The following is a 72089-nucleotide window of genomic DNA, read 5'->3' on the forward strand; positions in this document are numbered from 1 at the left end:
ACTACCCCCTTCCTAAAAACCGTATATCACATGTTATTGTTGCACTGCTGTGTTCCTCTTTGCTGCACCACCTGCCCTGGTACCTTCTCCACCCCCTTTGTTTCCAAATAATTGAATACCACATGTTACTCTTGTAAGGGAGTCTAGTCATTGCCTGCTCATTGGGATTCCAAAACGCTACTGCGAATGACCCCTTCGTTACTCCTCTATGATATTGTATGACCCTCCACTTTTAGAATTAATATTTTTGTTGGGCCCGTAAGTGTTTTGATTTTTGTTCTGTTGGAGTTTTGGGTGATTTTTCATAGATTTTTGTAAAGATACAAAAACTTGGCAAAGTAAATAAATTCATTATAACTGTCAAAATGAACCAATCCCTGCAACAAAGAAGAGGAAATGTCGGCAGTCATTGTGAAGAATTGACATGGGAGTGTTACAGAGCAGAGCTTGGATGGCCGCTCACCCCACAATGGTACGGGTACGGCCGGGGGTCTATAGGTGTCGGCAAGCTGTGGATGATGAAATGTAACAGAGGTCCTCTTACCTGTGCAGCGTGGCCCCACAACTTTCCTGCTGCTCTCCCACCGATCAGCTTTATGCTTCTACAGGAGGTTGATTAGTGCCAGGAAGAGCTCGCGGAGACATCTGGAAAGCAGGCTTCATACTGAGACAGACATGCTACACCTATAAGCCATTAATATTTCATGTACTCTGCCCTTACTGAAAGGGGAAGAAATGCATAGGTACTACTCCGAGATCTACTGATGTGTGACCAGACACAAGATGTACTCGGCCCCTGCCGTCTGCTGTCACCCCTCAACCCCGAATGATCCTTGACCGCGCCAGTCATCCGTTTGGTTAGAAAGTAGAATATCACATGGGTGTTACATACAGGTGATCGGCGCGGTATCAGTTGGCACTTCCAGTTTTAGAGTGGGATTGTACGTCTGATCTTCGCCTTCCACCACAGATTGTACTTTACAGATCCGCATTGAAGTGGGTTGTATGGCATACTTTGTTGTTGAAAGTGACTTACCAAATGATAGTTGTCTTCTAGAGAGAGACAGGACACTAATATTTTGGGTACGACTATTTGTGTAATATGCAATTTAAATTTACACTGTATGGCCTCTTTATCTGCACCCCGTCCCTTTATCAGAGCCCCCTCCCCCTCTTTATTACAGCCCCGTCCCTTTATTAGAGCCCTTGGCAGTCTTACAATTGGCGCTTCCCTGTATGGAAATTTTCCCCGTGACCCGTCAAAAAATCATGTGATAAGTTTTCCGTGGATCAGTTTCAGTGTGAATCCACATTAGATGGGAAAATCCAACGATCTGAGCGACTTCCAACGGGGTGGGGTCATCAGTGCTAGACTAGCCGGGGTCTCACTGCCAACCGCGGGGGTTTTCTCGTGTAATGGTGGGAAGAGAATAATGTGATCGAGGAAAACATCCAGCGAAAGGGGATCCTGTGGATGGAAACATCTCATCACCGAAAGGGGTCAGAAGAGGATGTCAGGAATCGTTCTGACCAACAGGCGCTGCACAGTCAGCTGAATACAACGCTGGAGCTCCAACTAACGTGTCCGAACACACAACTCGCCGTTCCGTAGCACAGATGGGCGATAACAGCAGACGATTAGTTCCAGCGCCATTATGTCTCTTCGTCAGATGGATCCAGATTTCTGTTGCCCCGTGCTGTTGAGAGGTCAGAATTTGGCACAAGCAGTGTGAATCAATGACCACTTCTTGGTGGAGGTGGGGAAATGATGGGGGGGGGAAGCTTTTCTTGGTGCACCCTGGGTTCTCTAGTTTCTGTGGATGGACACCATGACGAATTGCTGCAGTTCTGAAGGCCAAAGGCGTTCAAACTCACTATTAGATTGGAGTCTCTAATGAAGCGGCCATTCACTGTATAAGATGTCTAGAGATAATTGTCAGTGGAGCTTAGAAGAAGGGTCAGTCAGCGGGGCGCTTGCAGAAGAATTAGGAGACTCCTGGTTGTCGTACAAGAAATTAATTTTATTATAAAGAAGATTACACAGAAGACAAATAGCTTATTGTTGATCGGCCAAATATAACATACAGGTGGAAATGATGACTCTACAGAGAGAATGGAGGTCATCTGACTCCCTTAATCTGCATGTTTTTTTGCATCATGGATTGATCCCTTTCTAACATTGGTGGTTAATGCTTGAAATACTCAAGAGGCTTGAAGCCTTCCAGTAACTTTCATTCCTTGCCCCCTGGGCGCTCCAAGATGTAATATAATGCCGTCAGATTCCAGGATCATAAACGGTTCCTTATCTAGTCCGGTAAATATCACTAGTACTTGTGTGTCTACGTACAGACGCAGCAGGCGGTAACTTGACGTAGAACACATTATGATAACTAGTGTTGAGCAATTATTGGAATACTCAAGTCACAGATGACTGCCCTGTCTTCTCCTTCTCCTAGAGAAAGAAAAAGAATAACAGGCATGACAGCTCAGTCAATAGCAGTGTTACCTTATAGTACTGAGTTCCAAGGTTCAAGTGTGACCAAGGACAACATCTGCATAGACTTTGTGTGTTATCTTTGTGTTTCTCCTTCTCCTCCTACTCCAGAGAGCAAGGAAGGAAGAACAAGCATGGTGGCTCAGTTGTTAGCACTGTTGCTTGGCAGTGCTAGAGCCCTAAATTCAGATCTGACCAAGGGTAACATCTGGATTGATCTTTCAAAGTCCATGCCAATGTTGTCCTTGATGGGATTTGAACTTAAGACGCACACTAAAATGTAATAATGCTAACCACTGAGCCGCATTCATTGAAATTACGCACTTTGATTTTTGGTACAGATGAGGTTGAAATGCCCCGATCTGATTTTGCAAAAGTTGGCCAGATTTTAACGCCCGGACGGTCATGATGAGCAACACTAATGCTAACTACAATATACAACGATGCTGTAAATCCAGTCCTTGCAATGTACCCGTCATGTTAACGATTGCTTCGTCCGTAGTGGCAGTTCTTTATTGAAGACAGGAGATTGAGAATACTTCAAGAGGCCTTCATTCTCCTTAATGCTGCGCACCATGATGTCCTTCTAGTGATGGTGGAACCGTACACAAGGTTAGTCAGGGACAGAAGCACAGAGCAGTAAGGGATGCCCATCTCTTTCAGGGATGTCCAGTCTCTGAGATGAAGAGTTCCTTATACAAAGGGGGGAATCTCTCCCATGAAATGCTGGGGTACATTTGTCTGAAGAGATTCAGCTTTTCCAGGTGCAGCTGACAAATGCTGGAGAGTTTCTCCTTCTCTGGAAGCTGAAGACATGGGGCAAGAAAAATATATTATCTATAAGCCATCAATCTCTGCACACCTAAAGAGGAGACATGTTGGATAAATGGTTGGAGCTAGATAACTACGTCTGCTGTACAAAATACATCACATAGGGTTGCAATGATAATACATCTGCAGTGCAATTATTACACAATGGACACCCCAAACTAATAACCAAATTCAACTGGAATGCCCCTCAACATGGGCATACATTACAATGGTGGGAATTTAGCTCCAAACTCTAAACAAAAAAGAGATGTGTGCAGATTACATAGAGCTGGGGACACATGAGGAAGAGATGTGTGAGGATTATATAGAGCTGGGGATACATGAGGAAGAGATGTGTGAGGATTATATAGAGCTGTGGACACATGAGGAAGAGATGTGTGAGGATTATATAGAGCTGTGGACACATGAGGAAGAGATGTGTGAGGATCATATAGAGCTGTGGACACATGAGGAAGAGATGTGTGAGGATTATATAGAGCTGTGGACACATGAGGAAGAAGAGAAGTGTGAGGATTATATAGATCTGTGGACACATGAAGAGGAGATGTGTAAGGATTATATAGAGTTGTGGACACGTGAGGAAGAGATGTGTGAGGATTATATAGATCTGTGGACACATGAGGAAGAGATGTGTGAAAATTATATAGAGCTGTGGACACATGAGGAAGAAGAGAAGTGTGAGGATTATATAGATCTGTGGACACATGAAGAAGAGTATCTCCCCGCTCATCTCTAGTGAGGATTATATTGAGCTGTAGACACATGAAGAAGAAAAGAAGTGAGAGGATTATATATAGAGATGAGTGAGTATACTCGCTAAAGCACATTACCCGAGCGAGTAGTGCCTTAGCCGAGTATCTCCCCGCTTGTCTCTAAAGATTAGGGAGCCGGCACCGGTGACAGGTGAGTTGCGGCGGGGAGCAGGGGGGAGCGGGGGGGAGAGAGAGAGATCTCCCCTCCGTTCCTCCTCGCTCTCCCCCACCAGCCCCCGAATCTTTAGAGACGAGCGAGAAGATACTCGGCTAAGGCACTACTCGCTCGAGTAATGTGCCTTAGCGAGTATACTCACTCATCTCTAATTATATATGGTTTAGGTTCCATATTGTGGTAGATTCTTTGGTCTTTTTTGGCCGCCTTGTGTTTTTGTATTGTTCTGTCCATGATGCTTAGAACATTACTTTTTCTAACCTTCATTAAAACGAAGTCGCGATGTGTTCTCCGCAGTAAATGTCTGAAGGCCAAGTGTGTCTTTCTGTACAGAGCATCCACCTTGTGCTTCTCTTGTAGCCAGGGACGGCCTGAGGAAAGTCAGATGGAAACGTTGAAATTAGGGGTTGGAGTCAGTAAGGTTTATCTGACAACTACAAAAGGGACTGACCAGATGACTTACTGGGATCGAGCAGGGTGATGGCACTGAAGAAAGCAATTTCATTTTCAGAGAGGTTGAGCGCACAGAGCGAGCGGCAGAAATCAAACATGGAAGTGATGAGGTCGCCGCACCCTGGAGAATAGAAGAGACACTCAGTGCACGGCCGACTACCCAAGATTATCACGCTGCGCTACATAAAATTGGACACTGGACATTGTTGGCATTTTACCTAAAGCATGGAAGAGATCCAGTTGTGCGTATTTTCCCTCAAAAAAGACGGTGTTATTGTAGCAGTTGAAGGCCCGGCTCATTCTAACCAGCAGCAGCTCCATTGCTCCTGCAAAAAATCAAAGGGGGCTTCATTAGGTTTTCAGCTCCCAGGAATATATGCAATTATCATCACTTCATATAGACGGACACTATGACCTCTGCTACCTGCTTTCAGCAGTACAATCTGATCATTCGGATTCAGGTCCATAAAGCCACTGAGTCGCTTTGCAAATTCCACGATATGCTGAATGGCATCTGTAATGTGAGAGACACAGCGTTCCCACATCTGGTCCACGGGCTGCCGAAAGAGACAGGAAGCAGTGAATCGGTAAGGTATGACCGATAATAATATTAACATACACTAAATGCCCATTTTATTAGAGACCCCCCCCCCCCCCCCATCTTGTAGAGTGCCAAACCTCCATTGGCCTTCAGAACCACAGCAATTCACAGTGGCATCCATCCACAGCTATCAGAGGACCAAGGGTCTGACAAAAAAACACTTCCGACACCCAGAGGGGCCCTGAGCCTTCATACTGCCTGAGAAGAAGTGTGAAAAGGCTCCCTTGGAAAAAAACCCACTCATTTTACAGGCATTGAGAGCGCCAATACACAAGATACCCAACATATATTTGAACCACTGAGACTTCTCTGAAGTGACAAAGTAATAGTGCCGCCAACTGCATCCCCCTTAATGGCCCCAGTAGTAACAGTGACCAGTAGTATTAGTGACCCCATTAGTGCATCCAGTAGTAATAGTTTCTCTGTTGGTGGCCCAAGTAGCAATAAGGAAACAGTTAGGGGCCTCAGTAGAATTAGTAACCCCTAAATAAGCCCAGTAGTAATACTGACCCACTTAATGGCCTCAGTAGTACTGTAATAGTAACTCTGTTAGTAACCCCAGTAGTATTGGGCATCCCAATATGTTCCTCAGTAGTAATAGTGACCCCTATATTGGCTCCAGTAGTAATAAGTGACCACCAGTGGTAATAGCAGTAATGCTGCTTGCAATAAATTCTGATCCCTCCATCAGCATGGTGCAACAGAAATCTGGACCATCTGACCAGGAGATGGTTTTCCGCTGCTCAGTGATACAAGTTTTGCGCTCTTTTGCCCGCTGGAGTTGTCTTTCTGTTTCTCTTAGACACAATGGCGCTGGAACTGATCGTCTGTTGTTATGCCATCCGTGCTAAGGAGTGGCGAGTTGTGCGTTCAGACATGTTAGTTGGAGCCACCAATACTGTGCAGCGCCTGTTGGTCAGAATGATTCCTGACATCCTCCTCTGACCCCTTTCGATGATGAGTTGTTTCAGTCAACAGGGTCCCCTTTCGCTGGACGTTTTCCTCGATCGCGCCGTTATCGGTATACTCTTCACACTGTTACATGAGAACCTCCCTCTCCCCTGTAGTTGGCAGCGAGACCCCGGCCAGTCTAGCACCAATTACCGGTCTCGTTGGAAGTCACTCAGATCGCTGGATTTCTCATCTAATGTGGATTCACACTGAAACTGATCCACGGAAAACTTGTCACAAGATTTTATGCCGCACGCCGGGGTTATAGGGAGAACTAAGATACAGGGAAGCGCCAACTGTGAGAGGACCGGGGCTCTAGTAAAGTAATAAAGGAGCCACTCGGTGTAAATCATTAGTCCCTCGATGTGGCAGAGATATAACTGTTGTCGTTATTAGCGGATTACCTTTTGCTGGATGCTGTGCATCTCTTCAGGTGAAAATGTTTCCCATCTCAATATGTGCATGTTCTCCTGACGAAACTGGCATGTCTCTTGATGCGCTAACACCACGTTCTGCATTAGTAGTTCTGACGTTGGAAAATACCGTAAGATAACATATTAATTCATTGTAGATTGCAAATGTTGAAAGACAATGGGAAGACTAGGAATACTGTGCATTGTTTTCACTGAGATCGGACCTACTTACCAAGCTCTGCGGCTGATATCATGGACTCCAGAGGAAGACATCTGCTGACGTTTAGGCTGTAGTATGATTCCTCATTGTGAAGTACATTGGATACCACATTCTCCACACGAAGCTGCTCATCTCGAGGATAGCTTTTCCTAATGGTAGCTTCTGTCTTTTCTGGGGAGTGGAGCACAAGGATGTCCCTCTGCAGTTGCATTCGAGACAGTGAACAGTTGCGTACGGAGCAGGAGTCCCACTTACTGTGACCTGTCCACATAGAAGGTTGAGTAGGATGAGGCAGTTCTGGGGTTGTAGTGGAGGGTTGCTCAGCCTGAGTTTCAGAACTTTGCAGGTTTTCAGAGATCTCCGTCCTTTGTTCCTTCAGAAGTTTCTGGACCTCGGCTTGTAATATAGCCCTTTGTTTTTTAGACATACGTCCAAACTTGACAGCTGGAAGGACAGGTAGAGGGTGACTGTAATTCACGTTTTTTCCTTTATTTTGGCAATCAACCACAAGATTGCAGATGCATGGTCGGTGTTAGCTATGTGCGACCCTTATCACACTGGACACCAGCTTGCAGGGAGGGCGGGACCAGGCAGATGTAGGATGGGGCTGATCGCCCATCATAGGTCTGCCTGGCCAGATGATATTCAGTGTGCCGGGTGAGGTAAGCTCTATAGTGTGTCGGGTCAGGTGAGTTCTATAGTGTGCCGGGTCAGGTGAGTTCTATAGTGTGCCGGGTCAGGTGAGTTCTATAGTGTTCCGGGTCAGGTGAGCTCTACAGTGTGCGGGGACAGGTGAGCTCTACAGTGTGCGCGGTCAGGTGAGCTCTGCAGTGTGTTTGCGGTCAGGTGAGCTCTGCAGTGTGTTTGCGGTCAGGTGAGCTCTGCAGTGTGTTTGTGGTCAGGTGAGCTCTGCAGTGTGTTTGCGGTCAGGTGAGCTCTGCAGTGTGTTTGCGGTCAGGTGAGCTCTACAGTGTGTTTGTGGTCAGGTGAGCTCTGCAGTGTGCGCGGTCAGGTGAGCTCTGCAGTGTGCGGGGTCAGGTGAGCTCTGCAGTGTGCGCGGTCAGGTGAGCTCTGCAGTGTGCGGGGTTAGGTGAGCTCTGCAGTGTGCGGGGTCAGGTGAGCTCTGCAGTGTGCGGGGTCAGGTGAGCTCTGCAGTGTGCGGGGTCAGGTGAGCTCTATAGTATGTGCGGTCAGGTGAGCTCTGCAGTGTGCGGGGTCAGGTGAGCTCTGCCATGTGTTTGCGGTCAGGTGAGCTCTGCCGTGTGTTTGCGGTCAGGTGAGCTCTGCCGTGTGTTTGCGGTCAGGTGAGCTCTGCAGTGTGCGGGGTCAGGTGAGCTCTATAGTATGTGCGGTCAGGTGAGCTCTGTAGTGTGCGGGGTCAGGTGAGCTCTATTGTGTAACTGTAGAGTGCTCACCATCACGAGACATGCCCAGGGAGAGGCACTTCTGCAGTCGGCAGTGCTGGCAGCGGTTCCTACTAGAGCGATCAATTGGGCAGCTTTGTTGCTGGCTGCATGAGTAAATCGGCTTCCCCTGCTGACTCCGACGGAAAAAGCCCTGCCAAGTAAAATACGTGATACAAATGTGTGAGAATGCACCCGACCGGTCGTACCGTACAATGCGAATACAAATAAGCTCCTCCCTCTGACATAACGCAAAACGGAAATCACCAATATTCATATCACGCTGTGAAGAAGGGTATGTTCACACATAGCGGAAATGCTGCAGATTTTCAGCGGCGGAGTTAGCAATGGGAAATCCACAGCACTTCACAGTACAATGTGGATGAGATTTCAAGAAGTCTCATCCAGGAAAATCCACAATACAAACTGATCTGCGGTGCCGAAACCGCAACTGGTCAATTTATGCTGCGCATTTTCACATCAGATTTCACCTCTTCATATTAATAGAAACCCTCTTAATGGCCCCATAGTTATAGTGATCCAATAGTGGCCCCAGTAGTAATAGTTACCCGCACAGTGGTCCCAGTAGTAATGATGACCCCATAGTGGTACCAGTAGTAATAGTTACCCGCACAGTGGTCCCAGTAGTAATGATGACCCCATAGTGGCCCCAGTAGTAATAGTGAATGCGTTAATGGGCCCAGTAGTAATAGTGCCCCAGTTTGTGGCCCCAGTAGTAATAGTTACCCCCACAGTGACCCCAGTAATTATAGTTACTCGCGCAGTGGTCCCAATAATAATAGTGTCTCTGGACCTCTGGCCAGGCAGCAACCCAATGGGCATTTCAATCACCTAGTCACCATCTCTCCTCTGGCAAACCCCACCCTTGCTGCTGAGTCTATGACCCCTGACTTCTCTCTGCCCCTCTTTTCCACCTGGTGTCTGCGCTTAGGAACTTACACAGATGCCGGGGTAGGGGGGAATAGGGGTCAGGAGTCACAGATTCAGTAGTGGAGGTGGCGGGAGGGGAGCTGTATATTGGGTAAGTGAAATGCCTGTCGGGTCGCTGCCCTGCCAGCTCCCAGCTGGCAATAATTACTGGTGGGATGGCACAAAAATACCGCAAACAGGGCTGCAGGGAATCGGCAGAGTTTCAGTCTGTGAATACGTTGCATATTCACAGACTGAAATTTGCATATGCCCGTGTGAATGTGCTCTCACAGAGGATTGTCTATAAAGGATACATTGTAACAAACCCTCCGCTGTAAGAGGTATGAGTTCTATGCAGATTTTCAGCTTCACTGACAATAAGCAGAGGTCTTGAAATGAGTCATCACAGTACATTAGAAGCTCCTTTTAATGATGCAGCGATTAAGCTTTATTGACCCCGTACTTTCCGACCTTCGTGCCGCTTCCTCTGTATCTTACCTTGCATCCTTCGCATGTTATTACGCCATAGTGGATCCCAGACGACTTATCTCCACAGATTTTGCACGGAATGACTTCAATTTGTGCTGCAAAACAAAAGAACGCATTCACATCCTTTTCTTTCCACTGAGAAGCCACTTCAAGCGGCGCCTCCCACAGGCCGCATTGTGCTGAGTCTCAGCTGCTCACATTCTGCTGAATAGGCATTTTTTTGACATGGAAATTACCTTTATTTTACCTGGGGTGGAAAGTGTTAAGATTGAAAGTGTCAAAAGAAAGAAACTGGTGAGAAAGACAGGACTGAGGTGTCAGCTGACCAAAACCCAGACATCCGCTCTTGACTTATTCATCTCCTCCAGTCCTGAGGGCGGTGACAGCATCTACACCACTAATAATAATGGTGACATAACTATAATCTCTGCTAGCTGTTTCTGTTCTCCGTGGGCAATGATGCTCCTTGTGGAGATCCAGCTGCTATAGGTCATCTTAGAGGCAATGCTCCCTGGGAAGAAATATGCAAATTAGCTGCCCTTTAGAAGGACAGCAACTATCTTCCTAGTGCCACCAATAGGCAGTTACATCTGTCACTGAAAATTACATAGATGACATGGATAGAATTCCAGAATCAAGCTTACCGTAGTACATAAATACAGCACAAGAACCAAGCTCACTACATACAATACCAGAACCAAGCCCAGTACATAAATACAGTGCAAGCACCAAGCTCAGTACATAGACACAGTACTAAAAACAAGCTCAGTACATAAATAAAATACCAGAACCAAGCTCAGCTGAGGGCTGTGACAACATGCACACCGCTAATAATAATGACAAATAATGATAAAGTCTGCCTGCTGTTTCTGTTCTTGGTGGGTAATCTATTTGCAGCAATGTAAAAAAAGGGGTTTTATTGTGCAAATGTAGAAAAGCTTTAAAAAATCTATAGTTTTTGTATCATCACAATCGTACTGACCTGCAGAAAAATTTATCCTGTCATTTATGCAGCATGATTAACCCTGTAAAAAAAAGAAAAACTACAAAAAATTGGTACAAATAAAAACTACAGCTCACCACACAAAGAAGTCCTCATATAGCGATGCCAGCGAAAAATAAGTTTTGGCTTTCGAAAAGTTGAGGTGAAAATTCCCCCAAGGGCTTATTATTTAGACGACCATATATCGGCTCGGTATTCACGCCGAGCCGATATACGGTGTCCTTGTATGCAGGGGGGGGGGGGGGGGAGGATGGAAAAGCCAGGAGCAGGAACTGAGCTCCCGCCCCCTCTTCACGCCTTGCCACTATTTGCAATAGGAGGGGGCGAGACAGGGGTGGAGCCAAGTCTCGGCGCTTAGCTCCCCCCCCCGCCCCGTCCCTCCCATTGCAAATACTGGTGAGGGGCGGGAAAGGGGCGGGAGCTCAGTTCCTGCTCCTGGCTCTTCCATCCTCCTCCCCCTGCAGACAAGGACACCGTATATCGGCTCAGCGTGAAAACCGAGCCGATATACGGTCATCTGAAATAGCCCTGAAATCGTTAAGTCCTTATGACCAAAATAGGCGGCGTCACTAAGGGGTTAATGGTTCAGACACCGACTTACTGGATAGTCTCCTATAGTTTTCTCCCTTCCTCTGCATATAGGCGCCCCTGTCCTCTTTAATTATCAGTGATACAATTAGTACTGCCAGAGGAGAGAAGGGAGTGCAGGTGCTGTAGGACAGTCCAGCCATCCCCGCCCAGCTGTAGGCCAGTGCAGCCATCCCCGCCCGGCTATAGGACAGTCCAGCCATCCCCGCCTGGCTATAGGACAGTCCAGCCATCCCCGCCCGGCTGTAAGACAGTCCAGCCATCCCCGTCCGGCTGTAGGACAGTCCAGTCATCTCCGCCCGGCTGTAGGACAGTCCAGCCATCTCTGCCCGGCTATAGGACAGTCCAGCCATCCCCGCCCGGCTGTAAAACAGTCCAGCCATCCCCGCCCGGCTGTAGGACAGTCCAGCCATCCCCGCCCGGCTGTAGGACAGTCCAGCCATCCCCGCCCGGCTGTAAAACAGTCCAGCCATCCCCGCCCGGCTGTAAGACAGTCCAGCCATCCCTGTCCGGCTGTAAGACAGTCCAGCCATCCCCGTCCGGCTGTAGGACAGTCCAGTCATCTCCGCCCGGCTGTAGGACAGTCCAGCCATCTCTGCCCGGCTATAGGACAGTCCAGCCATCCCCGCCCGGCTGTAAAACAGTCCAGCCATCCCCGCCCGGCTGTAGGACAGTCCAGCCATCCCCGCCCGGCTGTAGGACAGTCCAGCCATCCCCGCCCAGCTGTAAGACAGTCCAGCCATCCCCGTCCGGCTGTTGGACAGTCCAGCCATCTCCGCCCGGCTATAGGACAGTCCAGCCATCCCCGCCCAACTGTAGGACAGTTCAGCCTTCCCCGCCCGGCTGTAAGACAGTCCAGCCATCCCTGCCCAGCTGTAAGACAGTCCAGCCATCCCCATCCAGCTGTAGAACAGTTCAGCCATCCCCGCTCGGCTGTAGGACAGTCCAGCCATCCCCGCCGGCTATAGGACAGTCCAGCCATCCCCGTCCGGCTGTAGGACAGTCTAGCCATCTCCGCCCGGCTGTAAGACAGTCCAGCCATCCCCGCCCGGCTGTAGGACAGTCCAGCCATCCCCGCCCGGCTGTAGGACAGTCCAGCCATCCCCGCCCGGCTGTAGGACAGTCCAGCCATCCCCGCCCGGCTGAAGGACAGTCCAGCCATCCCTGCCCGGCTGTAGGACAGTCCAGCCATCCCCGCCCAGCTGTAAGACAGTCCAGCCATCCCTGTCCAGCTGTAGGACAGTCCAGCCATCTCCGCCCGGCTATAGGACAGTCCAGCCATCCCCACCCGGCTGTAGGACAGTCCAGCCTTCCCCGCCCAGCTGTAAGACAGTCCAGCCATCCCCGCCCAGCTGTAAGACAGTCCAGCCATCCCCATCCGGCTGTAGGACAGTTCAGCCATCCCCGCCCGGCTGTAAAACAGTCCAGCCATCCCCGCCCAGCTATAGGACAGTCCAGCCATCCCCGTCCGGCTGTAGGACAGTCCAGCCATCTCCGCTCGGCTGTAAGACAGTCCAGCCATCCCCGTCCGGCTGTAGGACAGTCCAGCCATCTCCGCCCGGCTGTAAGACAGTCCAGTCATCCCCGCCCGGCTGTAAGACAGTCCAGCCATCCCCGCCCGGCTGTAAGACAGTCCAGCCATCCCCGCCCGGCTGTAAGACAGTCCAGCCATCCCTGCCCGACTGTAAGACAGTCCAGCCATCCCCGCCCGGCTGTAGGACAGTCTAGCCATCTCCGTCCGGCTGTGGGACAGTTCAGGCAGTCTCGTCTGGCTGTAGGACAGTCCAGCCATCCCTGTCCGGCAGCAGATACAGGAGGAATAGGACCCAAACGTTCCCCGGTCCGGGTGTTACCCTGCAGGTGCAGAGGAGAGAGCCTGTATGACTGAGTGCTAGAAAACAGAGCTGCTACAAGTCCTCCGTCGTGCCTTAGGGCTTATAACTAGAGATGAGCGAGCACCAAAATGCTCGGGTGCTAGTTGCTCGAGTCAAACTTTTCGTAATGCTCGAGAGCTTGTTTTGAGTAACGAACCCCATTGAAGTCAATGGGCGACTCGAGCATTTTTGTATGGGACCGATGCTCCGCATAGGTCATGACTTGTCAAGCACCAGAAAACATCAGAAAGTCATGGAAACACCACAGAAACAGATAGCTACATCTGAGGCTCCCAGGTCCCACTATTAAGCCAAAATGGGGGCAAGAGTCTGGCGTCACCCCCCTAACAATTTGCTTCGGACAAACCATCATTAGCAAGGCACACCTTAGCTAAGCACCACACTACCTGCAACCATTGACAATCACTGCCTGCGGGTGACACCGCTGCCTCTTCTCTTGGGTTACATGCTGGCATTGCTGTCCAACACCCCCGCACGACCCTGCGTCCACAACACACACAAATGTTTCCCTACGCAGTGTTCAGCTGGCCTCATGCCACACGCTCGCTTCATAGCTACACCACCCTCATGTCTATTTATAAGTGCTTACTGGATGAGGAGGAACCGGAGACACACACTGCAGAGGGTTGGCAGGGCCAGGCAGCGACCCTCTTTGAAAGTGTGGGCGATAGCTCATAATGCTGTTGAGAATGGATGATAAATTGACGTACGATCATCATTCCAATCCCATGCCACCTCCGTCACAAAATTGTCAGGAGCCGCAAACATGGGCATAAAGGGGACTCAGGTGCCAGCACTTCTACACATCTCCACAATGCAGCAATACTCTGTGTGGGAAGTACGTGAGGGGGCCCAGGGTCAGGCTCAGTCCCAGCCTCCACCTTGTGTAACCCAAGGTGCCGCGAGTTACATAGCAAAGGGAAATCCATGTGTCCCCACACAATTCATTCTGTGTAGGTGTCAGATAGCTCAACACCGCAATGGGAAGTCTTTGAGTTCCTTGGGCTCGCCTATGCTGTGGGTGCACAAAGATGGTATTACACAGGAAGAAATCACAGTGCCCAAACATGGCAGAGTTTCACCCCGCCAAGGACCTCGGCCCACATTTCTACCCTAGTCAGTCAGTGTATTTGTGCCAGACAGGTAAAACACAGCAATGGGAAGTCTTTGTGCACCCACAGCATAGGCGAGCCCAAGGAACTTAAAGATGGTATTACACATAAAGAAATCAGAGTGCCCAAACTTGGCAGTTTCACCCTGCCAAGGACCTCGGCCTCGGCTCACACCCTCAGCAATCGTGGGCATAAAGCAGACTTGAATGCTAGTGCAGCTGTGAACGTTTCATCAATGCAGTAACGCTCCTTTTGTTTGGCCCAAACCAGTGTCTCAGATAACTGTGGTAACATGAGAGAAAATACATGTTGCCCAGCGCTGATCCCCAGACCCCAAGCAGGAGGAGGAGGTGGCATAATAAGGCCGAGAAACCATGACTGAGGTAGGACCTGCAATAATCTGTGTGGGAAGTACGTGAGTGGGCCCTGGGTCAGGCTCGGTCCCAGCCTCCACCTTGTGTGTCCCAAGGTGCCATGAGTTAAATAGCTATGGGAAATCCATGGGTCCCCACACACTTCATTCTGTGTAGGTGTCAGATAGCTCAACACTGCAATGGGAAGTCTTTGAGTTCCTTGGGCTCGCCTATGCTGTGGATGCACAAAGATGGTATTACACAGCAAGAAATCACAGTGCCCAAACATGGCAGAGTTTCACCCCGCCAAGGACCTCGGCCATGGCCCACATTTCTGCCCAAGTCAGTCAGTGTATTTGTGCCAGATAGGTAAACACCATGATGGGAAGTCTTTGTGCACCCACAGTATAGGCAGACCCCTGTAGCATTTCTGTAGTAAAGGTATAGGCAGACCCCAGTAACATTTCTGTAGCAAAAGTATAGGCAGACCTCTGTAACATTTCTGTACCAAGAGTATAGGCGGACCCCTCAAACCATTCAGTAGAAAAGGTATAGGCAGACCCCAGTAACATTTCTATAGCAAGAGTATAGGCAGACCCCTCAAACCATTCAGTAGAAAAGGTATAGGCAGACCCCAGTAACATTTCTGTAGCAAAAGTATAGGGAGACCCCAGTAACATTTCTGTAGCAAAAGTATAGGCAGACCCCTGTGACATTTCTGTAGCAAAAGCATAGGTGAACCCCTCAAACCATTCAGTAGAAACTGCATAGGCGGACCCCAGTAACATTTCTGTAGCAAAAGTATAGGCAGACCCCTGTAACATTTCTGTAGCAAGAGTATAGACGGACTCCATTAACATTTCTATAGCAAGAGTATAAGCGGACCCCAGTAACATTTCTTTAGCAAAAGTATAGGTGGACCCCTGTAACATTTCTGTAGCAAGAGTATAGGCGGACCCCTGTAACATTTCTGTAGCAAGAGTATAGGCGGACCCCTGTAACATTTCTGTAGCAAGAGTATAGGCGGACCACAGTCACATTTCTGTAGCAAAAGTATAGGCGAACCCCTCAAACCATTCAGTAGAAAAGGTATAGGCAGACCCCTCTAACATTTCTGTAGCAAGAGTATAGGCGGATCATAGTGACATTTCTGTAGCAAAAGTATAGGCAGACCCCAGTGACATTTCTGTAGCAAAAGTATAGGCAGACCCCTCAAACCATTCAGTAGAAAAGGTATAGGCGGACCTCAGTAACATTTCTGTAGCAAAAGTATAGGCAGACCCCAGTAACATTTTTTTTTTAGCAAAAGTATAGGCAGACCTCAATTCTGAAGCCCTCAACTTTCCCCCCCCCCCCCATCAGCAGCGCTGTTGAAGAGGTTATCTTGTTTGTGGGACGAATTATACTTTGTATTGTGCCATTTGGTGATCCATATAACTTTTTAATTGCTTTCTATTCTGTTTTTTTGTGAGGCAAGATCTACAAAAGTAACTGTTTTTGCCACGTTTGTTTATTTTTTTTCACAACCTGCACAGTGCAGGTTAACTAATGTACTAACCTTTTTCCATTGGTTATTACAAACACGGCATTACCAGATTTGCAGTGTTTTTGTTATTAATAATTTTTTTTAGACATAGTAAAGAGGGCACAGTGGGGTGTTGACATTCTTATTTTTTCCCCTTGTTACTGTTTTTTAAAAATACTTATTCTTATTATTTTTGTCCCAACTTCAATATCACTATTTTTGATTGTTTTGACAATACACTACTATACTTCAGTATAGCAGTGTATTATATTAACCATCTTCAAGCTTCCAGGTGCCACTGCAACCCATCGGGACCCGGCAATTAGAACACAGGGGTCTGATGGGTGACAGATGGAGCTCCCTCTCTACTCTGTCTGCTTTTTACATGCCATAGTCACATTGACCGCAGCATGTAAAGGGTTAAATTGCAGGGATCAGTAGTTCCTCTAGTCTAGTTCCTGCTGTCAGAATAAGTGCCAGTTCATCATCATACAAGCGGTCTACAGAATAAAGTCCTTTACTGACCGCCGCAGAAAGGCATATGGGTGGTCACTAAGGAGTCACTAAGCCAGTTTTAGATTGCACCTGCTGTTGGCATAGTACACAGCACCCTCTGGAGGCCGGGTTCTGTAATGCAGGCTATATAGTTTCCTCGTGCATAGTATTGGTATAATTGGGATTGTCATTGTAGATCAACAGAAATGTTTATTATAGTTGGCACAGATTTATTTTGCCAGTGCTTGTATCACACTGAAGATATCATTAGTACACTTCTGTGCCCGGCTTGGGGTTTGTCACAGGGCAAAAACATCTTCAGTTTGTTGGTATCTGTTTTGTATATACACTAGCCTATATATATAGCCACTAGCCTAATGTCCATAACAGAACCTGCTACACTGACCCCATAACAGAGCCAGATACAGCGCCTCTATAACAATTCCCATCAACGCCCCATAATAGAGCCAAACACGGTGCCTCTATAATAGAAGTAGAAACAGTGCTCCTATAACAGAGCCAGATACAATGCCTGAAGGGGAAAACTTCAAAAAGTTGCAAATCTGCTGCATGCACCAAAATTGCAATTTTTCTACACCAGAAAACTGGTATACTAGACAAAATAAATATGCCCCCATGCTCCTAGAAGTGTTATGGACAGCAGGAGTTCTGCAGATTTATCATCTCCTATCTACTAGTTTGTTGTTGGAGCTGTTGCCATATAAGTGTCTTACAAGTGATCCATTAGAGCAGGTCAGCCGACCACACTGCCGCAACTCAATCTTCTTTTGGATTGGAGTTCTTTATCCGCCCCTCTTGAAATATTCCTGGCTTCTGCAGTGTGTTGCTAGTTATAGCGTAGGCTATGTGCATATCCGATATTCCTTGTTTGTATCTAGTATCTTGTTCCTAGTTATCTTTTTGCGATCCCTTGTTCCTTGTCTAGCTTTGTTTGTTTCAGTGTAGTCTTGTGTTGTCAATTCTAAAAGCAGCATGTCCCGATCTGGATTGAGATGTCCTGAATTTAGATTGTGGGATGCTTTTTGGATGCCATTGCAGGCTGTTGCCTTCTTAAAGCTGCCATGAATGATTTCCTGTTAAGACATGCCTGTGGCACGTCTTAATAGAACGCTGCTCAGAATATAGTATAAGGCAATATTTTAGTATTGCATTTTGCTGTAAAAGTGATCAAATAAACTCAAATTCATGTCCACTATGGGGACTAAAAATGCAAAATAAAGATTTTTTAGTTCTTAAAAAAATGTATATTTTTTTTAAATCCCTTTCCTAGACATCACATCAGAAAATAAAAAAAATATAAAAATTTGTATCATTGCATCTGTAAAAGGTCTGTTTAATAAAATGTCACTTATTTCATTAATTATCATCCTGAAGGATAAATACCATTAGAACAAAAAGTATGTAATGCCAGAGTTGTGGTTTTTTTTTCGTCTCTCCGTCTTCAAGAAATAATTGATTAAAAAGTGATCAAAAAGCTGTATGTGCTAAAAAATGGGATCAGTGAAAAACGGCTCACCTCGCAAAAAACGAGGCCTCACGCATCACCACTAATGGAAAAGTAAAAAAGTTCCGATGGTTAAAAGGATGGCGATAAAACACAATTTTAAAAAAAAATATATTTTATTTTTTTAAGTACTACGGCATAAAAAAAACTCTCTAAATTTGGTATCGCTATAATCGTACTGACCCGCAGAATAACGTCATTGTGTCATTTTTACTGTACCATGAACGCCATAACCCCCCCCATGCATAGAAGGCGCAATTGTGTTTTTTCCTATCTCACCCCACTCATAACATTTTTTTTACTTTTCCATTACATTATACGTTACAGTAAATGGTACCAATGAAAAACACAGCTGCAGGATACAAGCCGTCTTATAGATCTGTCACTGGGAAAAAACAGAGGATTTTTTTGAAAGTGGGGAGGAAAAGTGAAACTAATGAAAACAGCTGCAACAGGAAAGGGTTGAGAAGCGTCTAGTAATATCCGTGTATACATACCCTGTTTCCCTGAAAATAAGACATACCCTGAAAATAAGACATAGTATGATTTTCCAGAATTTGAGGATGCAAAATGATTTTTCAGACTTTTTGAGAATGCTTGAAATATAAGCCCTACTCCAAAATTAAGCCCTGCTAATAGTTAATTTAAAAAGTCAATTTAAATAGTGTCCAGGCAGCTATACATCTAAAAAAGTTAAACCTTTTTGAACAAAAATTAATATAAGACACTGTCTTATTTTCGGGGAAACACGGTAATGCTTATGTTCTGTCACTCACAGGTATCTCCTGTATTGAGGAGCTTACTGAGGTGCGGTAATACATACGATGAGGTACATGGCGGGGATCGGCGCGTATTTCCCAGCTGCTATTTTTAGAGGCTTCAGTTGCGGCGCTCTCCCAGCCTCACCTCGTGCCGTCCCGGCTGCGTCCTGTGGTCTGATTGTAGTGGGAGCCCGTACGTTGGCTCCAGGTGCTCAGGAGCCTTACAAAACCCTAGTAGGGCGTTGAAGAAGAGTGGGGGGGATTTGCAGCGCCTGCAGCTGGAGGGCTCTGCTATATTTGTACCTCATCGGGCCAGCTCTTCTCACTTTGCCTTTCGCAGCATCTAGATGTGCCGTACTGATGAAGAGTAATTTATCAGCTCCCGTTCACATAGTGCAGATTGTTCTGCTTCTGCATCAGACTGCTGAATCCTTTATGGTCAGCAGATAACTCCACTCTACTGGCTTTCTGCCTGGGATAAATGGCACCCTTTGGCAAAATTTTTTGCTGCCACCCCTTACATCTCATGAGAAAAAATTATAAATGTATATGGCACTTATGCCTGCCTGTATTCTGCTTGTGTAGAAAGTAGCAAGATAGCGAAATACCCACAGCAGAACAGCTCAGTACATAAATACAGTACCAGAACCAGGTCCATAACATTAAGACATCACTACAACTAAGCTCATGATACAGCACCAGAAACAAGCACAGTACATGCAACCCCAATTCCAAAAACGTTGTGATCTCTCAGCTCCCCATATATTTGCATACAAGGGGATCACTTTGGCGGGACAAGGCTCTTCGTATATCTCTCGCAGCTAATTACTATTCTTGTAGTACTCCATAGAGGTAGTTAGACACCATTCTATATCTCTGAAGGTCGATGGCGTGTCTAACCTCGCAGCCTAATAGGTGCCAGAGTACACCACCAAATTTCAGGCGCGGCGCAGATTCCGTGGAAAAAGCAGGAGTCTAAGACAAAAATCTGTACTGCGCAGGTACAATGACGAGTAGTGCGGACCATCCGCAGAAATGAAAAGAAGAAGAAAATACAGGTACACGCGGACATTGGCTGGGCACAGGGTCAGATTCCGCTGTGGGCTCCCACATGTGGAATCCGACCTGCCCATGTGCAGCCGGTCTTATTAAGAGAAAGAAAGTTATTTTCTTTGTAGCAGTTGCACCATTTGAATTACGTTGGATTAAATAGATCATGGCAGGCATTATTAGAACATTTTCCTTAGCTTTGAGAATTTAGAAGTGAGGTTTCCTTGGACCTGTCCATGGGCATTATTCACTATAGATTTAGTTAGCTGGCTTGGACTAGTAAGGGCTAACTTGTTACTGGCCTGCTCCTTTACAATGACTCTGGCTTCAGTTTCTTCCCACTGAACTATTCACTTCTCTCTCTCCTCTACTAACACTTCCGAATAACTTGGCCCTTAGTACTCATTCTCTTTCCCATCGCACTGACTTCTGAGTAAAGATGTTCTCCTGGTTCCTCCCCGGTCTCTATCTCAGGCTCCCCTGGACTAGACTCACTAACCCCAATGTAGTACAATCTGAATATTGTCAGCGGCACTCACCAGACAAACAACATATGCAGCGTAGTGATTAGAGATGAGCGAGTATACTCGCTAAGGCACATTACTCGAGCAAGTAGTGCTTTAGCCGAGTATCTCCCCGCTCGTCTCTAAAGATTTGGGGGCCGGCACCGATGACAGGTGAGTTGCGGCGGGGAGCGAGGGAGAGAGAGATCTCCCCTCCATTCCTCCCCACTCTCCCCCGCTGCTCCCCGCCCCCCGCTGGCCCCCGAATCTTTAGAGACGAGCGGGGAGATACTCGGCTAAGGCACTACTCGCTCGAGTAATGTGCCTTAGTGAGTATACTCACTCATCTCTAGTAGTGATGTAAGAATGCATGCCCCCAGGATTTGACCCAAATCCAAACTTGTAGAAAATTCAAGGTAGAAAGAGGCAGCATAGATGGTGCATAGTTGATCCAAAGAATCCAACTTTATTCCTGAAACGGTCACACAGAAATCAGACTCACTAACCCCGCCCACTCTCTACATTTTATACCTTCTTACTCAACCAATCCTAGGTTAGGCAAAATTGACTATCCAATCCCTAAGCTAACTAGGGAAGATTGGCAGGTATGAGAGCAGGTTAGGGTGCAAATTTAACACATTATTGACCATTTAAAGGCATATGCACACTTTCCATCTATCTAAGTCTATACACTTTTGATTGCATCTGGGTCACTACACATAATGTATGGAGAAAGGTAAACATTTCTAAGTGTGTTAAAATAGAAAAGAAACACAATTGCATTATTTCTTTTTGTCTTTACGGCGTTGCAATAGCAGTATAAGTGACGTTATCTTTATTCTGGGGGTCAGTATGAGTATGACGACACCAACTTTATGTAGTTTTGTTTGTTGTATTACTTTGAAATATTAAAAAAAAAAAACGTAAAAAAAAAAGACTTTCTGTCGCATCTTCTGTCCCCATAACTTGTATATTCTTCAGCTGAGGCTGTGCGAGGGCTTGTTTTTTTACAAGGTGACTTGTAGTTTCTATTGGTAGTATTTTGGGATACATATGAACTTATGATCACTTTTCTTCAACTTTTGGGGGGAGACAGGGGGACCAAAAAAGTGCAATTCTGGCGTTGTGTATTTTTCTCTGACGCCCTGTTCTGGCATTTTAAAGCATTTTGTAATGGAAAAAAAGTTTTCATTCCCTGTTTTTTTAAGCTTTTTTTACCTATTTAACTCTTCTTAGAACTTTTTTAGTTCCTCTCTGGGCATCGCCATGCGATCGCCACTATCTGGGCCGCGGCCTCTATGCTTCGCACGCTGCACTCAGGTACCCTGTGGTATTTCCAATCAGTACGCAGAGCAGCGGTCCCCGGACGGGATATTTCACAACTCCACCGCCCCCGGTGACACTCATGTACGTCTAGGCTTTTCCTGTGGGTGTTGAAACATCAAAGTGACAGCGAGTAGATCTCAGTGTGAGTCAGCAGCGCAGACCGGCGGCCGGTTATTACTCAGGAGCCGCCGGCAACCTGAAATGACGGTAACGCTCCCTTTTATCAGCTCAATCCTGACGGGAAAGTCAACCCCACAAAAGGTTAGACTGGCCCGGCCGCCGCTGCCAGGCAATGTCGCCAAGTATTCCGCCTGGTTCTCAGCAAAGAACTTTGTCGCCAAAATTAATAGATATTACGCCGCTTTTCAAAAGTGTCTGAGAAATGGGCGGGGTTTGAGTGGAGTGAGGAGTTGGGACTCATTCACCCAGGTGTATTTGCGCTGCGTATTACACGAGGAATATGCACAGAAGAAAACCCGTTGATTTCTTATGGTTATTCACATGAACGTATTTTTCACATATATTTCGCTTGCATGAGGAAAATCGCAGCACGTCCTATTTTTGTGCATTTTCACGCATCGTGAGGGCCCATTCAAGTCTACGGGATCGTGTACATATGCAGCAAATATGCAGTTCCATGCATATGTAGGGGTCCTTCAGACAAGCGTAAGTGCAAAAAGGTTTCGATTTGCACATTTACGTACCCCCATAGACTCCTATGGTGCCTTTGCTGCATAAATGCACTTGCGCACCAAAATAGAGCAGGTTGCGGGATTTCTTGTGTGTGCAAAATGTGTGCGCAAAAGGGTAATTGAGAGTGATCAATTCTCTGCGCTGGTGTGAGTATTTACGCATGTAGACAGGAAAGCCGGTGAGCAAATAGTGAAATCTATCACGCCTTCGTATATATGAAAACAACGCAGTATATATGCGGAAATCTACGCGCAAAAAAACTGCCTACTCAGCAAATACACTGCAGATATGCAATACGCATGCAGGAAATATGCAGTGTGTTTACGTGACCGAATACGTATATGGTGGTGTGAAAGAGCCCCTAGGGGGCGTGACCACTGACATTATAGCACAAACCTACGGCACCTTCTGACTGGCGCATGCAGGTGCCGCCAGATGTGACTAATGGATTAAAACCCACCATCTCCTTACTACATATGATTGTGGGCGCAGCACGTCGGATTGTTCACATCACCTTTTTGCTTTCTGTTTCTAATGGATTCATTTTTTAAAAAAATTTAACGAATAGCAAAACGGATTTAAAACAGAACCGAAGAGAAACCGCGGTTTCCATTTGTTCAGCTGACCGGTAGGCGCAGGACCATTTCTATCAGCTTGTTTTGTTCTATTTGCACGCGCTTTTAAGAGATCCGTTTTGTCTTCTTTTGTCTTTCTTCCCTTCTGTGTTCATTTAACCCTTTAATGACATGGCACTAGAGATGAGCGAGTATACTCGCGAAAGGCACATTATTTGAGCGAGTAGTGCCTTAGCCGAGTATCTCCGCGCTCGTCTCTAAAGATTTAGGGGGCCGCCGCGGCTGACAGGTGAGTTGCGGTGGGGAGCAGGGAGAGAGAGATCTCCCCTCCGTTCCTCCCCGCTCCCCCCCCGCCGGCCCCCGAATCTTTAGAGACGAGCGGGGAGATACTTGGCTAAGGCACTACTCACTCGAGTAATGTGCCTTAGCGAGTATACTCGCTCATCTCTACACGGCACCTTTTTTTTTTCCATTTCTGATTTTTCCACCCCACTTTCAAAAAATCATAACTGTTTTCTTTTGCCATCGGCGTCGCTGTCTGTGAGTTGTTTTTTGCAGGATCAGTTGTATATTTCAATGATAGTATGTAATGTACCGTATAATGTACTGAAAAACTTTCTACTGTATTGGAAAATTTCTGAGTGGAGTAAAATAATACAAAAAGCACAATTCTGCCATCTTTGGTGGTGGGGTATTCTACGGTTTCACACTACAGCAATAATGACATGATAAGTTTATTCTGAGGCTTGGTCCGATCTCAAAAATACCAAATTTGTATAGTTTTTTTGCTGTACTACTTTTAAAATATATATAAAATCATTTTCTGCCGCGTTTACCTGACTGCCATAACGTTTTTATTTTTCTTTTGACATAGTTGTATGAGGGCTCAGTATTTGTGGGACATCCTGTAGTTTCTATTGGTGCCATTTTGAAGTTCATACGACTTTTTGATAGCTTTTTCTTAAATTTTTTTCTTGAAGATGGGGTGACAAAAAAAAGTGCAATTCTGGGGGATGTGTATTTTCTATGACGATGTTTACAAAGTGGGATAAATTATGTGTTGCTGTGATAGATCAGATGTTTACAGACACAGTGATATGTTTTTTTAGTTTTTAGTTTTGATTTTTTGTTTAGAATTATGGGAAAAGTTTTAAAGGTTTAACAACCGTGATCAGCATTCATACTGATCATGGCTGGTACAGGCAGTAATCAGCTAGCATCGCAGATATCCACTTTTCTTCATACCATCTTTCAATTGCACATATCTCCTGGTGAAATCTTTCACCATGCTTATTTGATAAGTCACTGTATCTCTCCAGGAAGTGCGGGTAGACAGTTTTGATAAATGAGGCCCAATATACTATAACAAAATGGTACAATATTAAATATCCTACTTTCCTACTATCCTACCAGTGCATTGTGGGAGTTTTAGAAGAGACTTCCTAAAAAGTACAATAACATGATGTAGTAACAAAGAAAGAATACAGCATTACAGGAAAACCTCCTGAGTAGCAGAAAGAGAAGCTGCAGGGAGAGAAGCTGCAGGAAGGGGAGCTGCAGGAAGAGAAGTTGCAGAGAGAAAATCTGCAGGGAGAGAAGCTGCAGAAAGAGAAGCTTTGTGAAGAGAAGCTGCAGGGAGAGAAGCTGCAGGAAGAGAAGGTGCAGGGAGAGAAGTTCCAGGTAGAGAAGCTGCAGGGAGAAGCTGCAGAAAGAGAAGATTCATGAAGGGAAGCTGCAGGGAGAGAAGCTGCAGGAAGAGAAGTTGCAGAGAGAAAAACTGCAGGGAGAGAAGCTGCAGGAAGAGAAACTGCAGGGAGAGAAGCTGCAGAAAGAGAAGCTTTGTGAAGAGAAGTTGCAGGGAGAGAAGCTGCAGGAAGAGAAGGTGCAGGGAGAGAAGTTCCAGGTAGAGAAGCTGCAGGGAGAAGCTGCAGAAAGAGAAGATTCATGAAGGGAAGCTGCAGGGAGAGAAGCTGCAGGAAGAGAAGTTGCAGAGAGAAAAACTGCAGGGAGAGAAGCTGCAGGAAGAGAAACTGCAGGGAGAGAAGCTGCAGAAAGAGAAGCTTTGTGAAGAGAAGTTGCAGGGAGAGAAGCTGCAGGAAGAGAAGGTGCAAGGAGAGAAGCTGCAGAGAGAGAGAAGCTGCAAAAAGTAAAGCTGCAGGGAGAGAAGCTGCAGAGAGAGAAGTTCCAGGTAGAGAAGCTGCAGGGAGAAGCTGCAGAAAGAGAAGATTCATGAAGAGAAGCTGCAGGAAGAGATGCTGCAGGAAGAGAAGCTGCAGGAAGAGATGCTGCAGGGAGAGAAGCTCCTGGAAGAGAAGCTGCATGCAGCTTCTTGTGAGGGGGGACGGGGAGATAGACAGAGCCGTGGGAACTGAAGTGATTAAAGGGTTAAAACTCATGTTTTATAAAAAAAAACAAACCTCTTATCTCCAGATAAGTGCATGAACAATGAAGCGATCTGCAGGCAAGCAGTGAAGGAGCCGGCTGCATCAACATAGCTGGGCAGGAGGAAGACAGTAGTCCATCGCCAGTCTCTGCAAGTGGCGAGCAGCAATGTCTCACACTGCTGATGACCACTATAGCAAATCAGTGGCCACAGCGGTCAGGCACTGAACTCCTGCCATCATGGCTCCCAGGGTGGGCTGAGCCCGGAACAGGGGGGCACAGAACCCTTGGGCCGGTCCCCCAGCTAATATTTAGGGCCGCTGTGCCCTGTGGCTGTTACTGCTATTCTCTGCTGTCATCCTCCTGTACAATGATAAACCATTGCAAGCATTGCACAGTGTGAAGAGAATGGTAGCAGAAAAGCTGCGGTACAGATCAGGATGCTGCAAATCATCAGTGACAAGACCCGTCATCCACTTAATTTCCCAGCCCTTCTAGCACTGCCTGCGCACCTTACTGCTCCGCTCTTCCCATAGACCTCACACGAGGAGCTGCTGCTGCGCTACTGGGGACCCTTCCTGTTATACAGTATGGTGGGTCAATCGGGAGCGGTGGTGGCTCTTCCAGAAAATAAGCCCTACCCCGAAAATCAGCACTAGCCGGATTTTCAGTGCGTCTTCAAATATAAGCCCCACCCTATAAATAAGCCCTACTTACACTACATAAAAAAATGAATACATTATCTAGCAGGTTCGGTCCAGGTTCAGGTCCCTCTCTCTCCTCTTCATAGCTCCATCACACACTTCCCACAGTCCAGAAAATAAGCCCTACCCCAAAAATCAGCACTAGCCGGATTTTCAGTGCGTCTTCTATAAGCCCCACCCTATAAATAAGCCCTACTTACACTACATAAAAAAATGAATACATTATCTAGCAGGTTCGGTCCGGGTTCAGGTCCCTCTCTCTCCTCTTCATAGCTCCATCACACACTTCCCACAGTCCTCGCCGGTCGTATAACATTACTTCCTAGTTACAGGATAGATAAATCCCGCCTCCAGGAAGCGATGGTTGCGATTAGTTCATCGACCACTGCTCAGCCAATCAATGCAGTGCTGGCTGAACCAATTCGATGGCTGTGATTGGTTTATCCAGCGCTGCATAGATTGGCTAAGCAGTAGTCAAAGAACCAATCAACATCTTGTTGTGGAGGTGGGATTGATGAATTGATGAATATATAAATAGACAGATATGAGATAGATAGATAGATAGATAGATAGATAGATAGATAGATAGATAGATAGATAGATAGATATCAGAGAGCTATATATATACATAAATAATGAGATAAATATTAGATAAATAAATACATATGAGATAGGTAAATGAAAGATAGATAGATATGACATAGATACATAGATAGATATCAGATATATATTAGCTTGATATATACATAGATAATGAGATAGATAGATAGATAGATAGGAGATAGATAGATAGATAGATAGATAGATAGATAGATAGATAGATAGATAGATAAAATCATAGAATCGTACAGTTGGAAGGGACCTCCATGGTCGTCGGGTCCAACCCCCTGCTCAGTGCAAGATTCACTAAGGCTGCCCTGTGCACGGGCAGGGTGGATTCTCGTGAGTGGATTTCCACTGGGGATGATCATTTAAAGTCACCACAATGAACCTATCATCATTAAAGGGTTCATCGCGGCATGCCACGATTTTCTAGACGCGAGTGGAAAATCGCGATGGATTTTCCACTCATGTACATCAGGCTGTACTTTCTATAGTTATAGTTATAAAAAGCGTTTCAAGCGTGATCCATGTGTGATTTATCGCTGCGGATAACGCTATAAACTATCGCCTATGGACAGCCAGCCTAAGCCATCCCAGAGAGATGTCTGTATGTCTGTCCAGCCTCTGAAGACTTCCATTGAAGTAGAACTCACCTCTGTGGCAACCTGTTCCACTCATTGATCCCCCTCACTGTCTAATATCTAATTTGTGTCTCCTCCCTTTCAGTTTCATTCCATTGCTTCTAGTCTTTCCTTGTGCAAATGAGAATAAGGCTGATAACATGATAACTTTTTCTATGGGTCAATACAATTACTACGATATCAAACACACACACACATATATATATATATTTATTTATTTACTTATTTTTTTGCTGTACTACTTTTATATTTTTTAAAAGAGATTTAATTTTTTTTATTATTTTCTGCCGCCATCTTCTGAACGCAATAACTTTTTGATTTTTCTGTCGACATCATTGTGAAAGAGCTCATTTTCTGCGGGACGTCCTGTAGTTTGCGTTGGTACCATTTTGGAATACATACAACTTTTTAATCGCTTTTATTGCATTTTTTTTAAAGACATGGTGACCAAAAAACCCGCATTTCTGGTGTTATTTTTTTTTCTGACGACGTTCATCATGCATTGTAAATAATGCATTACTTTGATAGATTGGATTTTTACGGACACAGCGATACCAAATAAGTATTTTTGTTTTATTATTTAGATTCTTTTATTATAAATATGGCAAAAGGTTTTTTAAAAAAACAAAAACTTTTATTACTTTAAAAAAAAAAAAAAATATTAAAAATTTATTGTTTCTATTTTTCCTTTTTTTTTTAGTCCATAGCATTACATCATACTGCGATCAGGCAGGCAGTCTATCAAGCCACCCCACGGGGATTTAAATGCCACTTTCTCTTTATACATACTCCAACGCTGCAGGACATAAATGTACCTCCTATAGTGGGAAGAGGATAAATTGGGGTGCCCGAAACTGGACAAAGTATTCCAGATGACGCCTAACCAAGGAAGAGTAGAAGGAGATATTTACTTCATGTGATCTAGACTCAATGCTTCTCTTAATATATCCCAGAATTGTGTTTGCCTCTTTGGCTGCTGCATCACATTGTTGACTCATGTTCAGTCTATGGTCTATTAGTATACCCAAGTCTTTTTCACATGTGCGGTTACTTAGCCCAATTCCTCCCATTCTGTATGTGCCTTTTTTATTGTTAACAACTGTACTGTGAGAATCTAATTGAGCAATATTTCCCAACCTTGGATATTATTCTTCCTACCCTCTTTCAGAGTCCATTAAAATCTGCTGTTCTGAAATCCAACCTTAAAATTTGAGTCCTCTCAGGTCTTCCCTTCCTTGTTATTCAAAATTTAAGGATATCATGATCACTGCCTCCTAAGGTCCCAGCCACCCTTACTTCCTCAACCATTTCCTTTTATTAAGGGCTTATTCACACAATCGTATCCTTAAAACGCTGCAGAAGTCCTTCAGCATTTTACCGATCTGTGTGAGTCGGCACAGCACAGACCGCATATTGCAGCTAGTGCACTGCGCATGACCTCGTATCTCACACACGTGATCATGCGCAGTGTGACTTTGTCTTCTTTTTTTTTATTCCCTGTTCTGTTTCATAGCAGGGTTGCATATAAATTGCTGCCCAAATGTGATCTATTGCGTATGGACAACATTGCATACACTGCCCATACAAAAGTTGTATCCTTCAAGCCTTGTATTCCAATCATAATCCCACCAAGCTTCCATGATGCCTATGACATCATATTTCTCTTCCTGTGTTAGGAGCTCTAATTCTCCTTGCTTGTTTCCCAGGCTCTGTGCATTTGTGTAGACACATTTTAGTTTGTGATCGGTGTCTCTTGCTCCTCTACTTTGCTTTTGCATTTCTTTCCACTTTCCACTTTCCAGCAAGGTTCTCAAATGTATATTAGCTGTATATTTTTACCTTTCACTTCCCTTCCCATATTGTTCTATCTATCATATAGATATGAGATAGATGGATGGATATATATGAGATAGAGAGATAGATAAATAGATATGAGATAGATAGATAGATAAGTAGATCATACAATGGATAGACTGCACTTGTAAAGTATACATCAGCTAGAAATCAATTAATGTTCCCACTTTACCATACAGACGTTAATTTCTATAGTTTATCTGTCTTCCCTTAGTCCTAACAGCAGCACAACGATATTTGTATTGGTATCTTTGTGCTGCTGGTTAGGATATAAGGGGAAAAACTGATTTATAATGTTAATCTCTGTTCTCTGAGTCCGTTAATTATGTTATATAAAATCTCTGTCTGTCCTGCCATCCTGCCAGCACACAGGGCAGTAATACCCCATCGTTGTGCTGCTGTTAGGATGTGAGCAACTGCAAATAAATTCCGTGTGAACATAAGAACTTTCTTGCCACTGCCCGGCTCTGCTACGTCTGATGCTTATTTGGGTTTCAGTAAATTCTCATCCTTTTTGTTGTTGTGTTTTTAATAGAGCTATAAAAACTTTTAACAGAGATGGAGGCTGAAACATTCTATATAAATACAGAATATATACTGGAATCACAAATGTATACACATACACACATATATAAATACAGAATATATACTGGAATCACAAATGTATACACATACACGCATATAATATACATATATTTTATATATCGTACTCCAAAATAACAATGGGCATACATATGTACATATACAGCTGTGTATATAATTATATCGACCCCAAAAAGATCTCAATACACAGTTTGGGAAAATATAAAAAAAAAATCTTTATTTACCAATCATATTAAAATATTTCTATTTTTCTAATTTACAGGTTTAACAAGAGAGCGCAGCCCCCCCACAAAACAGTACATCAGTCAAATATGCATTAGTATACTGGTTGATGTAAATTTTATGTCATGTAAATTTTAAATAGAAAAACTTTAATATGATTGGTACATAAAGATTTTTTGATTTTTTTTTATATATCATAGCCATAACATGCATAGGACATACACAAATAAACATGAAATATACATAAAAGAACATTAACATACAACATACAAATATAGAATGCAAATATATAAAATACTTATGCATGTTAATGAATAACAGCATAGAAAAAGCATATATATATATATATATATATATATATAAATAACTTATAAACATATAAATAAATACTATACATAACTTACCCATACCATGCATAGAAAATGCACATACATACCCTGTCTCCCTGAAAATAAGACATACCCTGAAAATAAGACATAGCATAATTTTCCAGGATTTTTGCGGATGCAAAATGATTTTTAAGGATTTTTGAGGATGCTTAAAATATAAGCCCTACTCCAAAATTAAGTGCTGCTTATGGTTAATTAAAAAAAAAGTCAATTTAAATAGTGTCCATTTTTTGAGCAAAAATTAATATAAGACACTGTCTTATTTTCGGGGAAACACGGTAACATATACAAGATATACATTAACATATAATGGACACATATCGGGATATCTCTAGACCTAATACATATATCATTGATACCAGATATATACCTATAGATGTATCTGTATGCTACCTGCACTGCTGCGGCACCACAGATAGGGTCATGTTCACATCTGTGCCGCACAAAATCACAGACAAAATCTGATTGAACATGATAGACGCCTGACAGAGGTCCATCGACTGCTATTAGTGGCCTTATCTGGCATGTTTGTTACTGTCCCCGTTCATCTCCTGTGATGTCTACATGCAGTCCGTGTATCCGTCTTGTACCTCCATATCTCATCCGTTTTTCACATCCTCAGAAAAACTGAAACAGACCCTATTCAGAACGTTCTGCATCTCTGATCAATGAAATGCGGACGGCACAGACTGTGATTCTGTTTCTTTTTGCACCCACATTGACTGATATGGACAAATATCATCCACAGATCAATCAAAATAGCGCATTCTGCGTTTTTTTTTACATAGATGGCATGTCTGTGTAAAAAAAACATTGTGCAAATTGGCGCATTGACTACATACTATGAGCCCACTGCAGACTCGGGCAGCACATGGGCTGAAAATACGCATGTGTGAAGTCACATGGAAAATCAGAAATGCAAACACCAGTGAGGACTGAAGCCAAACTGAAAAAGCAGAAACGGTTAATTTATGCTTCAATTTACATAAAGGTGCGAGATATAAGAGAAGACGCACGTGTGAAGAGATATGGAAGCTGAAGTAGCCACCAGTTGCCATTAGACATACCGTATTTATCGCATATGTGTGACATTATACGAGACAAATGGGGTAAATACCCCTGATGTTGCCACCATACGCTTGTATAAAAATCATTCAAACAACACACACAATATAATATGCAATATGACACGGCTGAAATATTACATAGTGATCCAACCGCAGATAGTGCTGGTCCATCCACCGGTGCCACAGACACTACCACTGATTGACACTACCACTAATGTCTCATATCAGCACATTAGTGAAATTATACATCCCTGGCCCCTGACATGAATCATTCTGAGATATACAGAGGAGATAAAGCGATCGGGGTCATACCTCGTATGTTTGACATTGTCTTCTGCTCTTGTGCCCACCACATCCAGACTTCAGCTGGTCCTGAGATCACAGGTGATATCTTCAGGGCGAAGAGCCAGTAGTGCTCAAGGGGCCGGGCTGCCAACAACTGAGCTCAATCACAACTTCATCTACTTAAAGCCTCCTACCTGGGAGAGGCACATGGCCCCCTACAGGTAGCACCCATGCCCTACAGCTAATGCTTTGGGGTCAGCACAGATGTACAGGATCTTAGAACCTCCAAGATAAGATGAAAGAAACCAGTGACATGATAACCGAATATGCAGCACTAAGATGTGCTGCACCTGTGAGGGCACCGTGGCTGGAAGCATCTGGCAAATGTACGTGTAGTCTGACTGATCCGTCTGCTAATCCGGAGTTGCTTCCAGCACAAAACCACAATATAATCCCAGCTGACTTGGTGCCCACTGTCTGCTGGGATACACCAAGGTCAGAGCGGAAGACGCTGCCCTGACCTGTGTAGTGGCCCGTGCTCAAAACGCAGACAGAGGTCTCAGTGAAATTATTGGGAGCTGCACCCGCAATTACAAATATGGGCCACTTCAGCAGGGTTAAAACAGAAGCTTCCACGCTGATCCCAGTGTACCCTTGCACTGACAGCTAATCAGCCAGGATCCCAAATGGCAGACCGCAGCCTATGGATGGCCTATCCTGACCATATGTCATCAATAGTATTTTGCCTGGAAAAAACTTTTTAACTTGGAAAACCCCTTTAAGAGCCCAGACCAAGGAAGGGGGTTTCTTAAAGGAATAGTCTAGTCTAGAAAACCCATTGTCATGCACCCTATTAGGGAGTTCTGAGTTAATCACGGAGGGTCCTCCGTTCAGGATCCTTTTCTCTTGGCCAAAGTGCAGAGTGGTTACAAAGAGTGTCTCCTGCTCTGGAGGACCCGTACTATCCTGCATTACATGGACAGCCCATTGATACAAATGGACATTTTGTAATGCTTAATTTTCCCTGAGGGGGTGCTGCAGGGAATACTTACAGTCAGGTCTCTCCACAGATTACAGCTGAATACTGGGGATCACATCAGCGGGACACTTTATGATTCATCTATTGCCAAGGGAACTCTCTCATATTATATATATATATATTGTACTTACTGTCACAATCATTTCACGTTTGCTAGCACAGTAAAGTATGTCATGGACAGAGCTAAAGAACAATGCACCTGTCACATTTTATATACAGATGTTAGCAATACACAAGAAGGGCCCCCACACCCAGCACGATGCCCGCCTCGTGTCCATGATGCCCTGTGACAGCTGGTGGGATGCTTGACAGGCTACGTGTCACCTCACACCTTGTAACGTGTTAACCACAGAGCAGTAAGATATAGACCTGCCTAACCGCAGCTCTGCTTTGAAAAAGCTTACAAGGCAAAACCAAAGCAGCAATGAATATTGTACAATGGAAAGTATCAGGTAAGTAGAACAAGTAACACTGCAGCAAATGATAGAAAATAGCAAGAAGCACAGAGCAGGATCAAAACGAGAAGAGTGATGTACAGAGCATGGGGGACCTTGCTTCAATGTCCTGGTTGTAGTAATAAAACTACTATATAATACTGCTCCTATATACATGAATGAAATAATATTACCCTCTATGTACAGGGATATAATATAATACTGCCCCCTATGTACAATAATATAACTACTATAATACTGTTCCTATGTATAATAATATAAGTACTATAATACTGTTCCTATGTTAGTTATCTTGCTTGGACGACGAGGGTCCGTAGTGCCGATCTGGAATGACCGCGACTGAGAACATTGTTCCATTCAGTAATGACGTTGGAGGAGGTACCGTTGCCTATCTGTTGTACCCAATAGGCCGCAGACCACCAGGAGGCCTCCGCTATCCGGCAGGGGGTCGTCTCTCGATTTTCCTAGCAATTGCTGCGGTTAGAGCACCGTGGGCCGGGACAGCTTCTGAGAAGCGTGCAACATGACTAAAAAGTGCAAGTTGTCTCCTTGTTATTGTGTTTGTTATTGACTCAAGCCCCGTGCAAGCTTGGATCTGATGAAGTCAAACCAACAGACACGGAGAATCTGGCGTTGGCATCGCATGTGAAAGGACTACAGACGCTCAGTGGTTTGTGAAAGCAAGGTCCAAATCTCCGAGCCGTACAATAATATTGGCATTATGCTGGTCCGAGTGTTATGTTCTGCCTCCGCCAGAGTTTATCTAGGGACCTCATCGCTGAGGCTGCCAGCGCTATTCTCCGCAGGATGTCTGGAAGCATCCTCTCATCTGTGTGCTGAACGCTTCCGAGGTACATGAACTCACTGACAGCGTCGACTCTCTGGCCATTTACGCCTAGGTCCAAAGGGATTGCGCCGGCTCCTAGATTCTGCAGCTTGATTTTTGCCAAGAGATGTGAAGCCCAAGACAGGACGCCTAGAAATCAAACTGTTTCACTGAGCGTCTCAGATTATTAATTGCGACATCCAAGAGTGCAACATCTTTGGCGTAGTCCAGGTCGGTGAAGTGATACTCCGGAAGAGTCACCCTATAATATTGGACAATACGCTGAAGAATCCAGTCAATGGCCCTGCAGAAGAGTACGGGAGCCAAGACGCAACCTTGTCGAACACCAGATGAGGTTTCAAAACTAGCAGAGGTTGAACTGTTGATACAAACTTTGGCGAATGTGCCCTGATGCACGTCTTTTAGTAGGTTTAGAGGGGATGTGGGGACGCCAATGCCATGCAAGGCCTTCCAGAGGGCTTCTCTGTCGACCGAGTCGAACGACGCCTTGAGATCGACAAACGCAACGAGGAGCGGTTTGTTAAATTCTCTATGTATCTCTGAGAGGAGGCTAAGAGCAAGTATGGCATCCATGGTGGAGCAGCCTGCCGTGAAGCCTGACTGCTAGGGTCTCCACTTGAAAGTCAGGAGTGGTTGTATCCTTGAGAGAAGAACGTGCTCGAAGACTGTGCCGGGAACCGAAAGGAGCGTTATCGGCCTGTAGCTAGTGCATGCTGTTTTTGGGCCCTTCACCTTGTACAGGGTGAGGATGATGCCCTCCTTACATTCGACAGGGACTTTCCCACAAGACCAGATGCGCAGAAATAGCAGTTCTTATCACCTCAATTGCACATTTCAGCAGTTCAGGTGGAATGCCATTTGAGCCTGCGGCACGTCCGTATCCAATTTTCTGAATAGCAGAATGGACCTCTTCCCGTGACGGAGGATCCGTAGGCATAGAATGGTCATCCACAGCAACAGATGCGAGGTCATCGAGGTCGTGGCATGGATTAGCTGCTGAATGGTTTAGGGCGGATGAGAAATGCTCACGCCAACGTTGAAGAGACCCGTCATCGTTGGTACAAGGGCTGCTATCAGATTTGTGAATTGCATATTCCAGCTGGTGCCTCGGATTATGGCCACTGCTTTGTATGCTGCTTATAGATTGTTTGACTTCAGATCCTCCTCAGCTTCATCAGCCAGAGCATTATAGTACCGCTCCCTGTCTTTCTTGGCCTTTGCCCGGAACACGCCCTTCAGCCTCTTACATTCCGCTTGGTCGTTTATAAGGCGGGCTTTCGTCTTCGCTTCAAGGACCTGCATAGTATCGTCCGGTAGCCAGGGGTGCCTACGGGGTCGCCGGTATCCGAGAACGGTCTTTGCCGTTTCATGGATAGTGTATCTTGTGACATTCCAAGCTGCCTCTGGTTCATCTGGGAGATTGCCCAGAGCGTGGAACCGGTTTTCGATTGCGATATTGTATTGACATTCGAGTGCTGGATTTTTCCTCAGGGCGTCAACATTTAATGAAAATTGTGATCTGGTCTTATGGGGCAGACGGAGTGGAACTGCTATTTCGGCAACAAGCAAACAGTGGTCTATGTTTGCTGGAGCTTCTGCTGCGCGGTATATTCGACATGATTGGACAGAATTGCGATGACGAATGTGTATATAGTCCAGTTTCTGTTTTGCACGTCCATCGTTGGATATCCAGGTAAACCTATGAAGGCTACGTCTCTGGAACCAGGACCTGGCCACTGTGAGGCCCATTGAGGCATAGAATGACACCATGTGGCGTGAATTGTCATTGATTAGGCCTTCGCCAAAGAATCCAACGATGTCTTCGTAGCCAGGAGTCCAAGGACCTGGGTTTGCATTCAGGTCACTGAGCACTACGAGTACATCATGCGAAGGGACGGACTGCACGGTAGCGGCAAGCTGGTCATAAAAGGCATCTTTGTCTGCAGCTGTGTGTTCTTCAGTTGGTGCATATGTCACAATAATGGACATGTGACCGTGACGATGAACGAACCTGGCGTACAGCAGGCGAGGTTGAGATCGAATGCCACATTTCCATGGACTGATTTATGGGAGGGCGAAGGATCAATGCCACTCCCTGGGTATGGTCCGAGCCACCGGAGTGTAATATGGTGGCGCCATTAACCTCGCGCTTGTCATGATGCAGTAGACAAGCTTCGGGGATGCCGGCTATAGTGATGTTATATTTAGCCAGTTCGTTGAGGAGTGCCACCTGGAAGCCAGTCCCGTTCAGAGTAAGGACATTCCATGGGGTAAAGCGGGTGACTGAATGCAGGTCAGTTTTGGGGACCCGATGATCAACCTTCATCCAGAAAGGGCCATCCCGAGTTGGGCTTTTGGCTCTTTTCTTCATGTGTGCACTGTGAGGTGCTGGTTGGCAACGGGAACTCGGGTTGTCAAGGGCTCTAACCCTGGTGCTTGAAGTGCTAGCCATTGTTTTTTGTTCAGGAGTCCCTGGATACTTCGTCGCCTTGGGACAGGGGGTGACAGGTAGCACACTATTGAGGCCCATTTCACAAGTGTATTGGTACTAGGCCCTTCACTGTTGCATGCTGTTGCCGTTTGTCTCGACTAAGAGGTGTATCTGCCTTCAGCAAGGAAGGAACCGCTGCTGCCTGGCCTGCATCGGAGCCTCGTTAGCCAGACGTGTTAGAAGTTCCTGACAGGTCGGCATAGCTACCGTAGCGGCCACCGTACTTCGCCCTGTCAGGTGGTCCCCTACTTGACTGTTGCCCGTCTACCATGACGAGGACGTGATGTTGGACTTTTGAGAGACAAAAATAAATAAATATATATGTACAAGAATATAACTTCTATAAAACTGCTCCTACGTGCAAGAATATAACTACTATAATACTGCTCCTACGTGCAAGAATATAACTACTATAATATTGCTCCATATGTACAAGCATATTACTGCTATAATACTGCCTCCTATGTACACGAATATAGCTACTATAACACTGCCCCTTATGTACAAGAATATAACTACTATAATACTGCCCCTTATGTACAAGAATATAGCTACTATAATACTGCTCCTATGTACAAGAATATAGCTGCTATAATACAGCCCCTACGTACAAATATTTAACGACTATAATACTGTCCCCTATGTACAATAATATAACTACTATAATATGGCTTCCTATGTACAAGATTATAACTACTATAATTCTGCCCCATATGTACACGAATATAACTACTATAATACTGCCTCCCATGTACAAGAATATGACTACTATAATACTGCCCCTATACACAAGAATATAAATACTATAATACTGCCTCATATGTATAAGAATATATCTACTATAATACTGCTCCTATGTACAAGAATATAACTATTATAATACTGCTCCCCATGTACAAGATTATAACTACTATAATACTGCCCCCTATGTACAATAATATAACTACTATATTACGGCTTCCTATGTACAAGATTATAACTACAGTACTAAAATATTGCCCCATATGTACACGAATATAACTACTATAATACTGCCTCCCATGTACAAGAATATGACTACTATAATACTGCCCCTATACACAAGAATATAAGTACTATAATACTGCCTCATATGTATAAGAATATATCTACTATAATACTGCTCCTATGTACAAGAATATAACTACTATAATACTGCCCCCCTATGTACAAGAATATAAATACTATAATACTGCACCTATGTACAAGAATATAACTACTATAACACTACATCCTATGTACAAGAATATAACTATTATAATACTGCCCCCAATGTACAAGAATATAATTACTATAATACTGCTCCCTATGTACAAGAATATAACTACTATAATACTGCCCCCTATGTTCAAGAATATAACCACTATAATACTGCCTTATATGTATAAGAATATAACACTATAATACTGCTCCCTATGTACAGGAATGTGACTACTATAACACTGATCCCTATGTACAGAAATATAACTACTATAACACTGCCCCCTATGTCCAAGAATATAGCTACTATAATACTACCCACTATGTAGAAGAATATAACTACTATAATACTGCTCCTATGTACAAGAATATAACTACTATAATTCTGCTCTCTATGTACAAGAATATAACTATTATAATACTGCTCCTATGTACAGGGATATAAGTTTTATAATACTGCTCCCTATACACAAGAATGTACAATAATACTGCCTCCTATGTACAAACATATAACTACTATAATACTTCTCCCTATGTACAAGAATATAACTACTATAATACTGCCCCCTATGTACAAGACTATAACTACTATAATACTGCCCCCTATGTACAAGAATATAATTACTATAATACTGCCCCCTATGTACAAGACTATAACTACTATAATACTGCCCCCTTATATAACTAAAATAATACTGCTCCTATGTACAAGACTATTCACTGAGGCAGAGAGTGTCTATATAACCAAAATGTAGAGCCCTTCACAGTAATAGACAAACTAAAACTACAATACTTTATTAACCCCTTAGTGACGAAGCTTGTTTGCGCCTTAGTGACGGAGCCAAATTTTGGAAAACTGACATGTGTCACTTAACATATCATAACTCCGTAAATGCTTTGCATATCCAGGTAGGTGGCATAATCTGTGCACATAGTCCCAGAGTGGTCCAGATCTCAGTACACTGCTCTGAATAACAGCTGATACAGTCTAGGCACATGAGCACAGAGTAGTCCAAATCTCAGTGCTGCAAACTTCTAAATTGAGTGCACTGTTATTGATAATGACTGTCACAGTCCAGGCACATAGTCCCAGAGCGCTCCAGGTCTCAGTGCTGCAGATTCTGAGATGAGTACACTGCTATTGATAATAGCCAGGAAACCTATAGCTAATATGTAGTCCCATAAACATATAGGTCCCAGTCCTATAGAATCTTTGATACTAATAGCACGGTGGATGAACCGATAACTGCATCTGTCCCATAGGCGTATAGGTCCCAGTCCTATATAATCATTATAATCCTAATAGCACGGCTAAGAAACCGGTAGCTGCATCTAGCAGTTCTAGATAATAATCCCCCAGGTTGTTTTCAGAAGTATACCAAAATAATAAAGAGTAAAAGATATATAGTGAGAGATAGCGCCTCCGGCCTGTGTGGTAGACTATAACTACTATAATACTGCCTCCTATGTACAATACTATAACTACTATTATGAGGGTTAAAATTCTAAGTGCAACACCAATCGGCCCACCCCACTTGCCCCGTTGCCGGCCGTAAGAAGAGACACCACACACAGGAGTCTGGTCTAGCTCCTCACACGGGAGAAAAAAACTGCGCGCTTTATTACAGATTACATGAGATCTTATACCCTCTGCCCTCTCACCACTAGGGGGTGATGGGCTCATAACCATATATGGGCAGTCCGGATTTGCGGACTGAGACAGTGAAAATCATATAACAGTCATGTACATTTGAACATCTTGATATCTTGTTCCAGCGCTTCTGGGAAATCGGCCAAGTACATGCGTCCTTGCGTCTGGTTCGGTATCTTCTCTGAACTTCTAGAACATCTTCTTGCAAAGCCTTGGCATATCTGATTTAAGGCGACATTTAAGTTTTTTCTCATTTGGAATTGAATAAAACTTGCATATAGGTATAAAAGCATAAAAAACACATATGGCAATATATATATATATATATATATACCCTCACAAACCCCCCTAAAAAACTTAATATGGAGATCAAGCATCAGACCTTGCACTCTTCCTCGGTCGTCTCTCCCTTGCGTCAGGGTTTCTCCATTGCCCGTAAGTCCCTACTCCTAAAAGGGAAGGATCCCTACCTCACCTCAGAAGGAGGCCATGGATTCCCTGGGCTTATTTCCGGGCCTCCATACCCTCTATCTGTACAAGTTAACACCCCACAGGGTGTGCCCTCGCCGGAACCTAAGGTCTTCTGCACTTTCCCTAGGCAAATGGGAAGTCCACTGACAGTCCATCTTATGAGACGGGGGCAGACACAGTACTAGTACATTTCTCCATTCTTCTGGTAACGTACATGGTTGGCATTATCGGAACTGGCTCTTCATTTTTTTCAAACAAGGGAAATTTTGGTCACATTATCCAGTCCCTTACTCATACTCTTTGATCAAAGGGAAAATACACATACAGAAAATTACATACCCCACCTCTTTCTGCTAAAATCATATCCACGGCCACTCTATTTTGGAACGCCATGGATGCAGTGGGCCCTAACTGGTCAGCTAACCCTTGTAAAGCATCCCTGGTGTAATTTACAAACCTCTGCTGATTGTAATAGATATAATTCATCCAATCTACATTATTATTAACAGTGACAAAAGCAAATAAGGACTCAAAACCTGCTTAGACATGATCTCTAGAATTAAATTCATCTCGCACCCCCCTTGGCACTCCTATTACATCTATGTGTACATGTGGATCAAAGTTACCACCTGGAGCGTCAATTTCTCTCTTAGCACAATGCGGTGTTGGATTCTCACCCTCAGTGTACTCTTCATATTGCACATTTCATTGTATTAATTTGTTCTGAAACCTGAAACACGGGGCTAGTGTACAGTAGTCAAGCGTGTGTGTTAGAGGAATTGTACCACATTATAGCATTTAAAGGATATGCAGGATCATTAGTTTTTTCAGTGCGAAGTGTGGATCCAAGTGGGTTTTCCTTCGAGCTTGACTGCAGTTAGGGTGGTGAACAACATCTGGTAGGGACATTCAAACCGGGTTTCTCTCTCAAACTTTTTCACATAGACCCTGTCACCTGGTTTTAGATTGTGACACTCATCTGTAGGACCTGGGATAAAAGCAGAGACTGCAGAATGCATTACTGACAATTCCTTGGAGAGGCTCATGACAAAATTAACAAGAAAATCATTCCCCAAACTCTGCTACTGTGGCATGTATCCTCCTGGAAAAAAGAAAAACTAATTGAAAGACACTCAATTCAAAATTTACCCATTTTCCTCCATTGTCTTTTGTATCTACTTTCCCCCTACTCCGCGGATGGTAGGGTGTGTGAAAAGCCTGAAATATACCCAAAACAGACATAATATGTTGCATTATTTCACCTGTGAAGTGTGTACCTTTGTTTGACTCAATCACTTCCGATACCACATATCTGCGGATTACCTCATTCATGAGCTTCTGTGCGATTACCTGCTTATTTACTTTGGTAACAGAGTAGGCCTCCAACCTGAAAAACATTAACAACAACAAGCACATTTTCATGCTTCCCAACAAGTGGCAGCTGAGTGTAGCCAATTTGCAATCCCTGAAATGGGTAGAGTGGTCTAGGCAAGTGTGGTGTGGCAAATTTACTTCTGCCCTGTTGCTTACGGCAAAGATCATGCAAAACTGGACAAATGATGCAGCAGCTACAGAAAACCAAGGAGCCACCCGTCCTTGTTCAAGCGTAGACATCATTACTGCTTTAAGAGGTGCGTCTTTTCGTGCGTCAGCTGGGCCATCATGAAGCACAGGGACTATGGTAAGCAAGTTCTGTTGACTGTTCACCATACGCCGTCCCTTTTTAGTCCATTTGTCTTTTTCTTAACTGTAAAGTCTTTAGCATATCAAAGTCCAATGTTTTTATCAAAGTCCAAGTTCATATCAAAGTAGTCAAAGTCCAAAGTTATTATCAAATTCTTCTTTTCTTCTGTTCTTCCACGGCTTGAGGGCCGCTGCCTTTGCTGTGTGGCCTGTGATGGCGTTGCCTCTTGCTTCTCCGGTGTAGGAATTGGTGTGAGCTTTCCACTTTGTCAGGTAGAAGTAGGGCCTCCATGAGACTCTGCACCATTGCATCATTCTTAATTGGCTGTCCTGCTGAGGTAAAAAACTGTCTGGCCTTCCATGTTGGGCCGTAATCATGAGCTATGCCAAATGCATACCGGGAGTCAGTGTAAATGTTTGCCGTCTTACCTTCCTCCACTCTACACGCCTCCGTGAGTGCTTTTAATTCCGCTTCTTGTAATGCGACATGCGGAGACATTCTGCTTTTTAGGACATCTTGTTGTGTAACCACCGTATATCCAGTGTGGAGTCGTCAATCACCCTGGGTACCATCTATAAAAAACAACTCAAAATATGCATTATTAACAAGGGCTTTCAGTAACTTTTTTTTTAAAACTTAAATTTTCTTGTTGCATCACTGCTAGACAATCAGGCTGATATTCTATTTCAAATAGATCAGAATCTTGTTGCAAAAAATTTAAAAATTTAAAAATGACTTGCAAAAAAATTTAAAAATGGCTGATTTGCAATACCTAAAATGGCTGACTTGCCATACCTAAAATGGCTGACTTGCCATACCTAGATCACCTATGCCTTCTCCTCCCCCCCTTTGAAACAGGGTACGCAATTGGAACAATAGTAGCCGGGTTTAAGTTATTATAACATTGTAAAAAGATTTGATGGAAGCAGATAAGGCCTGTAAAATGTTAACACCAATAGCAGAAACATGAGTTACAACGGGGAAGAATAATCTACAAAGCATCTACTAATATTGGAAATGTGATATCCCTTTAAGTGAATTCATTATTAGTCTGTTCCTGCCTGCAGTCTTATCAAATCTGAGACAGGAGAAAAAAAACAAAACAAAAAATTTTTACTAGCTGCTCAAAATTCTCCCCCCCTCCCTTGTGCAGGAGGGATGAAACATTACTACGTACTATTACATCATATAGCTCCACCCCTTCGATATTGGCTCCGTGCGTCCGTCTTCTCAGCTCCATTTTAGCTTAACAGTCCAAGCATCCACATCACAACCAAGCAAAGTCCCATGCATGGGGAGGACCTCCATCCCTAGTCAATATCCACATCACACATTCCACCACAGCTCAAACACGGGTCACTAACTCACATCCATCCATGCTCTCAAGTTTGCTCCGTCACCCCCTATTGAAGGTGTACCAGTACACACAGATGCACGGACAAAAAAAAGTTTGGCAAACATACATACATCAGCTGAAAAACACCGAGGTGAGTGCTTATCATAAAGTACATGATTCTATTGAGATGAGATTGTGAATGAGCGCTATTTATGACAAATTATGTGAAAAAAGTTTGCTGAGTGACTGAAATATTCTATATTTCTTATCTACTGAAGCTATTATATGCTGTATTAAACACTGAAGTGTTTTAGAATCTCTGGGTATTTTTCAACCCCCCTTGTGACCCTGAGCTCAGAGTGAATCTGAAAGCCCCCACTTTTTTAAAACATTTCACTTACGGATACTTTCTTAAACAAATAATGTGTATATACGTAACTTTCTCTGTCTCTCTCTCTGCTCCTAGCAAACCTTGGTCTTTCAAGGCACCTCTCGGTCCTAAAGACCTCCTCCCAGACACCATTTTGTAATCTGCCGTAGGGTCGGTGTCACACATTTTCATTAGAGTTTTCTTACATTTTACAGATTCATCCACACGGCGGCAGCCCTTGAGGGGCTCTGTCTTCTTTAATAAGATCTTACGCATATTACAACATCAACAATAATAATAATAACACGCTCCATAGAGTGAATCCTTCTGACCCGAATTGTCAGCCCCTTATATATGGCAATACAACTGAAGGCATCTTCTTCTTATGGAACCAGTCCCAAAGAGTACATCCCTCTCCTCAGCTAAACCATTAACTACTAAACTAACCGAAAACGGAGGGTTCCTTCGTCAATGGGACCTGTCTTACAGAGTGCTTCCCTCTCCTCTAAACCATTAACGACTAAATAAACTCGAACGGAGGGTTCCTTCGTCTGTGAGACCAAATGAAAAGTAAGAGGAAAAAAATTCTGCAGATACAACAAACAATCTCCACTATCGCTAAAACACTACGGACTTCAAAGTACAAATAAACTACAGACTAATTTCTGGGTGAGCCATTGGTGCGCATATCACGGTCAGTGGTCCATGACGGCAAACCCGGAGCCCACACGAGTTACCGTGTAGAACTCTTAACCCAACCCGTCCGGTCACAAACCACAGATAGTCAGTCCTGCTGCAAGACTCGCAGTGTAAAACACAACATAAATATATGTTCGTCTTACCTGGAGTTCTTGTGAGTTGATCAGGCTCAGTTTGCAGCAGGACGATTTCTCAGTAGCGTGGATCCGGGTGAATTGCGCTGTAAGCTCCGATTTTACCGCCCCAGTTGGTCGCGCAATTTATGAGGGTTAAAATTCTAAGTGCAACACCAATCGGCCCACCCCACTTGCCCCATTGCCGGCCGTAAGAAGAGACACCACACACAGGAGTCTGGTCTAGCTCCTCACACGGGAGAAAAAAACTGCGCGCTTTATTACAGATTACATGAGATCTTATACCCTCTGCCCTCTCACCACTAGGGGGTGATGGGCTCATAACCATATATGGGCAGTCCGGATTTGCGGACTGAGACAGTGAAAATCATATAACAGTCATGTACATTTGAACATCTTGATATCTTGTTCCAGCGCTTCTGGGAAATCGGCCAAGTACATGCGTCCTTGCGTCTGGTTCGGTATCTTCTCTGAACTTCTAGAACATCTTCTTGCAAAGCCTTGGCATATCTGATTTAAGGCGACATTTAAGTTTTTTCTCATTTGGAATTGAATAAAACTTGCATATAGGTATAAAAGCATAAAAAACACATATGGCAATATATATATATATATATACCCTCACACTATAATACTGCCTCCTATTTACAAGAATATAACTACTATGATACTGCTTCCTATGAACAAGAATATAACTACTATAATACTACTCCTATGTACAAGAATATAACTACTATAATACTGCCCCCTATGTACAATACTATAACTACTATAATACTGCCTCCTATTTACAAGAATATAACTACTATAATACTACGCCCTATGTACAAGAATATAACTACTATAATACAGCCCCCTATGTACAAGAATATAACTACTATAATACTGCCCCGTATGTACAAGAATATAACTACTATAATACTGTCCCCTATGTACAAGAATATAACTACTATAATACTGCCCCCTATGTACAAGAATATAACTACTATAATACTGCCCCCCTATGTACAAGAATATAACTACTATAATACTGCCCCCTATGTACAATACTATAACTACTATAATACTGCCTCCTATTTACAAGAATATACCTACTATGATACTGTCCCTTATGTACAAGTATATAACTACTATAATACTGCTCCCTATGAACAAGAATATAACTACTATAATACTGCCCCTTATGTACACGAATATAACTACTATAATACTGCCTGCTATGTATAAGAATATAACTACTATAATACTACCTCATATGTACAAGAATATACCTACTATAATACTGCACCCTCTGTACAAGAATATAACTACTATAATACTGCCTCTATGTACAAGAATATAACTACTATAATACTGCCCCCAATGTACAAGAATATAACTACTATAATACTGCCCCATATGTACAAGAATATAACTACTATAATACTGCTCCCTATGAACAAGAATATAACTACTATAATACTGCCCCTTATGTACAAGTATATAACTACTATAATACTGCTCCCTATGAACAAGAATATAACTCCTATAATACTGCCCCCTATGTACAAGAATATGACTACTATAATACTACTCTGATGTGCAAGAGTATAAATACTGTAATACTGCACCTATGTACAAATATATAACCCGTTCGTCTGGACGAAGGACATCTCCCTCTTCATGAGAAAGCTACGCTGGAAAAAGTTTTTTCTCCAAAAAGATGTTTCACAAGCTCGGGAACTAGGTCTCTCTCCAGAGGACATGCAAGGGATTCGTATCCTCGAATCCCTAGAAAACCAGGTACCAGGTATTGGACCATTCACAGATCTAAAACCATCAAACAAATCATCGCCTCCCACAATGCATTGTCCCAAGCTTGATTTGTTCGAGAAACTAGTATTACGAGACCTAAAAACTCTATGGCCCAAGCCCAAACAATTCTCCAATATGACTAAAGTGGAGTTCTCCGCATTAGAAAAATTAAAAACCAATGAAGATTTAATTTTCAAGCCTTCTGATAAGGGCGGTAACGTGGTCCTAATGGACATGGAACAATATGTCCACATGTGTGCTCAGATACTAACCAAGAAGGAAACTTATACGAGATTAAAGGGGTTGTCCCGCGGCAGCAAGTGGGTCTATACACTTCTGTATGGCCATATTAATGCACTTTGTAATATACATTGTGCATTAATTATGAGCCATACAGAAGTTATCAAAAGTTTTATACTTACCTGCTCCGTTGCTGGCGTCCTCGTCTCCATGCTGCGCGCTTTATTACAGATTACATGAGATCTTATACCCTCTGCCCTCTCACCACTAGGGGGTGATGGGCTCATAACCATATATGGGCAGTCCGGATTTGCGGACTGAGACAGTGAAAATCATATAACAGTCATGTACATTTGAACATCTTGATATCTTGTTCCAGCGCTTCTGGGAAATCGGCCAAGTACATGCGTCCTTGCGTCTGGTTCGGTATCTTCTCTGAACTTCTAGAACATCTTCTTGCAAAGCCTTGGCATATCTGATTTAAGGCGACATTTAAGTTTTTTCTCATTTGGAATTGAATAAAACTTGCATATAGGTATAAAAGCATAAAAAACACATATGGCAATATATATATATATATATACCCTCACACTATAATACTGCCTCCTATTTACAAGAATATAACTACTATGATACTGCTTCCTATGAACAAGAATATAACTACTATAATACTACTCCTATGTACAAGAATATAACTACTATAATACTGCCCCCTATGTACAATACTATAACTACTATAATACTGCCTCCTATTTACAAGAATATAACTACTATAATACTACGCCCTATGTACAAGAATATAACTACTATAATACAGCCCCCTATGTACAAGAATATAACTACTATAATACTGCCCCGTATGTACAAGAATATAACTACTATAATACTGTCCCCTATGTACAAGAATATAACTACTATAATACTGCCCCCTATGTACAAGAATATAACTACTATAATACTGCCCCCCTATGTACAAGAATATAACTACTATAATACTGCCCCCTATGTACAATACTATAACTACTATAATACTGCCTCCTATTTACAAGAATATACCTACTATGATACTGTCCCTTATGTACAAGTATATAACTACTATAATACTGCTCCCTATGAACAAGAATATAACTACTATAATACTGCCCCTTATGTACACGAATATAACTACTATAATACTGCCTGCTATGTATAAGAATATAACTACTATAATACTACCTCATATGTACAAGAATATACCTACTATAATACTGCACCCTCTGTACAAGAATATAACTACTATAATACTGCCTCTATGTACAAGAATATAACTACTATAATACTGCCCCCAATGTACAAGAATATAACTACTATAATACTGCCCCATATGTACAAGAATATAACTACTATAATACTGCTCCCTATGAACAAGAATATAACTACTATAATACTGCCCCTTATGTACAAGTATATAACTACTATAATACTGCTCCCTATGAACAAGAATATAACTCCTATAATACTGCCCCCTATGTACAAGAATATGACTACTATAATACTACTCTGATGTGCAAGAGTATAAATACTGTAATACTGCACCTATGTACAAATATATAACCCGTTCGTCTGGACGAAGGACATCTCCCTCTTCATGAGAAAGCTACGCTGGAAAAAGTTTTTTCTCCAAAAAGATGTTTCACAAGCTCGGGAACTAGGTCTCTCTCCAGAGGACATGCAAGGGATTCGTATCCTCGAATCCCTAGAAAACCAGGTACCAGGTATTGGACCATTCACAGATCTAAAACCATCAAACAAATCATCGCCTCCCACAATGCATTGTCCCAAGCTTGATTTGTTCGAGAAACTAGTATTACGAGACCTAAAAACTCTATGGCCCAAGCCCAAACAATTCTCCAATATGACTAAAGTGGAGTTCTCCGCATTAGAAAAATTAAAAACCAATGAAGATTTAATTTTCAAGCCTTCTGATAAGGGCGGTAACGTGGTCCTAATGGACATGGAACAATATGTCCACATGTGTGCTCAGATACTAACCAAGAAGGAAACTTATACGAGATTAAAGGGGTTGTCCCGCGGCAGCAAGTGGGTCTATACACTTCTGTATGGCCATATTAATGCACTTTGTAATATACATTGTGCATTAATTATGAGCCATACAGAAGTTATCAAAAGTTTTATACTTACCTGCTCCGTTGCTGGCGTCCTCGTCTCCATGCTGCGCGCTTTATTACAGATTACATGAGATCTTATACCCTCTGCCCTCTCACCACTAGGGGGTGATGGGCTCATAACCATATATGGGCAGTCCGGATTTGCGGACTGAGACAGTGAAAATCATATAACAGTCATGTACATTTGAACATCTTGATATCTTGTTCCAGCGCTTCTGGGAAATCGGCCAAGTACATGCGTCCTTGCGTCTGGTTCGGTATCTTCTCTGAACTTCTAGAACATCTTCTTGCAAAGCCTTGGCATATCTGATTTAAGGCGACATTTAAGTTTTTTCTCATTTGGAATTGAATAAAACTTGCATATAGGTATAAAAGCATAAAAAACACATATGGCAATATATATATATATATATACCCTCACACTATAATACTGCCTCCTATTTACAAGAATATAACTACTATGATACTGCTTCCTATGAACAAGAATATAACTACTATAATACTACTCCTATGTACAAGAATATAACTACTATAATACTGCCCCCTATGTACAATACTATAACTACTATAATACTGCCTCCTATTTACAAGAATATAACTACTATAATACTACGCCCTATGTACAAGAATATAACTACTATAATACAGCCCCCTATGTACAAGAATATAACTACTATAATACTGCCCCGTATGTACAAGAATATAACTACTATAATACTGTCCCCTATGTACAAGAATATAACTACTATAATACTGCCCCCTATGTACAAGAATATAACTACTATAATACTGCCCCCCTATGTACAAGAATATAACTACTATAATACTGCCCCCTATGTACAATACTATAACTACTATAATACTGCCTCCTATTTACAAGAATATACCTACTATGATACTGTCCCTTATGTACAAGTATATAACTACTATAATACTGCTCCCTATGAACAAGAATATAACTACTATAATACTGCCCCTTATGTACACGAATATAACTACTATAATACTGCCTGCTATGTATAAGAATATAACTACTATAATACTACCTCATATGTACAAGAATATACCTACTATAATACTGCACCCTCTGTACAAGAATATAACTACTATAATACTGCCTCTATGTACAAGAATATAACTACTATAATACTGCCCCCAATGTACAAGAATATAACTACTATAATACTGCCCCATATGTACAAGAATATAACTACTATAATACTGCTCCCTATGAACAAGAATATAACTACTATAATACTGCCCCTTATGTACAAGTATATAACTACTATAATACTGCTCCCTATGAACAAGAATATAACTCCTATAATACTGCCCCCTATGTACAAGAATATGACTACTATAATACTACTCTGATGTGCAAGAGTATAAATACTGTAATACTGCACCTATGTACAAATATATAACCCGTTCGTCTGGACGAAGGACATCTCCCTCTTCATGAGAAAGCTACGCTGGAAAAAGTTTTTTCTCCAAAAAGATGTTTCACAAGCTCGGGAACTAGGTCTCTCTCCAGAGGACATGCAAGGGATACGTATCCTCGAATCCCTAGAAAACCAGGTACCAGGTATTGGACCATTCACAGATCTAAAACCATCAAACAAATCATCGCCTCCCACAATGCATTGTCCCAAGCTTGATTTGTTCGAGAAACTAGTATTACGAGACCTAAAAACTCTATGGCCCAAGCCCAAACAATTCTCCAATATGACTAAAGTGGAGTTCTCCGCATTAGAAAAATTAAAAACCAATGAAGATTTAATTTTCAAGCCTTCTGATAAGGGCGGTAACGTGGTCCTAATGGACATGGAACAATATGTCCACATGTGTGCTCAGATACTAACCAAGAAGGAAACTTATACGAGATTAAAGGGGTTGTCCCGCGGCAGCAAGTGGGTCTATACACTTCTGTATGGCCATATTAATGCACTTTGTAATATACATTGTGCATTAATTATGAGCCATACAGAAGTTATCAAAAGTTTTATACTTACCTGCTCCGTTGCTGGCGTCCTCGTCTCCATGGTGCCGACTAATTTTCGGCCTCCGATGGCCAAATTAGCCGCGCTTGCGCAGTCCGGGTCTTCTGCTCTCTTCAATGCAGCCGCTCGTGCAGAATGCCGGCTCCGTGTAGCTCCGCCCCGCCACGTGCCGATTCCAGCCAATCAGGAGGCTGGAATCGGCAATGGACCGCACAGAAGAGCTGCGGTCCATGGAGGGAGCAGACCCCGGCGGCCATCTTCAGCAGGTGAGTATGAAGACGCCGGACCGCCGGGATTCAGGTAAGCACTCTCCGGTTTGTTTTTTTAACCCCTGCATCGGGGTTGTCTCGCGCCGAACGGGGGGGGGTTAAAAAAAAAAAAAAAAACCCGTTTCGGCGCGGGACAACCCCTTTAACAATCCGATCCTACGCAACAATTTCTCATCAAATTAAAAATCCTACTTGCCCAAGGGAAAGAAAACAAATGTATTAATGAGTTTGAACATCGCTATATGCTGAACACTACGCCAAGAACATCAACATTGTATGCACTTCCGAAAGTTCACAAAGGACTTAATCTATTAAAAGGCAGGCCAATAATATCGGGAATCAGCAATTTGATGCAAAATCCAAGTTTGTATATTGATAAAATATTGAGACCATTTGTATCTTCTCTGCCCTCCCATGCAAGGGACACAATGGATTTGATTCGGCAAATCCAAGACATCACTGTAGAACCAGGTATCCGAATTGCCACCCTGGATGTGGAAGCTTTATATAGCTCCATCCCACACCAGGGTGGTCTTGATGCTATCCAGCATTTTCTGTCACCGCGGGGGTCTCAGTTGTCTGAACATAACAACTTTGTAATATCCCTAATGAAGTTTATGCTCACGCACAACTTCTTCATTTTCAACTCAAAGTACTTCCACCAGCTCAGGGGGACTGCGATGGGGACTCCATGTGCCCCATCGTATGCCAATCTGTACCTGGGCTGGTGGAAGGAAAGAGTTGTCTTTGCAGACAAGAATACACAGTCACCATTGCAATAAATCAAGATGGCTCTATCTCTTCAAATTTATATCGGAAACTAACGGCAACTAACAATCTGCTCCGGTGGGATAGTTTCCATCCGTATAATTTGAAAAAAGGTATTCCAAAAGGACAATATCTAAGAATCAGGAGAAACTGTCTCTCAACCTTTGAACTTGAAAGTCAGAAATTACAACGCAGGTTCCAACAAAGAAAATACCTGTTGGAAATCTTAGAGAAATCGTGTCAATTCGGCCGACAACAAAACTGAGAAGAACTGTTGGAACCGAAGAGACGAGATGCACCATGTACCATGAGGGTTCTGGGCACGTATGATACCTGCAATTTGGAAGTCGAAGAAATTTTGAAGAGGTATTGGGACATCTTATCTAATGATAAGGATCTAAGGGGTGTAATTCCTGAAGCACCTCGAATTACATACAGAAGAGGACGTAACATCACAGATCATCTGATTACGAGCCATTTTGAAGCAAAAAAATGTCAAGAGAACTGGCTAGCCAGGAACAGGCCGAATCCTTGTTCAGGATGTCTAGCGTGCGACCATATTTTGAGGAGTGATTTCTTTTCCTCTACAACCACGGGCAAAACGTACCAAATCAGGAACCTTTCCAACTGCACCACAAGAAACGTTGTCTACCCTACCACTTGCATATGTGGCCAACAATATGTAGGAAAAACTATACAGGAATTCAGGAGGAGAATCCTCGGTCACATCGGAAGCATAAGGAAGAAGACCACATCTGTTTCCAACCATGTTTGGGAAAACCATGAGGGTAACCCTGACTGCCTGAAATTCCAAAGTATAGAGGTAGTACTGAAAGATTCGAGAGGGAGTGATATTGACTCCCTCCTCTTACAAAAAGAACAGGGTGGATTTTCTGATTAGATACGGTTCAACCTAGAGGTTTGAATGAGCAACTGATATTCAATTGTTTCCTCTGAACTAACATATGAGAAACTGTTTTTGATCTATGCAATCCTTTCTGGGTCTGTATAATTGCAACTGAATCCCATTACCAATGGGCCATTTAGGTCTTCATCAAGACTAGATGGTTAACATCTAGGGAATAAATGTGTTATCACATTAGCATAACTAACATTTTTGATCTATTCCTTATATGAATTTATCCATGGTAATGGTTTTTGTCTAATTACCTGAAAGAATTCATTTCATGATCTAATGACTAAGTAGTCTTGTATATAAATTCATGTTTTCTAGCTATACAAATATCAATTCATAGATCTAAATAGCACCATTTGTTAAATAAATGTCTGACCTCTTCGTTATTATAACCTATTTATTAGCCCCTTCATTTCTACCTTTGATTTAGGCAAGGCCCTCTGATAAGATGGCCGCTACTAGTTCCTGCCCTCACTGTGCTGGTCACCTGACCTACGCGCGTCATGACGTCATCAGGTACCGTCAACGCGCCGCATCATCAGACTGCGCGGGACTCAAATCATGAAAGAAAGCGGTCGCTATGACAACAAGTGACGCTTGCAATCGGGTAGCATAACAGGGGATGAAGGAGTCCGTTTATAACAGCGATCGGACGTTATTGTAAATGTCCCTTTTGCAATAAACATACATTAAGGCCAGAGGAGGAAAATTTTGATATAGCTAGATAGCGATTAGGTCTAACTCCGTGCGGTGAGGTTTGTTTAGGTTTCCTCAGATTGGCTAATCTACTAGGAACACCCCTAAAAGGTGGAGCTAATCCTCCTATTTAAACAGGAGACAGATCACCTAAGCGCATATAGCCCCGACCTACCATCAAGGCCGGAGGCTCTGCTTCTCCTATCATTTATTCTCTTCTGATTATACTGCTAGGCTGACCTTATGGATTACCTTACTAGCGTTTAGTGTTTATGAACTTTGACCTAAGCTCTAGTTCACTGATATATGCCTATTATTGGCTTAGGAACCAACTTCCCCTCTGCATATCGTCTCCAGTAGGGAAGGGACCTGTATCAGAAATCTGAATGGTCCAAGGTCATCCTAGCACTGTTTCAGCCATTGTGCTATTAAATATCTTCTCAGTACTGGGTCTATTAGTACAGCAAAAGAGGTTCTGCATAATCAACACATAATCTACGCAGACCAAGGGTTGCCCCCATAAATTGAAAAGATAAATAAAACCACTATATATATCCCTAAGATTGGTTTTCCAACCATACAGTAATATAGGTGTTGCAGCCGTTCTGAGGTTCCCACCTTGCCTTCAGGCCAAACCAGGGTTTAGCAGCATTCCTACCTCTCCTGGAGCTGAGAGGTGTGGAGGTTGCAAGATTAATGTCAGTCAGCACCTGGTGCTAAGTAGCCCTGCTCCTATTTAAGCAGTGCTAACTGTTACTCCAGTGCTGGTCAATGATTCACTGCAGTTCTATGTTGGACAGTGACGGAGCAACACAGTGTGGTGGAAGCTCTGCTGGATAAGCTAAGTTCTTTGCTGTTTGGTTTGGTTTTGTTCTCCTTTTGTTTTGTGCTAGGGCTCCCAGTTAGGGACTGGTCAGTGGCCCAGGTTCGAGTGCAGGCTCGCACTTATCAGCGCGGTCAGTCTGCCGAGTTGGCAGGGTCCCCTCCCGGGTTAGGGGACGATAGGGAGAGCATTCCCCTTTAGTTTTTGTTTCCTTTTGCACAGTTGTGCCTTTGATTTATGTTATTGAGGTTGCACGTCCAGTGGATGCAACAATAGGTCTGCAAACCCAGTACAGACCTAGAGCTGCCTGTATAATACAGAACAGATATAAAATTGATCTTTATTGAACAGTATCTTTTTCATTTCCAAAGGCTGTTTTGGGAACATTAGGTTTACTAATAGAGGATAAGATATTATCTCTACTGGATGTTTATAGCATTTAGCTCGTTATGTTCCTGACGATCCGCTGACACGTGGGGGTGAAACGCGTTGAAAAAAGAAATATACAAAGAGCCTACTACTGTTAGTAAACAGCTAAGCTTTATCATAAGGTCCATCTTCTCGTCAAGAGAACAAATATGCAATAAGTCGAAGCTCGCTTAAGAAAGAAACACATATAGAGCCCAGTATTGTTTATGAACTTTATTACAAATTACTGGGATGACAAACTTATAACAAACCCAGTATTGATTACCAGTTGGTAATAGAAAGCATTATATGCTATCGCATTCCCAAAATACTACTATTAGTTTGTACTACCGATAAGTGGAGTATACCTGTTCCATATACGTGTCTATCATGAGCAGTGTCTCTATTCAGTCTGTGGACCTATTATAGGCAACGACATAAGCGTTTGCCCTAATAATCGTAAATATCCCATAATCTGATTTAAATTGGGGCCTTAGACTTTAGTCCTACCTAAATCATAGCTAGAGACCGCATAATCTGCATGATCTGCTTATCCATCTAGGCTCCCATTTATTCAATCAAGTGCAAACCCTAGTACTTGTCTTATGTACATTATATGTGTGTCTGTCACCTTCTTCTTAGTCTGTCACCTTCTACTTAGTCTCAATACCTGTATTGTTATTTCCGTTTCGTTGCACCTATCTTCTGTGCCCATTGGATATTTTTAATTGAGAATTAATAAAATTTATTATATTTTGTGACTAAACTGTAAAGGGCATTTAATTAAATTCAATTTAGACCCTCTTGTCTCTGTGAATAATATGTACAAATACTATAATACTGCTCCTATGTACAATACTATAATTACTATAATAAAACCCCTATGTAAAAGAATATACCTACAATAATATTGATCCTGTGTACAAGAATATAGCTACTATAATACTGCCCCCTATATACAAGCGTATAACTACTATAATACTGCCGCCTATATACTAGAGTAGAACTATTATAATACAGCATTCTATGTGTAAGAATATAACTACTATAATACTGCCCCCTATGTACAAGAATATAACTGCTATAATACTGCCTCCTATGTACAAGATTATAACTGCTATAATACTGCCTCCTATGTACAAGATTATAACTACTATAATACTGCCCCCTATCTACAAGAATATAACTGCTATAGTACTGCCCCCTATGTACAAGAATACAACTACTATAAAACTGCCTCCAATGTACAAGAATATAACTTCAATATTACTGCCCCTATACACAAGAATATAACTACTATAATACTGCCCCCTATCTACAAGAATATAACTGCTATAGTACTGCCCCCTATGTACAAGAATACAACTACTATAAAACTGCCTCCAATGTACAAGAATATAACTTCAATATTACTGCCCCTATACACAAGAATATAACTACTATAATACTGCATCCCATGTACAAGAATATAACTACTATAATACTGCCTCCATGTACAAGAATATAACAACTATAATACTGCTCCTATGTACAAGAATATAACTACTATAATACTGCTCCATATGTATAAGAATATAACTACTATAATACTGCTCTTATGTACAATAATATAACTACTATAATACTGCCCACTATATACAAGAATATAACTACTATAATACTGTCCTTATGCACAAGAATATAACTACTATAATACTGTCCCCTATGTACAAGATTATAACTACTATACTACTGCCCCCTATGTACAAGAATATAACTGCTATAATACTGCCCCCTATGTAGAAGAATACAACTACGATAAAACTGCCTCCCATGTACAAGAATATAACTACTATAAAACTGCCCCTATACACAAGAATATAACTACTATAATACTGCCCCCTATGTACAAGAATATAACTACTATAATACTGCTTCCCTTGTACAAAAATATATAAATACAATAATACTGCCCCTATACACAAGAAAATAACTACTATATTACTGACTCCTATGTATAAGAACATAACTGCTATAATACTGTTCCTATGAACAAGACTATAACTATTATAATACTGCCTCTTTGTACAAGAATATAACTACTATAATACTGCCCCCTATGTACAAGAACATAACTGCTATAATACTGTTCCTATGAACAAGACTATAACTATTATAATACTGCCTCTTTGTACAAGAATATAACTACTATGATACTGCTCCCTATGTACAAGAATATAACTACTATGATACTGCTCCCTATATACAAGCATATAACTTCTATAATGCTACTCCGATGTACAAGAGTATAACTACTATAATACTGCCCCCTATGTACAAGAATATAACTACTATGATACTACCCACTATGTACAAGAATATAACTACTATAATACTGTCCATATGCACAAGAATATAACTACCATAAAACTGCTCTTATGTAAAGAAGTAGCACTTCTCGAATAAAGCCTTCTATGTATAAGAATTTAACTACTATAATACAGCCGCCTAAGTACAAGAATATAATTGCTATAATACTGTCCAGATGTACAAGAATATAACTACTATAATACTGCCTCCGATATATAAGAATATAACTATTACAATACTGCTCCCTATGTACAAGAATATAACTACTATAATACTGCCCCCTATGTACAAGAATATAACCTCTATAATACTGCTCCCTATGTACAAGAATATAACTACTATAATACTGCCCCTTATGTACAAGAATATAACCTCTATAATACTGCCCCCTATGTACAAGAGTATAACAACTATAATACTACCCTATGTATAAGAATATAATACTGCGCAGTATGTACAGGAATGTAACTAATATAATACTGTTCCCTATTTACGAGAATATATCTACTATAATACTGCCCCCTATGTCCAAGAATATAACTATTACAATACTGCCCCCTATGTACAAGAATATAACTACTATAATACTGCCCCCTATGTACAAGAATATAACTACTATAATACTGCCCCCTATGTACAAGAATATAACTACTATAATACTGCCTCCTATGTACAAGAATATAAGTACTATAATACTGCTCTCTATGTACAAGAATATAACTACTATAATACTGCTCCTATGTACAAGAATATAACTACTATAATACTGCCCCTATGTACAAGAATATAAATACTATAAAAATACCCTTTATGTACAAAAGTATAACTACTATAATACTGCCTTCTATAGATAGGAATATAACTACTAAAATACTGCTCCCTATGAACAAGAATGTAACTATTATAATACTGCCTCCTACGTTCAAGAATATAACTACTATAATATTGCTACCTATGTACAAGAATATAACTACTATAATACTGTCCGCTATGTACAAGAATATACCTACTATAATACTGCCTCCTATGTACAAGAATATACCTACTATAATACTGCTCCTATATACAAGCATATAACTGCTATAATACTGTTCGTATGTACAAGAATATACCTACTATAATACTGCTCTTATATACAAGCATATAACTGCTATAATACTGCCTCCTATGTACAAGAATATAACTGCTATAATACTGCCCTTATGTACAAGCATATAACTGCTATAATACTGCCTCCTATGTACAAGAATATACCTACTATAATACTGCTCTTATATACAAGCATATAACTGCTATAGTACTGTCCCCTATGTACAAGAATATAACTACTATAATACTGCCCTCTATGTACAAGAATATAACTACTATAATACTGCCTCCTATGTACAAGAATATACCTACTATAATACTGCTCTTATATACAAGCATATAACTGCTATAGTACTGTCCCCTATGTACAAGAATATAACTACTATAATACTGCCCCCTATGTACAAGAATATACCTACTATAATACTGCTCCTATGTACAAGAATTTAACTACTATAATACTGCTCCTATGTACATGAATATAACTACTATAATACTGCCCACTATGTACAAGAATATAACTACTATAATACTGTCCTCTATGTACAAGAATATAACTACTATAATACTGCCCCCTATATACAAGAATATAACTACTATAATACTGCCCCCTATGTACAAGAATATAACTACTATAATACTGCTCCTATGTACATGAATATAACTACTATAATACTGCTCCTATGTACATGAATATAACTACTATAATACTGCCCACTATGTACAAGAATATAACTACTATAATACTGCCCCTTATGTACAAGAATATAACTACTATAATACTGCCTCCTATGTACAAGAATATAACTACTATAATACTGCCTCCTATGTACAAGAATATAACTACTATAATACTGCCCTCCTATGTACAAGGATTTAACTACTATAATACTGCCCCCTATGTACAAGAATATAACTGCTATAATACTGCCCCCTATGTACCACAGGATAGGGGATAAGTTCATGATCGGTTTGGATTTTAGTGCTGTTTACTGAAGTGTGGTTGACAGAAATTGCTGAGTACTCATAGTCGTCTGTCTCTTGCAGTCTCAGTGAAGATGAGTGATGCAGCAACACACATGTGCCACCGCCGCTACATTCAATCTACCCCTCAGTGTGGGGAGTGCAGTAAGCCTGCAGTAAGGAACGTGGAGGCAGGACCCCTTTTCTCTGGATCGGTGGGAGTCACTGCAGTGACACCCACTGATCATAAACCTTTTCTCTATCCTTTGTACATACTGTGGCTGAAGGATATCTGGTGATTTTGGAATAACCCTTTATTGTAGTGAGATCCTTAGAGTCTCTCGTTATCCGGGTCGCAGTGTTGCGTCGTATCTTTCCATATGGGGTTTGCTGTGCTACTTGTTACAGTAAGTGTGCAGCCGGCTCTGGAGGGGTTTCCCCCACTGTCTCCCTTCGAGTAAATCTCAGACTTTCTGCAACCACTAAGATCACAGCAGAATATTTCACCCACACTCAGGACTGTCTGATGGGAGTGATAATCTCTGCTGTCCAGAATCGTCCTACTTTGTGTCGATCTTCTTGAGCGCAGTACTTCAAGGATACTATAATCTGTGGATGGAGAATCATTACCGGACCTAATGTGATCTTCTGCTTGTGGCTTCAAGCGTATCAACCCCAAAAGGATAGTCTCAATACACAGATAAAAAAGAAGCCATCTTTGGGGTGAAACACTGTGTCGGGGTGCATCTAGGTCAGTGATGGTGAACATTTTAGAGACTGAGTGCCCAAACGGCAACGTAAAACCCACTTATTTATCGCAAAGTGCCAACATGTCAGGGGGCGGGGCTTACCACGACGTATGATTTTTACCTCCGTCATTATAAAAAGGACAGGGCCGGTTCAAAATAGACCTGATGCAGATTTTGACTGCTTTTTGGATGCCATAATGCAGCAGAACCTGCCACTGAAATTTTCGCTGAGGGCATTCTGCAGCATTTCCGCCACGTCTAAAATACTCCAGCAGTGACAGTCACCCCAAGAGCGGCCCCAGCGGTGACAGTGACCCCCCACAGTGGCCCCAGCAGTAATAGTGGCATCCCACAGTGGCCCTTAGCAAAAACAGTGGCATCCCACAGCGGCCCCAGCAGTAATAGGGACATCCCACAGTGGCCCCAGCAGTAATAGTGACATCCCACATTGGCCTGAGTAGCAATAGTGCCCCCCTGAGACCCATATACTTACCCCCTCCTCCTCGTGGAAACGCTGCTGCTCCTCTGCTCGGCGCTTCTGCTGGCGCTGATCCCAGGTGCACACTGTGATGTCAATGTGTGCTGCTGGACGCCTCCTTCCCCTGCTCTCGCGGAACCATGGAGGAGATGTCAGGGGAGCGGGGTGGAGGATTACGGCTGCACACTGACATCACAGTCTGCGCCGGGATTAGCACCGCTGAGTGAATACTGGCAGGGGCGCCGTGGTACCACTGACGGTATTCACCAACATGGTGAGTGGCTGGCGGTGGCGTGTGCCAGCAGGGAGGGCTCTGCGTGCCACCTCTGGCACTCGTGCCTTAGGTTCGCCACCACTGATCTAGGTCTGTGCTTTATATGGGATACGTATGTTCATTTATTTTGCGTGGTAACATGTGACTGCTATTAATGTATTGTGATATGATGCTGGTTATACATTGTAAAAGGCATATGTGACACCAACCATTATACTAATGCATATTTGACTGATGAGGTACTGTTTTTGTGTGGGGGCTGCACTCTCTTGTGAAACTTATTTTAAATAGTGATATTTTAATATGATTGATAAATAAAGATTTTTAAAAATATATTCCTAATCTGTGTATTGAGACTTGAATGGCCCTTTATTAGAGCCCCCAGACCTTTTATTAGAGCCCCTGTCCCCTTCTTTCATTAGAGCCCCTGGTTCTTTATCAGAGCCCCCTGACCCTTTATTAGAGCTCCTCGCCACTTGTCAGAAACTCTGCCTCTTTTGTTAGAGCTTCAAGAACTTTATCAGAGCCCCGATGCCCTTTATTAGAGCCCTGGCCATCTTTTAGAGTGTCAGGCTCTTTTCAAAGCCTTCAGCCCTTTATTAGAGATCCCAGCTGTTTATCAGAGCCTCGAAGCCCTTTATCAAGCCCCAAGGTCCTTTATCAGAGCCCATCAGCCCTTTATCAGAGTCCATCACCCCTTTATTAGAGCCCATCAGCATTTTATCAAAGCTCATCTGCCCTTTATCAGAGCCCCTCAGCGCTTTATCAGAGCTCCTCAGTCCTCCGTTAGAGCCCCTCAGCCCTTTATCAGAGCCCCTCAGCCCTTTATTAGAACCCATCTGCCCTTAACCAGAGCCCCTCAGCCCTTTATTAGAGCCCGCCTGCCCTTTATCAGAGCCCCTCAGCCCTTTATTAGAGCCCATTTGCCCATTACCAGAGCCCCGCAGCTCTTTATTACAGCCCATCTGCCCTTTACCAGAGCCCCTCAGCCCTTTATTACAGCCCATCTGCCCTTTACCAGAGCCTCTCAGTCCTTTATTAGAGATCCTGGCTCGTTATTAGTCGTTGTTCCATCTTAGTAAAAACCGTTTTACATGGGCCGACAGTCTTAAGTAACTTCACGAGCACTGATGTCACCGCTAAGGTTGTCGGCACTCGTACAGAGCGTTTATAGAGAAAGACGTACCGCTGGATTGCGTGCTTCTCGTCCACACCTCCTATGAGAAGTGGGGAGCATTTACATGGGACCACAAGCCAGCGGGCCAACAATATTTTTTAAGCTGGCTGAAAGGTCAGCTTAACAAACCATGAACGACAAGTAATAGGATGGCTCACTGGACTCTTATGGATAGGTGGGGTCTTACCGTTGGCCTTGGCTCTTTCTATCAGTGCCATAGACTTTGAATGGAGCTCTGTGTTTGTGTTTGACTACTGATTTGCGGCTGGTGATTTCAGGCGTCGAGACAATGGGGGATAAATGCTTCAGGCCGGAGTTGCCCTTTAAAGCTTAGAACACTTTACGCGTTGAGAAATTGAACTGGCGTCCACAGCATGTAGATGGGGGGGCGCATTGATCCCCCTTGTTGCCAGGGGATGGAAGGTAGCAGGAAGGTGTTTTCAAGAATGACCACAAGCTCTTAGTGAGGAGATGTAGAGCTGATTATAAGATACGAGTTTTGCGCGGTGCGGCGAGCCGGGAGAGGGATTGAGTCCAGAGACGTGCCTGGCAGTTATTGTGGTTGGCCGCGGTATCTGTCTCCAGCTCGGACAGGTTAGGTAAGACGGCGGACCCATTACTCAAGATTGCACACCTCCCGTCTGACCTGCACAGTGAGGCTTCCTCTGAGCCAACCGCACGGCCCAAGCGCGAGGCCCAACCTGTATTGCATAAGCAGAAGCCCCCCCGTCCACGTATCCTGTGTGACATGTAACCGCCTGACACTGTCCGAGAAGGGAGCTTAACCCCATGATGACTGCAGTCCACGTATTACTGTGCACAGCACGAAAGAGGAAGTAACACAAAAAGGGTCATCTGGAGACCACGTGGGGCGACAACCTCTCCTCCATCACTGGCTGCATTGCTTTAAAGGGACAGTTCACCTTTGAACATCACTTTATTTATTGATCTGTGCTGAATAATAAAATTGATAGAGGTGGCGGAGCTCCATTAGGGCTTTATTTACACTGGCGCTTATGCATTCCGCTGTCCAGCGCCATTCTAGGAGCCGAACAGCAGTACAACAAAAAGATCTGGCCCCGAATTGTGCCGACCGGATACTGCTGACTATAATAATGGGTTCCGTCCAACTACCATTGCGCACACTGGATGAATTAGCGCTGAATGATGGTCTGCAAGAGCTAAAAGTGCTGCGAAAATAGCACGTGCGAAGAACCGCCAAGAAGCCGGGAGTCTCGCAGGTCACCAGAAAGCCACATGATTAGGACATACGATGGGACAAAGTTCCGCAGAGACCAAGAAAGCGGGGAAAATTATCCGTAGACGTACTTGGCTATCGGGCGCGATCACAAGAGCTCGCAATCCCAGCCGTGTTGGGAAACATTATCTGTGTGATCGAGCAATTAATTAAAGGTTCACTTGGACGCGCTTTGTATCCCGGCTGTTAATTGAGATCCTTGTAACTGATCTGGAATATCAACATGTACACAACATCTGATATCCGCCACGTCATCGGATCTGAGAGACTGAGCTACGCGGCGGTATACTCCATCCGCCGACTCCCCGCAGCGCCCCCTCCGCTGGACATTGTGATGTCCGCCATCCTGACCTCCTGTCCATAGTGCTGGGCGGAGGCTCTAGATACCGTTTTCATGGGAATGGCTGACTTACGGTAAAGGGGTATTCCCACCAGAAACTTAAAGGGGTATTCCGGAGACTTAAAGAGGTATCTGTTATTTAAAGGTATATTCCTACCTGAGACTTAAAGGTATATTCCTGTCTGAGACTTAAAGGGGTATTATTATTTGAGACTTAAAGGGGTATTCCTGAGACTTAAAGAGGTATCTGTTATTTAAAGGTATATTCCTACCTGAGACTTAAAGGGGTATTCCTGAGGCTTGAAGGAGCAGTCCCATCTGATAGTTAAAGCGTTATTCCCATCTAAGACTTAAAGGAGAATTCCCATCTCTGGTTTAAAAGCATATTACCCTCTGAAAGTTAAAGGATTATTCTTTAGACTAAAGGGGATATTACTATCTGAGAATGAAAGGAGTATTCCTACCAAAGATTTAAAGGGATATTCCTAGACAAGACTTAAAGGGATATTCCAATCTGAGACTTTCATGGGATATCCACAAGTTATGCCTTGAAAGTGTGATTGGTGCGGGTCCCACCTCTAGAAACAGTTACAAAAACAGCATAGTGCAGCCTATTTGGCTTTTTCCATAGGCCCTGACCACCCGACTGCTGCATTTGGCCGGTTCAGGGGCAGTGGGGGGCCACAACAGAGATGGGTGCAAGTCCCAAGGTGGGACCTGCATCTATCAAACTCTGAGATGGGAATACTCCTTTAAGTCTCAGATGGGAATATACTGCTAAAGGGCTCGTCCATTTTTTTGCTTGAAGGGAACCTCCGGGACCTCCTTAGGATGAGCCATTTATGTATTAATGTTTGGTTTTTGGTTGTCTAACATACAGAAGAACTGCCAGTAGGACAATTAAGGGGTTACCACATTTACGAGTACTGTTGCCCTGTCAGCAGCTCATCTCACTGAGATGTCCAGCAGAATGTCTTTAGCCACCTAACGGTTTTGCCAGATTGGTGCCATGATAGGAGAAAAGGACCTCACAGTGTAGCCTGAGAGCCATTGGACTGCGTGAGGGGTGCTATTCTAATGGATATGTCTCCAGTTATAATGGGGCAACTGCTGTGCTTTTGGTCCTGTTTGAAAACCAAGAGTCTTGGCTTTCAGATAAGATCAAAATCAAAGCTGTAGCCCCATTTTAGCTTCAGAGGAGCAGAGAGAAGTGGGAGCTGCAGGGAGTAAGCTTGCAGCTCTCACTTCAGGCTTGGGGGGGGGGGGGTGAGTGCCAGAAGTGCACGGAGGGGGCAGCAGCAAAAGGAGAGTGGGAGGGGGCAGCAGCAAAAGTAGAGCAGGAGGCCACAAGGGACGGACAGCAGTGAAGGAGTGCGGGAGGGGGCAGCAGGGTAATATAGTATTATGATAGATATAGATGAGATGGGCAAAAAATGGACATGAACTGAGTGTGTCAAAACTTTCATCTGTGGGTGATGGACAATGAGTTGCAGTGTATATTTGTAATGGGTGGAAGGGATGTGTGTGCCCATCTTGCATATTACGTGATGGCGTGGCGATGACAGACGGAGGCAGCACATTTTTATCAAAAATAGTGTTGTGACTCCACAAATGGCTGCCGTGCCAGCCCGAAGCACTATCGTGACGCCACAAAGTGCTATGATGAACGCTAATGTTATTATTATTCTTTGTGGCTAGCAATTAATTGTGATTTGTTTTGTCTGGACACCAGTGCCCTTGGGCACAATTTGTAGTTGTGAGTGGTGGGGTGTGGAATAACACACAGAGCCAGATATTTTGCTTAATTTGTAGTAAAACCAGTATTATTAAATAAGGCAGTGAGATGAGGTATTTTCTTCATCACATCCACTGCATAATAACTGATATACAAATTGCAACAATGTAGAAACTTGTGTCTAGGGGGCTAATGCCCATTGACGGATTTCTGATGCATTTCACACAGCGGAAATCCGCGACGTTACCCCCGAGCTATTAGGTTCTATTGAACCTAATATCTCAATGTTCACGCTGCGGAATTCCACCGCGGAATTCCGCAGCGTGAAAGAAAGCGGGGCATGCTCTATTTGCCTTGGGACTACGTGCGTTTGGCTTCCATTGTAGTCAATGGAAGCCTGCCGTCCTGCTATACTTCTGCTGTAGCACAGCGGAAGTATCGCGTGAATACGCAGCCTTGCCCACTGCCGGCCGCGTCATCTGATCCGGAGTGGTAAGTATGGGGGTTTGGGGGGGCGCCATGGCGGACTCTGCTGCGATATTCTGCTGGCAGAGTCCGTCACGGCCATGGGCATGAGCCCTAACTTATTTATACACTGGATTTCTTCTCTCTATCCTTCTCAGGATTTACATCTCTTTATTTCTTTGTCTCCCTTTCTTCATATTTACATCTCTTTTATTTTCCCTCTATTCACTGTCAAAGCTGTCTACTCCTCAGTTACTCATGGTTTTCTCAGATTTATCTCTTGTTTCTCTTTCTCTCTCTGTCACAGTTGATCTCTGTCTCTTTTCACTTCTCTCTCCTGCCTGGCATTTTCTTTTCTCCTGTCGGCGCACATTTCCTCCCACCTTCTACCAATTGGTTGCAGCAAGGTGCGTGTTTCATGGACCTTCATTCCTGTCTCACTTAGGCCGGGCTCACACATGCAGAATCTAATTGCAGAATCCGTGAACGGCGTCCGCAGCAAAATGCAGGCATTGAAAAGCATGGAAATCCGCTTTTCTGCTCACATTCGTGGATATGAATTGCGTATTTTGCCAGGAACTCCACGCGGACGGCCTCCATTGATGTCAATGCAGACCATCTGACACAGAGTCCGTAGGCAATTAACATTGCGTATAGGCTGCAGCTACCCGCGTCATCGCTAAGCGACGGCATGGGAAATAGAAATATTGCGGAATCCGGTCCACCCATGTGAGCCCGGCCTTACTGTAACCTCATCTTTCATACCTGTAGAAGTGGCGTTCTTTCACACAGAACGCTAATGCCGCCTGCATACGAATGGCTCGGATTCCGCATGTGATTAGTCGAGGAAAACCGCTGTCGTTCATGCACAGCACAGATTTTTAATTTCAATGCTTATTTTTCCTGCGCTGTTGCTAGGCGGTTATGCGGAATCCGCAACCTGTTCGCAATGCCAATTGTGGACAGGCCGCAGGTTGGATCGCTTCCATTGACTTCCACGAATCTGTCCATGAGGACACCACTTGAAAATACAGCATGCTGCGATCTTTCCTCTGCTTGCAGAACCCGTAATTGATTTCTGCAAGTGTGCAGGAAGAATAGATTTCCCATAGCATTTGCGTGCAGGCGGCCTAACACATAGTAGACGTAATTTCTTCAGAGGACGTAAACTTACATCCTGGGTGGGAAGCCAGCGGTAGACACCTCTCTTGATGTCTTGACAGAAGAGATCAGAAAAGAGGAAGTTAGACCGGCGATTGATGGTGTTACGTGGACAGAGTCGGCTCAAATGGCCATAAAACGCATGACCCATGCAGCTTTTTAGGCATACGCCTGTGAGCATGAGCCCTTAGCCTGATTCCTTTATTCATCTACCTGGGCAGCGTTTTGCCAGAACCTCTCTGCACCTGGGTCTACAACCTGTTCTTCCTAATGTTGGGGGGGGAATAGGTTGAACCTAATCAGGAGAGATGTTATGTTCCACACGAGGAGATTAGACAGGTTATCTATGGTCAACCCTGTGGTGTTTCTTGGAGACACCTTTTTTAGGATCAACATCTGGCAAAAGAGGGTTCCTCCGTGGGTCTACTCCTGCTGGGGATGGTTTCAGCCCTTCTTCCAGGAATAGGAGACAGGAGTACGAGTGAAGGACATTTGCACGCAATACAGATATCTCTCGGCTTACGCTGCCTTGTCTGTGAAGGTGATACGCCAGTGGGGTCTGGGATGTGGGAGATCAGGACTCTGACGAGGAAGCTGCTTAATGACAGAGCTCTGTTGACCCATTTCTTGAAGCAGAAGCCCCTGGTACTCGAGGACTGCCCAAGTCGGGATCTGGAGGGAGGGTTACAGAGACACTACCTTGTCTTACTGGCGCTCAAGTTCAACACATCACGGATCGGGTTGACAGGGGCTGGTGAGGATCCAGCGGTCATGGTGCACATTGGCACCAATGAACAAATTAGAGGTCAATGGAGGGACATCAGAAACAATTTCAGGGATCTAGGATCCAAGCTTAGGACAAGGACCTCCAAGGCAATTTTCTCAGAAATACTACCTGCACAACAAGCCACACTAGAAAGACAGCAGGATCTTAGGGAGGTAAACAAGTGGCTCCCAAGTTGGTGTAAGAAGGAGGGGTTTGGGTTCCTGAAGAACTGGGCTGACCTTGCTGTCGGCTGCAGGCTCTACCGTAGGGATGGGCTGCATCTTAATGGGGAGGGTGCAGCTGTGCTGGGGGAGAAGATGGCTAGAAGGCTGGAGAAGTGTTTAAACTAGGGACTGGGAGGGAGGGCAAAAAGAGAAACAGGGGGATAGACACTATAGATAGCGACCTGGGACCAAGTAATGGAAATGGGGGTCGAGCAGGGGGTGGGGTTAGAACAGTTAGAACTGACAGAACAGCTAATAGTACAATTAGTAGCACAATGAATATAAAGCATAACAATAACCGTATAAATTATATGGCAATGAATGCAAGAAGTCTGATCGGTAAAGTGGGTGAGCTTGAAGCAAGAATGACTGATAAAAATTACGACATTATGGGAATAACGGAAACATGGCTTGATGATAAGTGTGATTGGGTGGTGAATTTACAGGGTTACAATCTCTTCAGAAGATACCGTAGGGAACGGAAAGGGGGAGGGGTGTGTCTGTACGTTAAATCCTACCTAATGCCAAACCTACGGGAAGATATAGGTGCAGGAGATAAAAGCGTGGAATCTCTGTGGGTAGAAATACAGGCTGAAAAAAATAATAATATCCTGATAGGGGTTTCTATAGGCCACCAAAAGCAACAGAAGAAACGGAAATCTTATTATTAAGGCAAATAGAAGAGGAGTCAAACCGTAATGAAGTGATTATTATGGAGGACTTTAATTATCCAGATATAATATGGGAAGACAAAACCTGCAAATCTCACAAGGGTGATAAGTTCTTGGGAACATTAAAGACAACTACCTTTCCCAACTCGTGGGGGAGCCAACTAGAGGGAGGGGCACTCTGGACTTACTATTAACTAACAAACCAGACTGAATAATGAGGGTGTAGGTTGAGGGACACTTGGGAAATAGTGACCACAATATAATTAATTTCCAGCTGTCATTCAATAAGAAGCCTTATCAGGTAGCGACTTTAGTCAAGCAAAATTTGGTCAGCTTAGAACTACTATCGGTAACATTAATTGGGACAGCGTCCTCAAAAATAAAAGCACAGACGACAAATGGGAGAAGTTTAAAAACATCCTAATTACCTCATGTGAGCAGTTCATACCCTTTAAAAATAAAAGGACTACAAGTAGAAGGAATCCGATGTGGCTCGACAAGACGGTAAGGGGGGCAATAAACGAAAAAAAAAAAAAGCGTTTAAACTACTAAAACAAGAAGGCAGCGAAGAAGCGCTAAAATCATACAGGGAAAAAAACAAAATATGTAAAATTGAAAAGATCAAATTTGCTAAGGAGGAGGCAGAAAGACTGATCACCAAAGAGAGCAAAAATAACCCTAAACTATTCTTTAATTATTTAAACAGCAAACACTGAGTGCACTGGCCCGCTAACAAATAATGCAGAGGAATCCATAGAAGATGATGGGGGAAGGCAAATCTATTAAATAGTTTCTTTTCAAGTTTATTCACAAATGAAAAAGAAATGGCACATGAGATGAAGGGGGGAAAAAAACGAACTCCCCCTGCTTAATATTGCATGCCTAACACAGGAGGAAGTGCAGAGCCAGTTACGTTGGATTAAAATCGATAAATCACTGGCTCAGATGGAATACACCCAACGGTTCTAAGGCAGCTAAGTGACATGATAGCTAGACCGCTATTTCTTATATTTATGGACACTATAGAGACCAGGGTTGTACCACTGGATTGGCGCATTGCCGATGTGGTGCCAATATACAAAAAGGGGTCCAAAAGAGAGCCTGGCAACTACAGGCCGGTAAGTCTTACTTCAATAATTGGAAAAATATTTGAGGGGTTTATGAGAGATGCCATCCTAGAATACCTCAAGGAAAACAACAGTATAACCCCTCATCAGCATGGGTTCATGAGGTAAAACAGCTTATATATAGAGAGAGAATGGATTGGGAGAGAGAAGGGGCTAAGAGAGGAACAGAGGAGGGACAGGATAGAGAAAGAGGAGGGACAGGATAGAAAGAGTGGAGGGACTGGATAAAGAAAGGAGGGGTAGGACAGACAAGATAGGGAGAGAGGAGAGATAGAATAGAGACACTGTCTGTGTCTACAATTATTCTCCGCGGAGGATCACACTGGTGTGTAGGAACGGTGGCGTCACCCGTGACAACTACTACCCCTATTCTCCTTTGTATTGGCATTCCCTATCCTAGGGGTGTCTTTGGTGGCCTTCAATTATGCCCTGGCCTTGGATCCCTCCAGGAAAGGAGTCTGGTAAGTGCCACCGTGACAAGCCATCACTTAACCCTCCAAGCTCCCCACGTATGTCAGGTGCCTGGGGTCTCCCTATGGGATGCTGCATTTGTGCCCGGTTTATCATATCCAATTCCAGTCGGGAGCTGCACGTGCACCATGAAGCGTTGTGTATTGATTTAGGCGAAATGGAAAGAAGTAGGGCTGCGGGTAAGCTGACCATAGGCTTTTGGGTTATGTGAATATCTTGTAGAGAGTAAATCCCTTGTGATCATACATGACGCTTTGGACATACTAGCCCCACTCTAGGATGGATGATACTGGATGAGCGTGTGGTGAGCTTCTGGGTGCTGCAGTGCATTATGGGGTCCGTCCTCTGACCAGGGTGTTTCACACACGCTGTTATCACATCAGCCATCTCTGCTCAGCAGCGCAGTGGAAGGTGGAAAGTGCTGTACTCGGCTGTCAGCAGCGCGAACGTCTTCACACATGAGGGAAACCACACTGGCGTCTGCCCCTCATCTCCTCACACTTATTAACGTGCGCCCCCTTCCAAAGTGCCGCTGAGCCCCCAGGAAATACAGATATACAGATGGGGGGCTCAGACAACAGCAAGATGTAGACCAGCATGTCACCGCCGTGATTTCAGTAACGTGACACCGATTTCATGTTATCATCTCTGGAAATAGTAAATATGTGGAAATTAAAGGTGGTTAATAGTGGGCGGCGGCGGAAAGACATCCTAAGCCAGACAAGGTCGATGAGGTGGCAGCTGACCCCAACTTTCCATCACTGTCTGCTGAAGATGGAGAACTTCCTTCCATCTATTTCACAACAGCAGCATCAAACTATAGGTCACAGTAGCAGCACTAACTAATAGAGAGAGATAAGGAGCAGAAGGCACCACCAGGGGGAGATCAGGAGCAAAAGGCACTACCAGGGGGAGATGAGGAGCAGAAGGCACCACTAGGGGGAGATCAGGAGCAGAAGGCACCACCAGGGGGAGATCAGGAGCAGAAGGCACCACCAGGGGGAGATCAGGAGCAGAAGGCACCACCAGGGGGAGATCAGGAGCAGAAGGCACCACCAGGGGGAGATCAGGAGCAGAAGGCACCACCAGGGGGAGATCAGGAGCAGAAGGCACCACCAGGGGAGATCAGGAGCAAAAGGCACCACCAGGGGGAGATCAGGAGCAAAAGGCACCACCAGGGGGAGATCAGGAGCAGAAGGCACCACCAGGGGAGATCAGGAGCAAAAGGCACCACCAGGGGGAGATCAGGAGCAAAAGGCACCACCAGGGGGAGATCAGGAGCAAAAGGCACCACCAGGGGGAGATCAGGAGCAAAAGGCACCACCAGGGGGAGATCAGGAGCAAAAGGCACCACCAGGGGGAGATCAGGAGCAAAAGGCACCACCAGGGGGAGATCAGGAGCAAAAGGCACCACCAGGGGGAGATCAGGAGCAGTAGGCGCCACTAGGGGGAGATCAGGAGCAGAAGGCACCACCAGAGGGGGATCAGAAGCAGTAGGCACCACTAGGGGGAGATCAGGAGCAGAAGGCACCACTAGGGGGAGATCAGGAGCAGATGACACCACTAGGGGAGATCAGGAGCAGATGACACCACTAGGGGAGATCAGGAGCAGAAGGCACCACTAGGGGGAAATCAGGAGCAGAAGGCACCACTAGGGGGAGATCAGGAGCAGAAGGCACCACTAGGGGGAGATCAGGAGCAGATGACACCACTAGGGGGAGATCAGGAGCAGATGACACCACTAGGGGAGATCAGAAGCAGAAGGCACCACTAGGGGGAGATCAGAAGCAGATGACACTACTAGGGGGAGATCAAGAGCAGATGACACTACTAGGGCAAGATCAGGAGCAAAAGGCACGACTAGGGGGAGATCAGGAACAAAAGCCACCAATAAGGGGAGACCAGGAGCAGAGCGCAGCACCAGGGGGAGATCAGGAGCAGATGGTATCACTAGGGGGAGATCAGGAGCAGATGACTCTACTAGGGGGAAATCAGGAGCAGAAGGCACCAATAGGGGGAGATCAGAAGCAGAGCGCAGCACTAGGGGGAGATCGGGAGCAGATGGTATCACTAGGGGGAGATCAGGAGCAGAAGACACTACTAGGGCGAGATCAGGAGCAGAAGGCACCAATAGGGGGAGATCAGAAGCAGAAGGCATCAATAGGGGGAGATCCGGAGTAAAAGACACCACCAGTAAGATCAGGAGCAGATGACACAACTAAGAGGAAATCAGGAGCAGAAGGCATCAATAGGGGTAGATCAGCAGCAAAAGACACCACTAGGGGGAAGATCAGGTGCAGAGAGCACCACTAGGGGGAGATGAGGAGCAGAAGGCACCGCCAGGGGGATCAGGAGCAAAAGGCACCAATAGGGGAGATCTGGAGCAAAAGACACCACCAGGAAGATCAAGAGCAGATGACACTACTAGTAGGAAATCAGGAGCAGAAGG

At 43.8% G+C, this 72089-nt stretch overlaps 1 protein-coding gene across 2 annotated transcripts; it reads right to left on the reverse strand.

The window, feature by feature from the left end:
• Window positions 1-2796: 2796 nt before the first annotated feature.
• Window positions 2797-32005, reverse strand: LOC136631610 (nuclear receptor ROR-gamma-like). 2 transcript variants are annotated; one of them, XM_066605896.1, is made up of 11 exons: window positions 31894-32005; window positions 9722-9807; window positions 8306-8447; window positions 7146-7334; window positions 6903-7061; window positions 6662-6783; window positions 5130-5262; window positions 4924-5031; window positions 4716-4826; window positions 4514-4623; window positions 2797-3300 (listed from the first exon to the last, which is right to left on the reverse strand). In XM_066605896.1, the coding sequence occupies exons 1-11, from the start codon at window positions 31934-31936 to the stop codon at window positions 3154-3156; spliced, it is 1350 nt and encodes a 449-aa protein (XP_066461993.1). In that variant the 5' UTR covers window positions 31937-32005; the 3' UTR covers window positions 2797-3153. The 2 variants fall into 2 exon arrangements, with proteins under 2 accessions (XP_066461993.1, XP_066461992.1); XM_066605895.1 differs by having other exon boundaries at window positions 6903-7334.
• Window positions 32006-72089: the final 40084 nt, after the last annotated feature.

This window comes from Eleutherodactylus coqui, chromosome 6 (assembly GCF_035609145.1).
Source record: "Eleutherodactylus coqui strain aEleCoq1 chromosome 6, aEleCoq1.hap1, whole genome shotgun sequence".
Taxonomy (NCBI): domain Eukaryota; kingdom Metazoa; phylum Chordata; class Amphibia; order Anura; family Eleutherodactylidae; genus Eleutherodactylus; species Eleutherodactylus coqui.

What these genes read in the sequence shown, in the direction of transcription:
- LOC136631610 (XM_066605895.1), bottom strand. Translation starts at nt 31,936, where the DNA reads ATGTGGTGGGCACAAGAGCAGAAGACAATGTCAAACATACGAG. An exon ending in TAACATGCGAAGGATGCAAG is followed by an intron (nt 8,448 to 9,721) that starts GTAAGATACAGA and finishes TTTACTTGGCAG; the next exon opens with GGCTTTTTCCGTCGGAGTCA. An exon ending in CATCACCCTGCTCGATCCCA is followed by an intron (nt 4,624 to 4,715) that starts GTAAGTCATCTG and finishes GACTTTCCTCAG; the next exon opens with GCCGTCCCTGGCTACAAGAG.